The 72,089-nt window shown below is 46.1% G+C and overlaps 1 protein-coding gene across 1 annotated transcript; it reads left to right on the forward strand.

The window, feature by feature from the left end:
- Positions 1-8,692: 8,692 nt before the first annotated feature.
- Positions 8,693-58,277, forward strand: eda2r (ectodysplasin A2 receptor). Its single transcript, XM_080188037.1, has 10 exons — positions 8,693-8,912; positions 21,717-21,803; positions 24,476-24,586; positions 29,066-29,244; positions 30,829-30,902; positions 35,701-35,865; positions 42,331-42,471; positions 48,439-48,532; positions 56,432-56,939; positions 58,221-58,277. Exons 1-10 carry the CDS (start codon positions 8,880-8,882, stop codon positions 58,275-58,277), a joined length of 1,449 nt encoding a protein of 482 aa, XP_080044163.1. The 5' UTR covers positions 8,693-8,879.
- Positions 58,278-72,089: the final 13,812 nt, after the last annotated feature.

Here is a 72,089-nt window from a genome sequence, read left to right on the forward strand (position 1 = left end):
AAAGTTGGTTAAATGCTCGATGGGACACTATAGAAAGATCCATACTCTGCCTCTTTACTGTGCTGTACCTGCCCTACCAATTCATGGCCTTTTCCCTTCAGGAGTTTTTATTGTTTTCTTTTGTTTCACGTCCCATATCTGATTACTCCCCGATGTCCAACTTCCCCCCTCCCCATTTCTGATTCATAATATCATAGAATCCCTAATAGACAGAAAGAGACCATTTGGCCCATTAAATCAGCATCAACCTTGGGTGACATGGTGGCACAGTGGTTAGCATTGCTGCCTCACAGTGCCAGGGTTCGATTCCTGGCTTGGGTCACTGTCTGTGTGGAGTTTGCACCTTTGGGCGGCACAGTGGCACAGTGGTTAGCACTGCTGCTTCATGGCTCCAGGGACCTGGGTTCGATTCCTGGCTCGGGTCACTGTCTGTGTGGAGTTTTCTCCTCGTGTGTGCATAGGTTTTCTCCAGGTGCTCCGGTTTCCTCCCACCATCCAAAGATGTGCAGGTTAGGTTGATTGGCCGTGCTAAAAATTGCCCCTTAGAGGCCTGAGATGCGTAGGTTAGAAGGATTAGCGGGTAAATAAGTAGGGATATCGGGCTTGGGTCTGGGTGGGATTGTGGTCAGTGCAGACCTGATGGGCCAAATGGCCTCTTTCTGCACTGTAGGGTTTCTATGATTTCTATGAACCACAATCCCACCAAGGCCCCGTTTTCATAACCCCATGTATTTACTCTGCTAATCCCTCTGACACTAGGATAAATTTATCATGGCCAATCAACCTAACTCGAACGTCTTTGGACTTTGGGAGGAAACCAAAGGAAATTCATGCAGACACGGGGAGAATGTGCAAACTCCTCACACACAGTTGCCCGAGGCTGGAATTGAACCTGGGTCCCTGGCACTGTGAGGCAGCAGTGCTAACCACTGTGTCACCGTGCCCCCCCATCAACACTGCCCCCACCCCATCGATGTCAGATTCCCCCCATTCCCTCCTGCAATGTGTCCAGATTCATCCCACCAATTTCCAGATCCAACCCATTGATATTGGAACCCCTTCTCCTACAGCCTCTCCCTTTCAATGGGATCTTTAAACTTTCCTGCCTTTTGGCAGCTCATGTTGCAATAAAGAGGGAGTGTCCTCCTTCCCTTCGCTCCTTTTACTCTGCGACTCGAGTCAAGGATGTACTTCACTTCTTTAATCCCACCCAGTCTGAGTTAGGGATGAGGGGAGAAAGGTGCCATGGAATTTTAACGCAGATAAGTGGGTACAGAGTGACAAATCTCTGCTGATTGCCACTCCCAGGAAGTTACTACTCCTTGTTTCTATCTCAAAGGTTAGAGTTCTCAAGGGCCTAGATAGAATAAATAAATAGGAACTTCTTCCATTAGCTGAAGAATCCAGAGGGAATGATAATGTGGGGATGCCAGTGTTGGACTGGGGTTGGCACAGTAAAAAGACTCACACCACACGATCAAAGTCCAACAGGTTTATTTGCTATCACGCACCTTTGGAGCACTGCTTCTTCATCAGGTGAGTGGGGCCCACTCACTTGACGAAGGAGCAGCGCTCCGAAAGCTAGTGGCATTTTCTACCAAATAAACCTGTTGGACTTTAACCTGGCGTTGTGAGACTTCTTAAAGTAGGGAATGAGAGATTCCATGAGAAGAAATGTTTTGATGCCATCTATGTTGAAAAATTGGATTGCGTAGCCAGAGGGGGCTCCAGGATACAGATTCAAAATAGCCTTCTAAAAAAAGGAATCGGATAAATATCCTGATCCCTCCCCAAGGACAGTCTTGACCCCAACCCCCCCACTACTGATGACCAGCTCTGATGTCTCCTCCCCCACAACAGGCCCATATCCCCCCCACCCCACCCAGATGACCACTGCCAATCGCCCTCACTCCCTCCCTCTCCCAGTGACCCCAATGCAAAGTGGCAGCGGGATCCCCACCCCACCGATCGCTCCCCCAGTAGGCCCTGTCCCCAGTAGGCCCAGCCCTCTCTGGCCTTGCTCTCTTGTTACTGCCTGGTGTCTGATGGGCAGTGTCAAGATGCCCCTTAGGCAGTTCCCATTTGCCCCTTGGGTAGTGCCAGTGTGCCAGGCTGGCACTGCCCAAGGCACACCCCCCCTTACCTCTGACCTCCCGGGGGGGGTCCTCAATGGCCTTTCTTCTGTCCGGCAGGGTCAGGCAGCCTGTTCCCTGTTAGTAGAGAGCAGTTGTAAATAGCTTCCTCTGCTGCTCGACAAGCTGGCTGGTGGTTTAAGCTCCGTACACTGCCCCTGGTGGCTGGAAAGGTTCTAGCCCATTTTTTCATAGTCTAAGTCCATGGGATTCGGAATAAAGACTCGCCCAAAAAACAGATCAGGAACCCTCCAGTTTTCACGCTAGCTGGACACATAGAATTTTTGTTATAAAATTGCCACCTCATGCCTTTGTTTTCACTGGTTGGTGAGTATGGAATTCTCATCGTGAGAAGCTTGAGGATATTTTTTTCAGGCAGAACGTTATTAGGGCCTGGATGACCATCAGTTGTTTGTCGCACACCCAGCTCTAAACTAGTGACCAGAATGAGGCCGAATACCTGACGGAGTGCATTTGATTTGATTCATTATTGTCACATGTATTGGGATACAGTGAAAAGTATTGTTTCTTGCGCACAATACAGACAAAACATACCCTTCATAGAGTACAAAGGGAAGGAGAGAATGCAGAATATAGTGCTGCGGTTTACAGGTAGGGTGAAGAGAAAGACAGAGCCATTCAAAGGTCTGACAGCAGCAGGGAAAAAGCTGTTCTTGAGTCGGTTGGTACGTGACCTCAGACTTTTGTATCTTATCCCAAGGTGGAAGAGAGTATGTCAGGGGTGCATTGGGTCCTTGATTATGCTGGCTGCTTTTCCGAGGCAACGGGAAGTGTAGATGGAGTCAAAGGATGGGAGGCTGGTTTGCGTGATGGACTGGGCTACGCTCATGACCCTTTGTATTTCTTAACAGGTATAACTGAACAGTACTGCCTGTTTTCCATTTTTACCAAGTCTAATTTATACCATGGAGTGTGTTAGCATGATAGATTTTGAAGTAATGCTGCATTAAGATATCTGGTTTTTGTTGGAACAGTGTAGCGAGACCCACACTTATAATTAGATTTGGGAGTGTTTGATCAGGCACTGAGATAGGTGTATTACTCTCAGCTTCTGAACCAGGAGTGATCGACGGTTGGAACTGTGAGAAAAGAGGAAGCCTTCATTTCCTCGGCTCCAACATCTCTCATCTCAAGAAGGAGAAATAAAATCAAACTGGGGAACTGGGCAGAAACTGAACCTAACTCCTTCCAAACTGAACCCTTCCATCCGCTGGGGAAATTTTCTTCCATTAACGCTGTGGGCTGGACCAGGTCGCAGTGGTTCAAATATTCCTACAGGTTTATTTGGTAGCAAATGCCACTTGCTTTCGGAGTGCTTGTTGCTCCTTCATCAGGTGAATGGGAGATCTTTTCACAAACAGAGCATATAAAGACACAAACTCAATTTACAGAATAATGATTGAAATGCGAGTCTCTACAGCTGATCAAGCCTTAAGGGTACAGACAATGTAAGTGGACAGAGCCTGGAGCACAGGTTAATGAGATATGTGTGGTCTCCAGATAGGACAGTTAGTGAGATTTTGCAAGTCCAGGCAAGTCATGGGGGTTACAGATAATGTGACATGAACCCAAGATCCCGGTTAAGGGATCTTAGTGCTGTTTGCTACCAAATAAACCTGTTGAACTTTAACCTGGTGTTGTAAGACTGTGTTTACCCCAGTCCAACGCCGGCATCTCCACATCAAATATTCCTTACAGGTGAGATTGCAAAATGTTGCCACGGAACTTCAAACGTTTGTACGCTAGCCTAAGAGAAAGCAAATAGGAGTAGGTAGGAACTCAGAAGAAAGAAATATTTCTCATTACTTGACAAAGTGTTGAAGATCTCCATATATCAAATCGGTACACAAAGGGTGAGGCTAGGCAGCCTAACTTTAGTCTGTGACATTCACGTAAACATTGAGTGCCAAAGCGACTGATGTCAGATTTGCCGAGTCAAATCTGTGAGGCCAAGTCTGGAGAACTCAGTAAATTCTTCGTCTCAGTACAGTATGTACAGATGCGCGGTGAATGTCAAATAGTTTGGATGTCTGCCTTGTGTGTGTACAAACTGTATCTCAGAATTTTACATACAAGACTTGAGGCTACAAAGAAAAAAGAATCCAGCATCAGTTATTTCATAAATCTGATTTCCTGTCTGTACAATCGGATAGTGCTGATTTGTACATTGATATGTTGCCATGGACTCAAAAGATTGATGTGATGTGACACACACGATAAAGAGGACCAGCATGTTGACTACACAGGATTCCAGGTCAGGTTTCGAATCAATCCATGCTGGGGCTGTGAATCTTCTGCTGAAGGAGAAGTTGTTTCATTACTATTTTCTGATTTGATTTGATTTATTATTGTCATATGTATCAGAATACAGTGAAAAGTATTGTATCTTGCGCACTATACAGACAAAGCATACCGGTCATAGACAAGAAAAGAACAGGGTGCAGAATGTCGTGTTACAGTCACAGCTAGGGTGTAGAGAAAGATCAACTTAATGCAGAGTAGGTCCATTCAAAAGTCTGACAGCAGCAGGGAAGAAGCTGTTCTTGAGTCGGTTGGTACGTGACCTCAGACTTTTGTATCTTTTTCCTGATGGAAGAAGGTGGAAGAAAGAATGTCTGGGGTGTGTGGGGTCCTTAATTATGCTGGCTGCTTTCCTGAGATAGCAGGAAGTGTAGACAGGGTCAATGGAGGGGAGATTGGTTTGCGTGATGGATTGGGCTACATTCTCGACCTTGTGTAGTTTCTTGTGGTCTTGGACAGAGCAGGAGCCCATACCAAGCTGTGATACTATCAGAAAGGATGCTTTCTATGGTGCGTCTGCAAAAGTTGGTGAGGGTCATAGGTAAAGACACAGGGGCTGGAATTTTCTTCAAAGATTTCAAAGTCAGAAAACAGGATCGTTCCATGCTGGTATTTTCGGTGAGCTTGGCACTGCAACCCTCCAGCACTCTTGTCAGTTTTTTGACAGCTGGGGGTTTTGCTCCAGTACAGGGAGTTGGGGGTTGGTGAGGGAGTTGGGGGGGGAGGGGTGGAAGACAGCAGAGCATAAATATGCCAGCGAAGCCAGCTTCAGAGCAGTTGGGTGCTATTACACAGGGCACCATGACCTGCCATTAAATTGGCAGACATCTCCCCCACTCCCCACCATTTATAATCATGGAGTCAAAGAGATTTACAGCTTGGAAACAAGCCCTTGGCTCAACTTGTCCATGCTGCCCAGTTTTTAGCACTAAGCTAGTCCCAGATGCCCGCATTTGTCCCATACCCCTCTATACCCATTTTACCCATGTAACTGTCTAAATGCTTTTTAAAAGACAAAATTGTACCTGCCTCTACTACTACCTCTGGCAGTTTGTTCCAGACACTCACCACCCTCTGTGTGAAAGAATTGCCCCTCTGGACCCTTCTGTATCTCTCCCCTCTCACCTTAAACCTATGCCCTCTGGTTTTAGACTCCCCTATCTTTGGGAAAAGATGTTGACGATCTGCCTTGTCTTTGGCCCTCACTATTTTATAGATTGCTGTAAGGTCACCCCTCAGCCTCCTACACTTCAGGGAAAAAAGTCACCAAAATGTTAATTGGCAGTATTGTTATCCCCACACCAATGTGGGCCACCGACATTGGGACATCAGAGCCTTTCCAGTGAGTACCCTGGCAGAGCACCAACGTGCCCCTCCCACCCACCCCAGTCGTGACCCCCCTCTGGACCCAAACCCTGCATGATCGCAAGTCTCCCCTCCCCCACCTTCCCCCCACCCCCATCCCAGCGGGGCACGAGTTGAATTTTTGGCCTCTCACGCCATCTTCCTGAATCACCACACTACTTTGATGGACATGGTGAGCTGGTAAGGTCCTGCCCATGGTCACTTATTCTACCTGTTGATAAGGTGAAGGTGCAGTTTCTCAATTTCCGATCATGAAATAACAATATGGAAATGAAATGCAAGGAATAGGAAACCAAAGAGAGGGACAAAGAAGGAGGAAGTTGGAGAGAAAGTTTAAAAGCACCTGCGAGGTTGCCAGAACAACCTAGAGCTGAATATTTCTGTGAGTGATTGTTATAATGTGGCAAGTGATAACTGCCCAAATCCAAAGGGAAACCTGAACAAGCTATCGCAACAATTGGCAATTTGTATTTTTTTATGAGGAGGTGTGTGTTCTGAAGTCCAAACAATTACAAAGCCACTTTTGAAGATTTTAAATGTTAAATTGAAATATTTATTAACAGAAAATGAAAACTTAAACACATGAGATCACATTTAAACAATTAAAGGTGATTCTACAAATATTTCCCAAAAACTTTCTGCCTAGTTAAGCTGGAGCTAAACACACTTTTCCAGACAATTGTTCATGTAAATATTTACCCTATAAAATTCCCAGCAGGATTTTTTCTGATTAACTCAGGGATGTGAGCACCGCTGGCTGATCCAGCATCTATTGCCCATTCCTTACAGCCCTTGAACTGAGTGGCTTTCTAGGCCATTTCAGGGGGCATTTAGGAGTCAACCACATTGCTGTGGCTCTGGGGTCACATGTAGCCCAGACCAGATAAGGATGACAGATCTCTTTCCGTAAAGGACATTAGTGAGCCAGATAGGTTTTTACAACAATCAACAATGGTTTCATGGTCATCAGTAGATTTTTAATTCCAGATTTTTATTGAATTTGAGTTTCGCCATCTACTGTGGTGAGGTTTGAACCCTGGTCCCCAGGGCATTAGCCTAGGTCTTTGGATTATTAGTCCACTGGTGTTGCCACTTTGCCATCACCTCCCTTTCACCATTCAGGATCACATTCACTGTTGCTATGCAAGAAACATTTCTCAGGGCTTCTCTCTCTCCCTTGATAATAGGAATCTAAGACTAGTATCAAAACCTTCCTGATAAAACAATTCTCTCTGTAAGGTTGACAAGGACACATTTTGTTTCTTCTTTAGCTTTCTCTAAGGACAGCACATTCTTCAGAATGGCATGGCCACTTCTATCTGGACAGCTATCCTATCTCCCTTTAACTATGTTTTTTTTTATCTCTTTCATGTTTAAATCTATTGTTGTCAAATTTCTTTGGAAATTCCGAGAATACAAAAATCTTTCATGTTATTCTTATGATGACCGCTTTTGGGTAAAAGTCAACTTAATATTTTGCGTTACTCATTTATGATTTTTGCCAGTTGTAAAGTTTCCTTTTGAAATGCAATAGCTAAACTTCAATTCACCCCCTTATCTTCTCATGCAAATCTCCAATCGTGCTGCTTACTGGGCTGCGATTCTCCCTTAAAGCATTCCTGCCTGAGAGGCCAACAAGCATAGCACTGAGTGGGTCAAAGTGCATGTGCTGATCTGTCAATGCCAAAATTGGTGCATGCGCAATGACCCCGCAATGCCACCTCCCAATCGCTGGCCACGATCCCCCCATCACTGGTCTACCGACCACCCCCATTCCCCCTCCCACCCCCTGATCGCTGGCTTGGCTTTCCTGACCTCTCCGGGCCAGCGCTGATTTGCTCCCCAGCCCGCCCTGATCTCTCTGACCCTTCCCCCCTCCCCCACCCCCCTGCCCTCACCAGCCAGCCCCAATCTCCCGATATCCTCCCTGACAATCCCGCATGGCCCTCCCCCATCAGCAGTCCTGATCGCCCCCCTCAGGCTGTCCCCTGCCCCCCAAATCAGCAACCCCAACCGCGCCCCCCCCCTCCCCGGCAGCAGAGAAGCCCTCTTACCCAGATGGCCTGCTCCGATCTCCTCTTGCCTCCTTCTGCCTGTGATGCCTGAGAGTGAATGTGGGGACCCTCCCCTCACTTCAACCAATTGGCTGCCCCAGCGTGCCCTTCCCCCACAATAGGCCCCACCCCTCTGGCCCCACCTTCTTGGCACTACCCAATGCCCAGTGGGCAGTGCCAAGGTGTCCATTGGACATTACTTGTTTGCCCATTGAGCAGTATTGGATGCCAGGCTGGCACTGCCCAAGGGGCATTCCCCTTAGCCCTAATTCCCTGGGGAGGCCTCAGGGGACTCACTTCTCTCCAGCGAAGCCAGTCACCTCTTCTCTGTTAGTGGGGAGCAGCTGTAAATCCTGCCGGAGGGAACCATTCTTGGCGGGGGTGTGAGGAAGGGGAGACGCTAGTGGGCACGGAGACTTCACTCTTGGGGTCAATAATGACATGGAAAGGTTCATTTCCATATTGTGATCAGCTCTGCGCCGATTTCCAGCATGGATCTGTTTATGTCAGGAATTGTGGGCTAAGAGGCTCGCAGAGGGCTTGGCGCTCACATGGAAGGCCGCAAGATGGCCTCCATTGATGTCTCTCCACCCAGAGCAGTGCACCAGTCTGGGAGAATCCACCTCCGGTGTCCCATTCAGCTTTGCTCATCCCCGTTTCAAGATGATCCTTCTAACATCTGCCCATTTGTGATGTTTTTAACCCTGTAGTCCAACTACCTTTAGGTTAATTAAATCCCCATCTCCCCACGCACACATTCATAGACCTGTTTCACCGTATACTGCAAGGATATTAGTAAAATACGATATTGCTTGATTGTGTTGCTGCCATGTACGTTTGATTGAAATGGTGTGCTTTTTCACAAAAATAGGTTTATAAAACGTTTAGAAGAATCTGACCTGAGTATTTGAAATCTTCATTTGATAACACTGCTTCCGTATGTTTTCCGAGCCTTAGGCAACGAGGTAAAGTAGTGGGAGACCAGCAGGAGAAGAACTGCGTCAAAATGAGTGTGAGTCAAAGCGAGAAGAAAACAAGGGTGAGTAAGATTAAGAGAAAGAGAAATTCTGTGCAAGGGAAGGCAGAAGGAGTGAGGCAGGGAAATGTCGAAAATCTGGCACCTTATCAATGTAACTGGATTTGCACAGTCATTATTGATGACTTTATTTTCATTACGTTTTCACTGGGCTCAGATGCAGAAGTATGAGCTGGAACGTTAACAAGAGTGTGGGTAGTGTGGGAGACACCTTATAATGACAAGGGAAATGTGAGAACATGATCTCACCAGTTCGATGCCATCACTGCTGTACCTATGTGACCTGTTGACCTGGATTGTCAGAACTGTCAGATCATTGTCCATCAATGTTGGTGAGGGCATTGTAAAGGCCCTGCTACAAAGAACATACCAATTCCTCCTTCCGCTTTTATATAAGAGAATTGATCCAAAATATTTTCCTCACTTGTCTATTGCCCCAAACTGTTTCCCTTGCCTGTTTCCGCATCCCCCGCCCCCCCTCAACCCCCCACCAGAACCACCACCACCCCCATTCCTCCTGGCACTTACCTTGAAGCCGCTGCTATGCTCTTGGTGTGCTAACCTCCTCTAATACTCTACATCTGCAGTGCCAAATAGACCGGCAGCAAACTAACAACTAATTTTTCGCTCCGCCGGCTTTTATTTCCCATTGCCTTTGAAAATATTGCTGAGATTTTAACTTCAAGCAAAGTTGGAGCCCCAGTTAGACTGAGAAAATAAGTCTCAAAGAATAAAGAACAAAGAAAAGTACAGCCAAGGAACAGGCCCTTGGGCTTCGTAACAAAACTAAAACAAAAATCTTCTGCCCTTCCTCAGTCCTTTTCCCTCTATTCTCACCCTAGTCATGTACCCATCCAGATAACTCTTAAATGTTGCTCCCTCTACCTCCTCTGACACTGTGTTCCAGGTAGCCACCACTCCCTGTGTGAAAAACATCCCCTGCTCATCTCCCTTAAACTTCTCCTCTCTCACCTTGAACCTGCGTTCCTCTTGTAATTGACACTTGCACCCTGGGAAAAGGCTTCTGCCTATCCATCTTGTCTATGCCTCTCATAATTTTGTAGACATCTGTCAGGTCCCCCCTCAGCCTCCATCTTTTCAAAAAGGTTTGGAACAAACAGCTTGTGAAAGATGGTCAGACCTGGTGAAAAATCAGCTACTGATTCAGAAACAAAGGGAACATCGGAATTAGGAGCAGAAGTCAGCCCTTCGAGCCTGCTCCGCCATTCTATCAGATCATAGCTGATCTCTCCCTAGTCTCAAATGCACCTCCCCACCTGTTCCTCACATCCCCTTTATCCCTTTTTTATTTGAAATATATCTATCTCCTGGAAACCATTCAATGATTCAGAGTCCACCGCGCTGTGGGGCAGCGAGTTCCACAAATTCACCACCCACAGAGTCACAGAATCCTACAGTGCAGAAGGAGGCCATTCTGCCCATCGGGTATGCACCGACCAGAATCCCCCCATTCCCCCATAACTCCTTGCATTTACTCTAGCTAGTCCCCCTATCACTACGGGGCAACTTAGCATGGCCAATCCACCTAACCTGCACATCTTTGGACTGTGGGAAGCAACCAGAGCGCCTGGAGGAGTCCCACGCAGACATGGGGAGAATGTGCAAACTCCACATGGACAGTGACGTAAGCCAGAAACAGAGAATGGGCATTAAAGGCAGTCCAGAGATGGTCTACCTGAAAGGGCCACTGTAAGCTCATTTCTATTGGCTCTGCCAGTGTTTGACACAAGCAGTTGTACGTATATTACTGCCCACTGAATGTGCCGAAACTGGCACAGCAGCCTGCCAACTGCCTGCACATGCCCTGAACTGTGAGTTCAGATAAAACTGAATACGTACGGTAAGATTGAAGTTTCCCATACGCAGTAGACCGGATTCATTGATTTTCAGGCCTGAATTCCTCTTGCTGCTATTTGGAAGCACCAAGAAGCATAAAATTCATGGGAGTAGGAAACGTAACAGTTCCTGACGGAGCTGTTGCCATCTTTGCAATGGCCAACATCTGTCATGGCTTCCATGGAGAATTAGAGGTGCAGCACAGAGGCACAGCAGTTAGCACTGCTGCCTCACAGCGCCAGGGAGTTGGGTTCACTTCCTGGCTTGGGTCACCATCTGTGCAGAACCTGCATGTTCTCTCCGTACCTGCGTGGGTTTCTTCCAAGTGCTCCGGTTCTCTCCCACAGTCCGAAAGATGCGCTGGTTAGGTGCATTGGCTGTGCTAAATTCTCCTTTGGTGTATCTGAACAGGCGCTGGAGTATGGCAACCAGGGGATTTTCACAGTAACTTCATTGCAGTGTTACTTTAAGCCTATTTCTGACACTAATAAATAAATAAACAAATAAAATAATAAATAAATAGAGGGGTGAGTTTATGATGGGTGGGTAATGTCAGACCTTCTGCTCACAATGACACAGATCCTTGGTATAAAAGCCTGTGATTAGGTTCTTTGAAGCAACCCCATAGCTTGCAATATAACGTTTGGTTATAATAAAATGATAGAAACTTATTCGAAACCACCATTGCGCATTTCACATGGTACCCATAAAAAGCCAAACAGAGAAAACTTTCAATCCATCAGTTTAAGCTGATTGCAAAACCAGATCTCAGGAGGGGAGGTTAATGTGTAACCCATTCTACCTCTTGGTCACATTATTTCTTCATTCTTTGGCAAATTTTCAGATTTGCTTTGCTTCGAGACTCTGAAACGCGTTCAGAGGACAATTGACAGCAAACTGGCTTAGTATTTTACCAGAAATAGACTGAGAACAACTAAGCAGTCCATAGGGAAAATTTGTTCAAGATTTGGACTTTGGGTTTGAGAGGCTGAAGAAGTATTTTCACGTTAACAGCAACCCATGCTCCAGCAATATACCAAGGCTCTCAGGAGTAATATTAAAGAATAATTTTACCTCAGCTTTGTGATAAACAATTTAAAGCACATTAACTTCTGTGAGCACGTAATGTTATAATTATGTTTATTTATTAGCGTCACAAGTAGGCTTACATTAACACTGCAATGAAGTTACTGTGAAAATCCCTTGTAGGAACAAAAGTAGGCTCCTCCCCTTTTATCTTACCTTCTCCACCTTCCCCGCTCTTTCCCCCCAACAAAACCCACTCCAGGATAAAACTCTGCTGAAGGCCAGAGGCACTCTTGTCTTTTCAGCTTTCCCTTTTCTTCCCAGAAGGCTGAAAGATGATGCCATGATGCAGGATAGAATCATAGAAACCCTACAGTGCAGAAAGAGGGACTCCGACCACAATCCCACCCAGGCCCCACACCCATATCCCTACATATTTACCCACTAATCCCTCTAACCTAAGCATCTCAGGACACTAAGGGGCAATTTTAGTATGGCCAATCAACCTAACCCGCAAATTTGTGGATGTAGCTTGTCATTGTAAATTACCATTCACGGCTATCAGGCTTCTCAATATGCTTTCCAGGGTAAAAAGGAAATGCAGAGTTTTATACTTCTTGTCCACTGTCAACTAAGGTGGGAAGAGTGGCGTGTTGCCCATCAGGTCCACTGCGGTTCTCCTGCCATACTTTTTTGATACTTAATCAGAAAATTCCTGGAGGCAGGTCCCGCGCCGTCATGTTGGTAGGGTAACCTCTACATTTGCCTACCCTTCCAGCAACCTTGGCTTTTAAAAGATTGGGGTATGGAATGCACTGCCTGCTGTGATAGTGGAGTCGGACACTTCAGTAACTTTCAAGCGATTATTGGATAGGCACATGGAGCACACCAGAATGATAGGGAGTGGGATGGCTTGAGCTTGGGTTCCAACATAGCTTGGCACAACATTGAGGGCTGAAGGGCCTGTCCTGTGCTGTACTGTTCTATGTTGCATGGGTATATTGTTTTTTGAAAGGGCAACTCTGTCTAAAAAAAGAGACTCCTCCCCACCATGGGTACCACTGATAGTTCATTCCACACCCTCACAATTCAACTTTCTCCAGCTCTGCATACAAAATCACTTACATATATGCCCTTACGCAACCACTGAAAATATTCTGTTCACAATTGTTTTATAGTTTTAAACTGTTCAATCAAATATCTTCCAAACCTATCATCATGCTTTGGAAGACAGTTGTTCCCTAGTGCATTTGTGCTCCAAAGCACTGCCTCAGCCAATCAGAGTTGACCTGCCATTTTTGAATATAAACAAAAGCTTGTGAGATAATTGTCCCCTACACATTCACCATGGCGAGACATTGATCACGTCAGAGTCTACCTGCCAACCAATCAGCACCCTTTTCTCATGCAGCAGAAACTGCTCCCTTTAGAATTTTGAATTCTTGTGTCTGTCCTGATGAGTGCAAGATGAAAAACTTCAACAGAAAGTCTTTTTCAGCAACATTCAAGAGTGGGGTAGCTTTTTTCCAATATCCTGGCCAATATTTCTCCTTTACGCATCACATTTGTTTCCTTTCTCTCTCTTTCATTCATCTTTTTCCATAGGACATGGGGCCCTCACAATGTTACTTTATCACCCGCACCTCCACTCATGCCAACCATCATTATTTGGTTTGGGGCGTGGAGTGCCAACTTCCCCATTTATCTGGCCTGGGCACTGGCACCAATACAGGGTTGGCTCGCTTGGTACTTTGGCTGTGTTGGCATCACAGACCAACATTTGTATTCCATTTATCAGTGCAGTTAACAAATGTGATGATGACCAGATAGGCCTTGTTAGTGCCATTGATTGAGGGCTAAATATTAGCCAGAACTCTGGGGATCATTCCTCTGTCTTTCATCTAAAGAGTGTCCTGGGCGGCACTAGTGATATTGTCACTGGACTAGTAAGCTAGAGAGCCAGGCTAATGCTCTGGGAACCTGTGTTCGAATCTCACCATGGTTGGTGGTGAAAATTTGAATTCAATCAAGCTCTGCAATTAAAAGTCAAATTGTGACCACAAAAGAATTGTTGGTGGTTGTAAAAACCCATCTGGTTCACTCATGTCCTTAAGGATGAAAAGCTTCAATAGATAGTTTTTTTCAGCAACACTCAAGAGCCATCTTTACCTGGTCTGGCCCACAGAGTCAGAGCAATGTGATAGATGCTTAAAGGGCCTGGCAAACCACTTAATTCAAGGGCAATTAGGGATGGGCAGTAATTGCTAGCCCGACCAGTGACACCCACATCCCATGAATGAATAAAACAAATGTTTCACATCCAGCAGATGGGATTTTAATGTCTCATCAAGAAGACTACGGCTGGAATTCTACCACAATGGAAATCTCCGTTCCCTTGAGTTGGGAAGTACCAGTTTCGCTTGAGCGAGGCTGTAAAATCCCGCCCAACATGTCCAACAGTGCTCCCCCGGGATGAAACTGCAGTGTTAAACTTGGTGCAGCTTGAACCAGGAACCTAGTGATCCAGGGGTTAAAGTTTTTATTTTAAAAAATGTTATTCCTTTCTTAAATTTACAAAGCCAATGCACAGAATGGACAGAGCAAGCTCTTTATCCATCTCCCTGCCTACTTCAAAAATAATTTAAAATTCAAACTGAATCCAAATCATTGCCCCCACAAGAGAGACATACTTTCTTTCATGGAGTCTCCACAGTACAGAAGGAAGCCATTCAGCCCATCAATTCTGTACCAATTCTCTGAAAGAGTATCTTACCCAGGCCCACCCACTGTGCCCTATCCAGGTAATCTAATGCATTTAACTTGGTTAATCCACCTAAGCTACATATCTTTGGACACTAAGGGGTAAGTTACCATTGCCAATCCACCTATCTTACATGTTTTTGGAGTGTGGGAGGAAACCTAAGCATCCGGAGACAACCCAAACAGACATGGGGAGAATGTGCAAACTCCATCCAGACATTCACTCAAGCCAAGAATTGAACCTGGATCCCTGGCGCTGTGAGGCAGCAGTGCTAACTACTGTGCCACCCTCCACTGTGCTACTATGTTGCCCTACAAGATACAAGATCCAAGCTGACAAGAAAAAGCATTGCACCTTAATTTGGGCTTGAATTGATGCTTGATCTTAGCCAAAAAGCCAAGAATTAATATGGTTCAGAGGTAATAGTGCTACACACTGAATCACACTTAATGCTCATGGTACTGGTGTAAAAACAAAATGCTGTGCGTGGATGCTGGAATCTGAAACAAAAACAGTAAATACTGGAAATTCTCTACAGGTCTGACAGCTTCTGTGGAGAGAGAATAGAGACAACGTTTCAAGTCTGGATGAAGAAGGCAAACGGCATGTTAGCCTTCATTGCGAGAGGTTTCGAGTACAGAAGCAGAGTTGTGTTGTTGCAATTATGATGTGGAGATGCCAGCGTTGGACTGGGGTAAACACAGTAAGAAGTCTCACAACACCAGGTTAAAGTCCAACAAGTTTATTTGATAGTAACCCCACTGGCTTTCAGAGTCTGCCCCTTCATCAGGTGAGTGGAGAGGCCTGAACTCTCTGACGAAGTGGCAAATGCCGAAAGCCAGTGGGTTCACTATCCAATAAACTTGTTGGACTTTAACCTGGTGTTGTGAGACTTCTTACAGTTGTTGCAATTATACAGGGTCTCGGTGAGGCCACACCTAGAGTAATGTCTGCAGTTTTGGCCTCCTTTTCTGAGGAAGGATGTTCTCGCTCTGGAGGGAGTGCAGTGAAGGTTTACCAGGCTGATTCTGGGGATGGCGGGACTGATTCATGAGGAGAAATTGACTAGATTGTTTTCGCTGGAGTTCAGACAAATGAGGGGGGATCTCATAGAGCCTTATAGAATTCTAACAGGACTGGACAGAGTAGATGCAGGGAGGATGTTCCCGATGGTGGGGGAGTCCAGAACCAGGGGTCACAGTCTGAGGATTCGAGGTAGACCATTTAGGATGGGGGTGAGGAGGCATTTCTTCACCCAAAGAGTGGTGAATCTGTGGAATTCATTACCACAGGAAGTAGTTGATGTCAAAGTATTGAATGTATTCAAGAGGTGGCTGGATATAGCATTTGGGGAACAAAGGTTATGGGGAAAAAGCAGGGTTAGGCTATTGAGTTGGATGATTAGCTATGATCCTGCTGGAAGGGTGGAATGGGCTCCTCCTGCTCCTATTTTCTATGTTTCATCAGAGCTCATGCACTAGTGCCTGGGGTCTTCTCAATCAGTGTAATTAAAACGCGTTATAATCACAGAGACCTTTGTGGGACCTTGGCGTCCTTCAAAAGTGCTGAGCCTGGGGAGAATGCAGGGAATGCAAAGCTTTTCTTCCAGTGACTGGGGTCAGTGCCTGGACCAGACCTGGTACCTTTTGCAGACGGAGGAGGATGGAGGGGAGAGGGGAGGAGGCAGGGTTTCATTCATTCCCTCAGCCGTTGAATTTCGTTCCGATGATGAGAGTGACAATCCGACACACACACACACAAAGGGTTAAAAGGAGGGCTCAGCACCAACCAGCCCGAAGGGGAAGGGGAGGGGGGAGGAGTTGTGCCGCAACAGGAAAGAAATATTAAAAGATCCCCGTGAATCCTGTCTCCAAACATTGCAGGGAAGTGAATGAAATCCAGGTTTAAGATTTGATGACTGCAGTATTCAGCATGCTCCGTGTGTGAACTGGTAAAAGGTAAAGAGAGAGAGAGAAATCAGGAGTTAATTCACAGCTTTGGATCGAAGGATATTCTCATTCGTATAGCTCCGGGATGTTATCGCAATGTCAAAATCAGTCTAAATATATAATATTGTTAATATTGTTCATTGCTGTAGAGATACCAAAACAACCTTCAACATTCAAAACACTGGGAAGAATCAGATCTGACCAAGGCTTAATTGCAAACCAGTTTAAACATTTCGCAAAAAGTTTTAAAACAGTTTAAATCAATGTTTGGACTTGTGGAGGTTTATTGGGTGGCACCAGACATGAATGATACACGGCAATGACCCCACCAAATATTTGGACTTGTTCAAAGTAACGCGGCTTTCCATTGTAACTTGTAATTTCTAAAGCAGTGACTGGCTGTTTGCACTCGGGTGGTCGGTGGGAGTAAACGGGAGGTCGTGGTTTAATTCTGCCCATTTGTTTTTTTGTCTCTATAACTCCAGCAGAGTGTGGAAGTGAACATGTCAGGGCATGTACAGGGGAAGAAGGCAAAAGCTCTGCTCAGTCTCGCTGCTGTTCTTTCCTTATCTGAAGGGGGCTCCAGTATTCGAGATAAGAAAGCCCGTTGATCCGCACTGTTTGATGGTCTGATAGTGCAGGAGATTTCAATTTCCTAGCACTGGAACAAGGTGGAGGACAGGATTTCTCACAGGATGTCACTGGTTTGCAGAATTACTAGCTCACTCAGTGTATATGGTGAATGCTGAGTGATTTTCTTTCCAAGACACGGTGGTTAGCACTGCCGCCGCACAGCGCCAGGGAGCTGGGTTCGATTCCTGGCTTGGGTCACTGTCTGTGTGGAGTTTGCACGTTCTCCCCGTGTCTGCGTGGGTTTCCTCCGGATAGTCCAGTTTCCTCCCACACTCCAAAGGTGAGCAATGTTAGGTTGATTGGCCACGCTACATTGCCCCTTAGTGTCAGGGGGATTAACAGGGTGAGGCTGTGGGGGATAGGGTGGGATTGTGGTTGGTACCAATGGGCTGAATGGCCTCCTTCTGTACTGAAGTGCTTCTATAACTCTACGACTGGAATGCAGCAGTAAACACCCTGCTGTTGTTTTAACCTCTCGCCTCACTCTATTCTGGTCAGGTGAATCGGGTTAAAATTTGAGTTGCATCACAGAGGGACGAGAATTCTTTTTTAAATTCATTTACAAGATGTGGGAAAATTGTTTTAAAAAATGCTTCACCATGCCTACTCTGAAATTACAGTCTGACCACATCCACTTGGACAAAGCCAAGAAAAGCATGACTCATAAATGAAACACTGTACCTTGTTGTAAAAGTTGTGTAATAAAACAAATCATTTGATGTAAGTTCAAATGGTTTTCCAACAAGATGCGCAAGGTTTAAATTCTATCTTAGACTTTATTTTGGCTTCATTTCTAAAAATAACCAGGATGATACCAGCGATGCAAAACAAATTCTTAAGCTCAAAACATTTAGACTGTTTCGCTGAGAGCAGAAAAGGCCATGAGGTTTCATACAGGTTTTTAAAATGTGGAGGGTTTATATTCAGGTAACTGTGGAATGCCTGCTTCTTTTGAGAGTCAAGTGATGAGAGATGATAAATTCGACCTGTCTTCACGTGAGGGGATGGTTGAGGAGGAATTTCTTCCCAGCAGCAGGTTGTTGAGGTGCAGAAGCCTGTGGTACAGGGATTGGCTCTTGAGAGAAAATCAGATAAATATTTGGAGCAAAGGAACAAAAAGAAGATTGAGAATCAAGCAGGAAGTGGGATGAGCTGAGGATTATTTGAGCGATAAGCTGGCATGAACTTGCTGGCAGCTATTGACTGGCTTCCTGTGCTGAATCATAGAATCCCGACAGTGCGGATGAAGGCCGTTTGGCCCATCGAGTTTGCACCAAGCACAGTCTCACTCAGGCCCTATTCCCATAACCCCACATATTTACCCTGCTAATCCCCCTGACACTAGGATTAATTTAGTATGGCCAATCCGCCTAAGATGCACATCTTTGGATTGTGGGAGCAAACTGGAGTACAAAGAACAACACAGCACAGGAAACAGGCCCTTCGGCCCCACGGGCCCACACCACCCATTTTAACACTCAATGAATGCTTCATTCCAATCCTTCCTCTACCTACGACTTTTGTCTACATCTCATGGACTCCACAATAAAGGTGTGCAAATTTAGGGAATTATATGTGCCAGAGGAAACCCGTGCAGACATGGGGAGAATGTGCAAACTCCACGCAGACAGTCACCTGAGCCCGTAATTGAACTCAGCTCTCTGGGCCTGTGAGCCAGCAGTGCTAACCACTGTACCACAGAATCCTGTGGTTCCCAAAAGCTTGTAATCTTCAAACTCTACATCGTGGGGTTTAAGTAAATGTTTTTTTTTGAGGCAAGCATGTTTTGAAAACATCCCTAAAAAAGAGCAATCGGTAATAAGTTAAGAACTAAATACACAGAATGTGGGAGTTGAGGGATAATTTTAGTTGAGGAGTTGCCAGTGCTTTTGTCAACCGACTTGTGTTGTAAGTGGCTACATCTGCACTGAATTTGCTGGAGCTGGTAGATATGTTTTTTATATAGATGTGGTCTATCAGTTTGGAACATTTACTTAAGCTTTCCTCTTGCTTTTGCAGACTTAGTTTTCATCTGTAAATGCCACAGTGATGAACTTCACTGCATGCTGTCCCTGCCACTTTTTAAGAAAACTAGAACTGTGTTCTGAACAAGTGTTCTGTTGATCATCTAAAATTACAGAGCCACTATTTGTTCGTCTTGCCATTCCTCTTACCTTAAAGATCTTTGCAAAATGTTTCTCCTTGCTATATAGAAAGCAAATCTCACAATGATGAATTTTATGTTCTGTGTTGGTTCTTCAGCCTATGGATTCTGGGTGTGGCACTTGGAGAGAAGGCAGTCATATTCTGGCCTCCACTTAACACTTATTTATGAGACTAGATCTGAGCAGTCATATTCTATCTAACCTGTTTACATGTAGTTCAAATAAATAAAATGGGGAGGCGATGGTGCAGTGCTGTTGTCACTGGATGATGTGACCCAGGGTAATACTCTGGGGACCTGCGTTAGCCAGTACTGGTTTGAATCCCACCAAGGTGGATGGTGAAACTTAAATTTTAAAAGTATCTGGAATTAGAACTTAAGAACGTAATAAGAACGTAAGAAATAGGAGCAGGAGTAGGCCATCTAGCCCTTCGAGCCTGCCCCGCCATTCAATAAGATCATGGCTGATCTGAAGTGGATCAGTCCCACTTTCCCGCTTTCTCCCCATAACCCTTAATTCCCTTGTCTATCAGAAACCTATCTACCCGTGACTTAAATATATTTAGCGAGGTAACCTCCACCACTTCAACGGGCAGAGAATTCCAGAGATTCACCACCCTTTGAGTGAAGAAGTCCTTCCTCAACTCTGATCTAAACTGCCCCCTCCCCCCTTATCTTGAGGCTGTGCCCTCTAGTCCTGCTATCCTTTCTAAGTGGGAAGAATCTCTCTACCTCTACCCTATCCAATCTAGAATCTAATGATAACCATTGTCAATTGCTGTAAAAGCCCATCTGGCTCGCTAATGCCTTTTTAGAGAAAGAAATCTGCCGTCCTTACCCAGTCTGCCATATATGTGGCTCCAGACCCACAGCAATGTGGTTGACTCTTAAATGCCCAACAAAAATGCCCAACAATGGCCACTCAGTTCAAAGGCAATTAGGAGAACTAATGCTGGTCCAGCCAGTGCCACCCACATCCCAAGGAAGAATAAAAACAATGTTGCTCCCAGGCATGGAGCTCCAACCTCCCCATCCAAGTCATATATTAGCACATCCCATCTGTTATACCCGTCATACTATGGGATCCTCCCATCCTGCTGTGCTGGGAGATTTCAGCCGGGTTGGATTAGAAAGATCTGCACTGGCCATCCGAACTCAAGCATCTACTCGTAGATTTCTGGCGCCGTTCCCCTCTGTGTTGGAAATAGGCGCAGAGCTGCATTTGGCATGCAGAAGGGGATTTCAATGTAATTTCAGTGTGATTAGAGGGCCTGGAACTGAAGTCTCCAGGCCTGCGAGCATCTCCGCCCCACAACAAGAGTGTTTCGCTCCCTACTTTCTGGGATCTATCGGGATGACCTCACTGAGTGAAGGTGGGGCAATCCGGGTTCCCGAGGGGATGGGGGCAGGATATCCACCCTGGGCATTGGCACCCTGGCAGTGCCAATCTGTGCCCCCTGGCACTGGGCATTGGGCAGTGCCAAGGGGGTGGGACCAAAGGGGGTGGGGCAAACAGAGGGTGGGGTCTAAGGGACGATCGGTGGGGGTAGGGAGATCCCACTGCCACTCTGCATAAGGATTGGTGGGGGAAGGAGGGAGGCTGGCAGTAGGGGTGGACTGGGGTTGGGGGGGGGGGCGCGGTCAGCTTTAGGGGAGTTGGGACTGCAGAGGGAGCGTCTGGATTGTGGGGAGGGGGGTGTGGAGATCAGAGCAGGGCTGGGAATGGGCTGGGGGGGGGGCCAGCGATCAGGCCGTGGCGGGGTGGGAGGGGAGTGGAGAGCCGATATTGCAGGGGTTGCGGGATTGGCCAGTGATGGAGCTGGCCAGCAACTGGGAGGCCATCAGTGCGGGTCCACTGTGCATTGCACTGATCTCGGCACTGACAGATCGACACATGCGCAGTGGCTCGCTCAGCATGCTGATTTCAGCTCCTCCAGGGGGAAAGGCCCCACTCCCTAAACTTAATAATATTCACACAGGCGGCCTCTGCAGTCTACAGAGTGTGGGAGGTTCTTCTCCGAACTCCCACTGAAAAAAAAATCAAATTGAATTACTCCAGTTTTCATGCAAATTCAAGAATTTCTGGGGGAGACTTCCGGCCTATATTTTACTGCATGCCTACTCTTATTCTTAACTTTTTTTTTAAGTTAAAGGTTGCAGGTTACACAGGACTGGTAACTTAAGTTTCACTTCTTAAGCAGTCTTGCTTTGCTGGTGCCCACTAGGGAAGATGGCCTCGTGGGGTCAGGAGAGTGCCAAGCTTTTACCTGCCCTATAGTGCTGCGGAAGCTCACTGCGAGAAGGGCTTCACCCTACCTGCATTGTATTCCATTGCCTTGCTGTACATTCGGTGCAGAGAAAAGTTGCATTTCACTAATTGGTAAATGTAAATAAAAGTGTTTGTGTTTGTCTGGCAGGCTGGGCATCCTGGTCAATTCTTGGATATTGGGAAGGAGTGTTTGGAAATGGGACCAAGACTGGAACTCCTTGTACTATTTTCTCTGGTATGTATTCCTCTGCTTCAAGGCATGTTCACGTTCGAGATGGGATGGCATACTGGTCTGGAAAATGAATCATTTAGTTCAGGGACTCAGCGTAAGCCAAGTGCAAAGACCAGGTGCTTTCCCAAATGACATGTTGCAAGAAGCTTTGGAGATCACTGGGTGAGTGGTTGCTAGTTCCCAATTCTCCCATTCCTTCCTACCCAAGGTGAAAATGATTTCCAAGATTGGCCTCATATTCACAACACTCAATACTTGCTTAGATTTAGCATTTCAGATCATCGAACCCCAGATTTATGAGGAAAATCTCCCCAGGAATGATTTGATTTATTATTGTCACATGTATTAGTATACAGTGAAAAGTATTGTTCTTTGCGCACTATACAGACAAAGCATACTGTCCATGCAGAAGGAAAGGAGGGGGTGCAGAATGTAATGTTACAGTCATAGCTAGAATATAGAGAAAGATCAGCTTAGTGCGAAGTAGGTCCATTCAAAAGTCTGATAGCAGCAGGGAAGAAGCTGTTCTTGAGTCAGTTGTTACGTGACCTCAGACTTTTGTATGTTTTTCCTGATGGAAGAAGGTGAAAGAGAGAATGTCTGGGGTGCGTGGGGTCCTTAACTATGCTGGCTGCTTTCCTGAGGCAGAGGGAAGTGTAGACAGAGTCAATGGATGGGAGGTTGGTTTGTGTGATGGACTGGGCTTCGTTCATGATCCTTTATGGTTTCTTGCGGTCTTGGACAAAGCAGGAGCCATAACAAGCTGAGATACAACAGGAAAGAATGCTTTCTATGGTGCATCTGTAAAAGCTGGTGAGAGTCATCATTTGCTGACATGCTACATTTCCTTAGTCTCCTGAGAAGGTAGAGGTGTTGGTGGGTTTTTGCAACTTTTCCTGGCATGCGGGACCAGGACAGGTTGTTGGTGATCTGGACACCTAAAATATCTCAATCATTTCTACTTCGTCCTCGTTGATGTAGACCGGGGCACGTTCTCCACTATGCTTCCTGAAGTCGATGGCTATCTTCTTTGTTTTGTTGACACCGTTTTGTTGATTCTCTATCTCTTTCCTGTACTCCATCTCATCACTGTTTGAGATCTGACCCACAATGGTGGTGTTATCAGCAAACTTGAAAACTTATGTTTTCATTCAGTAACTATAGCTCTGATTTTAACCCCTGCAGTTCTCTTCAGCGAGGAGGGACGATTAAGTAAGCACCTGGATGGCACCTGCTGCCTCCTCAAAGAATTTCTGACCCCCTTCCTGGCCATTTTTAACTCCTGGGTTTTTTGGTACATTTAGACTCCTTGAGGCATGGAGAGAGGGGTCATGTCAATGTTCAAATATGGGTTTCAATTAAATCCTTGGACCCAGACATCAGGTGGGAGGCAGTGGGGGTGAAAGCTAAAAAGGGGCAAGGTAGATAAAAGAACTTGGTCCTCAAATTGGGGTCAGGGCGAGGTGGGCATTGTTAGGGAGTGGGGAGTGCAGACCACCATCCTGGATCAGTCGCTGCACACTGCACTTACGTTTCCAGGCTTCCTTCTCTCCCAGTGGGTTGGACGACACGGTGGCACAATGTTTAGCGCTGCTGCCTCACAGCTCAAGGGACGTGGGTTCAATTCCCAGCTCGGGTCACTATCCGTGTGGAGTCTGCACATTCTCCCCGTGTTTGCGTGGGTTTCTTCCGGGTGCTCCGGTTCCCTCCCAGAGTCCAAAGATGTGCAGGTTAGGTGCATTGGCCTTGCTAAATTGCCCCTTAGTGCCTCGGGATGCGTAGGTTTGAGGGATTAGTGTGATAAGTACGTGGGGATATGAGGATAAGGCCTCGTTGAGATTGTTGTCGGTGCGGACTTGATGGATCGAATGGACCCCTTCTGCCCTGTAGAAATTCTACGATTCATATAAAGGCATGAGCTCTAATTTTGATTAAATGCAATTTCCATAAATGAGAAAATTCCCAAGCTGCTTTTGGCCGCCTTTGTGCATGTTGCCAGCTGTCACCCACTCTGTTGGCAGGCGCAGTTCAGGCAATGTATCGAGCTACGGTCCAAATCGAGATGCCAAGATTTAAATGGTTATGAAAGCTGCCAATGGCATGTGGGGATCGATGTTGCTTCAAAACAATAGATTTATATTGGTGGGGAGGGGGAGTGCGGGATGTAGAAAAGCAGCACGTACAGGTGCCCAGCTGCTATATTGACCAGCCCGCCCACCTCACTGGCGGGGTTAAAATCAGGACGAACGCCGACCTATGAATCATTGTGGAAATATATCTTCCTGGGGCTGTGGGTAAAACACACACAGTGGTTGCTGCTGGGATCCGACTTGTGAAACTTTCTGTGTTGATCCCAGGAGCAGCTGGTCCCTCCGACATGGCTGTGCACTGCTCAGCGCTTTTAATCTGGTGGGATCTCGTGAGTGTGGATCAGATTCCATATCTTGCATCTGAAGCCAGTGTGAGATGTTTTTTGTAATTGCAGCTGTCATCGCTGTCAACGAATCGTCTTATCCTTGTTTGCTTAGCCTCCGCATAAAATCTTAAAACAACATGTAAAATAAATGCAGTAATGATCAGGCTCCTTGTTCCAGCCAGGTGCTGGCTTTGAGCCGAGGACATACCTGTACGTCAGTGTAACACTTGCAATTTACTCTTTCCGACTCCTCCTTTAGCCTCTTGGTGTTTCTCCCAGCGTGAAGGATTGCGGGGCGAGTGAGTTTCGGGACGTTGACGGGAACTGCACATCCTGTAAAGAATGTGGACCGGGAATGGAACTGTCAAAGGTATGAGACTGTCAAAAAGCCAGCCAGTTCACTCAACACGGACACTTCACAATCACTGATACTGCCTGGTGGGGTTTATTGACTTGAGACGAGGGAAGACATGAGAATGTAGCAATTTTGCTTCAGGAGGGTTGCTTCCATAGAAACCCTCCAGTACAGAAAGAGGCCATTCGGCCCATTGAGTCTGCACCGACCACAATCCCACCCAGGCCCAACCCCCATATCCACCCACTAATCCCTCTAACCTATGCATCTCAGGACACTAAGGGGCAATTTTAGCATGGCCAATCAATCTAACCTGCACATCTTTGGACTGTGGGAGAAAACCAGAGTACCCAGAGGAAACTCTCGCAGACACGAGGAGAATGTGCAAACTCCACACAGACAGTGACCCAAGTTGGGAATTGAACCCTGGAGCTGTGAAGCAGCAGTGCTAACCACTGTGCTACTGTCCGCCAAGGAAGATTGGAGGACCTCCGCCTCTTGAATTGTGTTAACAATGTAAAGATTCGTCTTTTGTTTTAAACTGCGTATCAATTTTAATATAATTAATACAATTCCAGGGATTGATACCTGCTGCATGTAGTGAGGACACATGAATATAATGTGATTTTGCCAGCTATAGTAAACGGTGATAGAAAACATTGTCGGAACTCTACCACCTCGCCTGCCCAGAATCAGAGCAGCAAGGGTCCAATAATGGAAACCTCTGATGACCTTGGGCGAGAATTTCCAGTCTCGCCCAAGCGAGGCTGTAAAATCCCGCCCTATATCTCAGTGTGTGCTGTGAGTCAGTGTTATTGTGTTTGAGGTAATCCATTCTCAAGCATTTAAAATTGAAACAGGATAAATAGTGGAAAGTTATATCATTAATCATTGTGTTTACTGCACAATGTACTGACCTCTGAAGGGATACAAACAAAATCCCGATAGCTGGTGGCAAACTGTGAACCTTAACATGAGAAAACATCCACCCTTCATATCTTGCCACTGCCGTACGCTCCATATCCAGTGCATAAGAACATAAGAACATAAGAAATAGGAGCAGGAGTAGGCCATCTAGCCCTTCGAGCCTGCCCCGCCATTCAATAAGATCATGGCTGATCTGTCGCTGCTCAGTTCCACTTTCCCGCTTTCTCCCCATAACCCTTAATCCCCTCTCTTATCAAAAACCCATCAACCCGCGTCTTAAAAATATTTAGCGAGGCAGCCTCCACCACTTCAACGGGCAGAGAATTCCAGAGATTCACCACCCTTTGAGTGAAGAAGTTCCTCCTCAACTCCGTTCTAAACCGCCCCCCTTTTATCTTGAGGCTGTGCCCCCTAGTCCTACTGTCTTTTTTGAGCGGGAAGAGTCTCTCCACCTCTATCCTATCCATCCCATTCATCATCTTATAAGTCTCAATGAGATCTCCCCTCATTCTTCAAAACTCTAATGAGTACAAGCCCAGTTTATTCAGCCTCTCCTCATAGCTCAACCCCCTCAACTCCGGTATCAGCCTAGTAAACCTCCTCTGCACTCCCTCCAAGGCCAAAATATCTTTGCGCAGGTGCGGCGCCCAAAACTGCACACAGTACTCCAGCTGCGGCCTCACCAATGCCCTATACAGCCGCAGCAAGACCTCCCTACTTTTATATTCAATCCCCCTCGCTATGAAGGCCAGCATCCCATTCGCCTTCCTGACCACCTGCTGCACCTGCAGGCTGGGTTTTTGCGACTCATGCACAAGGACCCCGAGGTCCCTCTGCACCGTCGCCTGCTGCAGTTTTTCGCCACGTAAGTAATAGTCCTTCCTACCATTCTTCCTACCAAAGTGGACCACCTCACACTTGCCAACATTAAATTCCATTTGCCATTTCCTGGCCCATTCGCCCAGCCTATCTAAATCCTTCTGCAGACTCTCCACACCCTCCGCACAATTTGCCGTTCCCCCTATCTTGGTGTCATCAGCAAATTTCGACACCCTACACTCGGTTCCCTCCTCCAGATCATCTATATAAATGGTAAAAAGATGGTAAAAATAGTATAAATGGTAAAAACCAATACCAGAGATAACTGCATGGAATTTAAAGCAGAGAGAGATGGGTCATTCAGTCATCTTTTTCATGCCAGTGTTTATGCTCCACGTGGTCTTCTGCCTGCCCTTCTACATCTTGACTATCGTCATCTCCTTCTATTCGTTTCTCCTTCACACATTCACCTAGCTCCCTCTTCAGCCTTGGAACCTCCCAGCAGATTTGAAGATGTTTCCACAAAGAGACTGTGAATGGAAAAAGCTCGGAAGAGACCTGTGCGGCATTGGCCTTTCCAGGACACCTCACTGCTGAGAGACCCCTCTCTCCTCCTGCACACTGGCATCTCTCAAAACTATTACTGTGGGCAGAATCATTTCAGAAATCAGCAAAGCCCCATTTCAAGTGGGTAGATTGGCATCTGACCTCGTTGATGGCTTTATCCATCGTGACACTTGGTATAAAGAATGCAGGGGTATGGGCTTCACGTTGGATTGCTGGCAGGGCACCATTGATTCACCCGACCTGCTTTGATTACAGGGTTTCAGTAATCTGGGTACCATATTTAAAGGCTGCTTCTGGGCACAACTGGAACTCCACAAGGGACAGGAAGCTGCTGCTTACTGGTGGCTTCCAAAGCCAAGAAACATACTGCTCCTGAATTTAGCGACCCGTCCCTTGAGTGCCTATCAGCCGCTGTGGGGGCCTGGATGAAGACCACCAAGCAAGGATGCCAATCCAGCACAAGGGGGGCAGTAGCAGTGGCGGTCAGCACCAATGTTCTCCAATAGAGTTCAGCCGTCCAGCTGAAGGATCCCTGTTCTGCCACTCACTCTCTCACACACACCTTCGTCTCCCCTGCGGGTCACGTCCTCATCTTGTCCATAGCCGCACTCACCAAATGGCCTGGTGGCAGGGGTCCTCCTTATATTCTCACCATCTGTCTCCATGCAGGACACACTGGCACGCAGCATGAGGGAGAGATCCCAGGCTGGTGGAGGGATGCCCGGCATCAATATCCTCACAGACTCCGAGTGATCCAGCTGGCCGGCGAAGATATGGACCATTCCTGCACTGGTGGTGAGATTGGCAGTGCTGCCAATTCTTGCGAATGTTCTGATGAATGCAAGATGAAAAACTGACAGAAATGTCTTTTTTTCCTGCAATACTCAAGAACCATAGAACCCTACAGTGCAGAAAAAGGCCACTCGGCCCATCGAGTATGCACCAAACGCAATCCCACCCATGCCCTACCCCCATAGCCCTACATATTATACCCACTAATCTCTCTAACCTACGCATCCCAGGACACTAAGGGGCAATTTCGTAGCATGGCCAATCAACGTTACCCGCACATCTTTGGACAGTGGGAGGAAACCCGAGTACCCGGAGGAAACCCACACAGACACAAGGAGAATGTGCAAACTCCACACAGGCAGTGACCTGAGACAGGAATCGAACCCATGACCCTGGAGCTGTGAAGCAGCAGTGCTAACCACTGTGCTACCGTACCACCCAGGGAAAAGCTTGAGGTCCTTCTCAGCATGTTTTCTATTCTCACCACTGAACATGCCAGTCCCAAATCGGCATATAAAATCCCAGCTCGTGAGTTCCTGTCCATTGCTGTCAAAGGAAGGTAAATAGCAGGCAATATGGTTTTGCCGTGCGCCCCCCTGGAACTCGAGGTCTCTGTTGGTGAATTGGGGGTTTCAGAAAAGAGCATTATCAGGCTAGATGTTCGATGACTTCACCTAAAAGATGTCCGATTGTCTGCCTGATTCATTATCCAGCCTTGTACACAATGGCTGTGTTAATGAGGTGCTAAATGGCTCCCTCTAACTCATGAATTTATCTCCCACTATGACCAATTGCCTTGACAAGAAAGAGGGGAAAACAGACACATTTCTTCATAGCTGATAACATTTTATCTGCGTACACCACCTTGCTCGTCATGTGGAGGAGGCCCGAGTTCAACTAAAAGGATGGTCCTGATATACCATTCGGTTCCTTTGTTAAATTAGCTAAATGGTCGGCATGGAATTGCTGCCTCACAGCGCCAAGGACCCAGGTTCAATTCTCAGCTTGGGTCACTGTCTGTGTAGGGTTTACATTTTCTCCCCTTGTCTGTGTGGGTTTCCTCTGATTCTCTCCCACAGTCCAAAAATGTGCGGGTTAGGTGAATTGGCAATGATAAATGGCCCTTTCGTGTCATAGGGAATTAGTAGGGTAAATATGTGGGGATATGGGGATAGGGCCTGACTGGGATTGTTGTTGGTGCAAACTTGTTGGGCCAAATGGCCTCCTTCTTGACTGTAGGGATCCTACAAATTTAGACGATGGCTCAGAGAATAACCTTTAACCCACACCACCTTCGACAGTGCTTGTCCTGGGAGTAATCCCGCCACATTATGAAGCTCTGTATTTGGGAGCTGGTGAAGTTGATGATTGTTAATATTGTTCTTGCAGGACTGTGGATTTGGAGCTGGGGCCGATGCACAGTGCGTAATCTGCAGGCCCAAACGGTACAAGGACAGCTGGGGACAGCAGAAATGCAAACTGTGTCTTTCCTGTGTGCTCGTGAATCGAATTCAAGAAAAGAATTGCACAATGTCCAGTAATGCGGTGTGTGGGAAATGCTTGCCAGGGTAAGTGTGAGGACAAAGACTCTCACCTTGTTCTTCAAGGTTCGTTTTCCCTCTGTTCACCGGTGTAATCCCATTTATATTTAGAAACGTCTTCGCTAACACCAAACAGAGGAAAACATATCTCATGAATTCTTAACAGTTCTGCGTCAGGAAGAAGTAAATTCGTTGTGAATCACACAAGTTGTTTTGATTTTTTTGATTTGATTTGTTATTGCCACATGTATTAACATACAGTGAGAAGTATTGTTCCTTGCGCGCTATACAGACAAAGCATACAGTTCATAGAGAAGGAAACGAGAGAGTGCAGAATGTAGTGCTACAGTCATAGCTGGGGTGTAGAGAAAGATCAACTTAATGTAAAGTAGGTCCATTCAAAAGTCTGACAGCAGCAGGGAAGAAGTTATTCTTGAGTTGGTTGGTATGTGACCTCAGACTTTTGTATCTTTTTCCCGACGGCAAAAGGTGGAAGAGAGGACATCCGCCAAAGTTATACGGAGAAAAATATCTGCGCAGGACTGATTACAAAGTTAGAATCTCATAGGATTAAAAGAGCGCACATTATTTATTTTTAAACTGTGGTTAAACAAGCGAGGGGTGCCAATTCTGCAGAGCAGAACTCCCTTCCAATTTAGGCACAGTGTTTCAGTTCCAAGGACTCCTGAAGTCAGGTTTCAGATAGACAGTTGCAGAGTAACCTTCCTGCTCACCGTCCCAACAATAAGACAAGGGAATGGAAGAGTTATTCAGGTTGTTATACCAATGTGTGCATGAAGACATTCTCTGCCCCATTATCTTCCGTAAAATCATAACTAAGGCTTTTTACTTCTGGAACTTTCTCAAAAAGTCACCTCTCTTTCAAATCTCCAGGTTTTATTGAACCATAAAGGTTTAGCGCATGGAAATAGGCCCTTCAGCCCAACTTGTCCATGCTGCTCTTTTAACTACTAAGCTAGTCCCAATTACCCATGTTTGGCCCATTTCCCTCTATACCCATCTTACCCATGTAACTGTCTAAACACTTTTTAAAAGACAAAATTGTACCCGCCTCTACTACTACCTCTGGCGGCTTGTTCCAGACATTCACCACCCTCTGTATGAAAAAATTGCCTCTCTGGAACCTTTTGCATCTCTCCCCTCAAACCTCAAACTTTTGCTCTGTAGTTTTAGACTCCCCTATTTTTGGGAAAAGAAAGGACATTAATGAACCCCAGATGGGTCATTGCGACAAATGTTTTGTGGTCATCAGGAGACTTATAATTCCAGATTTTTATTGAATTTAAATTTCACCATCTGCCTTATCTGTGTCCCTCATTATTTTATAGACCTCTATAAGATCACTCCTACGCCTCCTACTCTCCCAGTCTATCCAGCCTCTCCTTATAAACCAAAACCATCAAGTCCCTGTAGCATCCTAGTAAACTTTTTCTGCACGCTTCCTGGTTTAGGATGGCAATATCTAATCACTATCACTTGGTTCATCTACTCATTTTCTTCTATCTGTTTCAGCTTTGGTTGCATTGCTACGGACCTTTGACCCCTGCTGAGGTTTCTCCAGTAAATCCTTCCTGTTTTGCTCTCCTGCAGGTTCTACAGGAAGACCAGGCTTGGAGGATTGCCAGATACAGAATGTATTCCCTGCACAGACCCAGCACCTCCCGGTGAACCTCAGTGTAAATGATAGCTTCTCTTTGCGTGTGTCTGACTTGAAAACATTCAGAAACCACATTGGGAGGGTAGAAATGTCGAAACTAGAAGCAGATTTAGGCAGTTAAGCCCTTTGACTCTGCTCCCCATTCATCATCATGCCTGATCATCATATCCAATATCCTGATGCCCCCTTATCACCTTACCCCTTGATCCCTTAAGCCCCAAGAGCTATATCTAATTTCTTCTTGAAATGAAACAACATCTTGGGCTCAACTATTTCCTGTGGTAGTGAATCCCACACATTCACCATCCTCTGGTGGTGGAACTTCTCCTCACCTCAGTCCTAAAAGGATGACCCCTTATCCTCAAACTATGACCCCTAGTTCTAGGTAGTAGAGATAGAAACCCTCACAATCTTTAAAAGTACGTGGATGAATACTTGAAATGTCATAACGTTCAAGGCTATGGATTGATGCTGGAGAGTGAGTTTAATGCAGATTTAATGTAGTTTTGCCAGAGCAGACTCAAAGGACCTCTTCTGTGGTCCAGATGACCCTGTGGCCCATTGTTTCATTTATTTACTAGAGCCACAACTTGGTTTACATCAACACTGCAATAAAGTTAATGTGAAAATCCCCTAGTCGCCACGCTCTGACAACTGTTCGGGCGTGCTAAGGGAGAATTTAACATGGCCAATGCACCTAGCCAGCATGTCTTTCGGATTGTGGGAGGAAATCGGAGGACCTGGAGGAAACCCATACAGATATGAGTAGAATGTTCAGACTCCGCACAGACAGTGACCCAAGCCAGGAATCGAACCCAGGTCCCTGGCGCTGTGAGGCAGCAGTGCTAAGCCACTGTGCATGTGCGGAATGTCATCATGGTTTGTAAGCACTGCATAGTGCAGGGTTGGTGTCAGGGGTGTGGGGCTTGGATTAGTAACTCTGCTTGGATGAACACCCTCCTGTTATAAACAACACAGCACGGGAAACAGGCCCTTCGGCCCAACGAGCCCGCACTGCCATTTTAACATTATGAGTGCTCTCCTCTACCCATGACCTTTGTCTACGCCTATTGGGGAAGATTGTGGGAAGACTTATTTACGGATAATTTGTTACGCCAATCAGCCTAAGAGCACGGTTTTGGGGTGTGGGAGGAAGCCGGAGCACCTGGAGAAAACCCACGCAATCACGGGGAGAATGTGCAAACTCCCGCAGACACCGGCCCAAATCCATGAATCTGCACAGCAAACAGTGATAGCCACTGAGCTGTCGTGTTGCCTGTCAGATGGTCCAGTTTAAGCCTACACTAACGACGTGAAGCACTAGGCAACTCTCGAAGCAACATCCAAGAGCAGCCCTCGCACGGCCCACCGCGTGTATCCCCCTTGTTGGTCAACAAGGCGGACCGAATCACCTGTGAAGTAAAAGACAAGACATCAATAAACATGCAAAACTTTGACAGACATTTACGGAATCTCCAGAAGCTCAGAAGTAAGGCAAGTTGGCCATACAATATGTTGGTAGGTCTGTAGGAATCAATTGATTCCCAGGGACATCCCAAGGCTCTTGATTTTTACTGCCTTGTCCTTGTGGCACACTGCCTTTCCATACTAATTGGATTGGGAGATAACCGATTTTTGAAATCTCATCTGTCATATTTTTTGAAGTTATAAACACTCAAAGACTTTCTAATCTGCCTGTGATTTTTCTGGGTCAGTCAGTGCCGTGTCCTGGAGATGACTATTCAAGTGCTGGGGATTCCAGAAATGGCGGCACTGGTGTGGGTTGGTGACACTGTGTGGAGTGCGGTCAAACATCGGAACACAAAATCCATGTCTGCAATTCCCCCCCCCGCCGCATAGCAATCTTCTGACCTCACCTTCCTAATACAGGGTAAACCAGTGTCAAACAAAGGTCAGGACAGTTCTCCACAAGGCCAAGTGAAAACCATTACCATATATTTTGCAATGAGTATTAATAGAGAGATACTGGCAGGGTCCTGGGAACAAGTTGTACATCTATTCTGTCCATGCCAGGAATGGCACATGGATGAGAAAAAAATCATAAAATTATCTATGTTAGGCTAATAATATTGATATAAACAGTAACTATTCCTTGCACAGTTATCTTATTGATTTTTTTTTCTTGCCAAATTTGAGTTATGGAAGGATAGTTTTTTTGATTTGATTTGATTTATTATTGTCACATGTATTGGGATAGAGTGAACAGTATTGTTTCTTGTGCTATATAGACAACATCGAGCATAGAACATTACAACGCAATACAGGCCCTTCAGCCCTCGATGTTGCGCCGACCAGTGGAACCAATCTAATGGCCCTCTAACCTAAACTATTCCAATGTTATCCATATGCCTATCCACTGACCATTTGAACGCCCTTAAAGTTGGCGAGTCCACAACTGCTGCAGGCAGGGCATTCCATGCCCTTACTACCCTCTGAGTAAAGAACCTACCTCTGACATCTGTCCTATAACCACCACCGTTTAACTTAAAGCTTTGTCACAGCTTAATTTAGAGCTATGACAAAGCATACCATTCATAGTGTACACGGGGAGAAGGAAATGAGAGAGTGCAGGATATAGTGTTACAGTCATAGCTAGGGTATAGAGAAAGATCAGCTTAATATATGGTAGATCCATTCAAAAGTCTGATGGTAGCAGGGAAGAAGCTATTCTTGAGTCGGCTGGTACGTGACCGCACATCTTTGTATCGTTTTCCCAATGGAAGAAAGTGGAAGAGAGAATGTCCTTGATTATGTTGGCTGTTTCTCTGATGCAGCGGGAGGTATAGGCAGGGTCAATGGGTGGGAGGCTAGTTTGCATGATGGACTGGGCTATGTTTACAACCCTTTGTAGTTTCCTGCAGTCACAAGAGGATTTTTTTATTCGTTCATGGGCATTGCTGGCTGGTCAGCATTTATTGCCCATCCCTAATTGCCCTTGGAAGGCAGTTAAGAGTCAACCACATTGAATCTGGGGTCACATGTAGGCCAGACCAGATAAGGAAGGCAGATTTCCTTCCCTAAAGGAGATTTGTGAACCAGATGGGTTTTTATGATAATCGACAATGGTTTCATGGTCATCAGTAGACTTTTAATTCCAGAGTGAGGTTATAAAACAGCATTAAAAGCTAGTTCATTGTGCAGTTAGACATCATGCTGTTCTCAGTAGCACCATGGTCTTGAGTTTGTGGCTGAAAGTGTGAGGAGTAAAATCCATGAACATCTCATGTGTCAACATGAGTATTTCAATAAAAAATTGTCTGCATAGTGAGAGGTCTGCCCTGCTTAGACTGCAGTATCAATTACACATTTTAAAGCATCAATTAAATCCTACCTGCAAGGAAACAAGTCCATTTTTAAAAAAAATACATATTTATAAATAGATTCCACTCCCCCAACCCCCCGCAACGCAGATATTTGTTTGAATTTTACGATCAGTCCAGCATGTGTCTGCACACTATCCCTGGCTGTTAGAATGGTTAGCCTGCCCAAATGCCCAGACACCTCTAACCAGTCACTTGGAGGCATGCGAGAGTCGTCACAGAGATGTGGGCTTGGATCCTCCCTCAGATCTTCCTTGGTGAGATCCGAGTTCTCTGTAAGTATAAAAGTAACTGACTTGAAAATGCCCAAGTAACAATCCCTCAGTGGGTAAATATTTGGAATGGCAAGGTTCACCGTTCAGTCCCTGGTTTGTGCTGAGTTGGCAAAACCCAGTGGAATCTGCAGTGGTCATGCTACAATATTCTTCTGGTGAAAGGGGTCAGGATTGGATGCTCTTCTATTGCTGTTGACATGTATAGATGGGAGTCACCATTGTCATGACTCTCAGTTGAGGAGGACATGGAACATGTGATTCATACCCCAGTTGAGCAAGTTACAGCCCCATTGAATTTACCCAATGTGTGTTTTCATGTGTTGATTAAGTCACATTGGTGGCACAGTGATTAGCACTGCTGCCTCACAGTGCCCAGAGGGTGGCACGGTAGCACAGTGGTTAGCACTGCTGCTTCACATCTCCAGGGTCCTGGGTTCGATTCCCGGCTCAGGTCACTGTCTGTGCGGAGTTTGTACATTCTCCTCGTGTCTGCGTGGGTTTCCTCTGGGTACTCCGGTTTCCTCCCACAGTCCAAAGGTCTGCGGGTTAAGTTGATTGGCCATGCTAAGGAATCACCCCCTTAGTGTCCAGAGATGCGTAGGTTAGAGGGATTAGTGGGTATAATATGTAGGGAAATGGGGGTAGGGTCTGGGTGGGATTGTGTTCGGTGCAGACTCGATGGGCCGAAGGGCCTCTTGTAGGGTTCTATTATTCAGAGATCCAGGTTCGATTCCTGGCTTGGGTCACTGGCTGTGTGGAGTTTGCACATTCTCCCCGTGTCTGCGTGGGTTTCCTCTGGGTGCTCTGGTTTCCTTCCACTGTCCAAAAATGTGCGGGTTAGGTGGATTGGCCATGATAAAGTGTCCATTAGTGTCAGAGGGATTATCAGGGTAGATGTATGGGGTTATGGGGATAGGGCCTGGGTGGGATTGTTGTCTGTGCAGGCTTGATGGGCCAAATGGCCTCCTTTTGCACTGCAGGGTTTCTATGATCCTGCCCATTAATCTCCAATCCTTGCTAATTAATAGCCAGTCAAGAGTCGATTTCAAAACTCTGGCAAGATGTTGCTAACACCCATAGGACTGATGGATCAGCCATTGGTGAGTGGCTTGGTCGAAGGCTAAGAAAATTGAAGAATAAAGCTTCTGCATTTGGATCTCCCTCAGTTTGCCCTCTGTCTGTTTCGCAGGTATCTCCAGCACAGATTTGGTGAGGGTCCTGAACCCTGAGGCTGCCCCCTATGACAGTGCCCTTGTTGCTGTGGTCTGTAGTGCTCTGACAACTATTCTGCTGGCTGCCTTGCTGCTGTGTTTCATCTACTGCAGAAAGCTGATCACTGAAAAGCACAGTAATGGTAATTAAAGTTAATCACGCGGCTTAAACCCGTACTGCCATCTACATGTATTGGTGTCAGCTGTGATCCAGGAGTCGCTGTCACCACTGAGACAGTCTCTCATCAGACCCAAGTATAGTATCCTTCATGCTTTTCTTCATCTAAAATCTTCACTCCATGGCAGTCAGTGACTTCTTTTCATTGTTTTATCTGCGTTAGTTCCCAGGGACTCTAAGCAGTCACTCTCTCTCTCATCATCCCTTGTAATCTAGAGTGTCTAAAACCTTCAGCTTTGCTTTGTCTCCTCACTATGTCTCTTGTTTCATCTTGATTTCTTTTCTACTCCTTTGAACACTTTGGAGTGTAGAACAACGTCTACGTTTCAAAAGTATTTCATTGCCTGTTAAACTCTGGGACACCTAAGACTTGTGAAAGGCGTTTGAGTCTTTCATCATTCTCCTGCCTTATTCCTTTTTCTCAAGCTTCTCAATGCCAATTGCTCATTGTTCCTGTGGAGCTGAGTCGAGAGGCAGCGATTTTTGGGCGTGCGAGGAGGCAAAAATAAGGTATATTTTTCTGTTTATTCCGTTTAACTTTTTATTTTTAGTGTTAAGTCGCGAGTTTCGGCGGTTTTTTTTAAATTAGTTAGAAACCGGAAGTCGTCACTAGGACGCTTACCGGTAGTTGTAGTTTTTTTTTCGGGTTTAAAAACACCTACCTCCGTGTCTCGGCCTCATTGTTCCTGTGGAGCTGAGTCGAGAGGCAGCGATTTTTGGGCGTGCGAGGAGGCAAAAATAAGGTATATTTTTCTGTTTATTCCGTTTAACTTTTTATTTTTAGTGTTAAGTCGCGAGTTTCGGCGGTTTTTTTTAAATTAGTTAGAAACCGGAAGTCGTCACTAGGACGCTTACCGGTAGTTGTAGTTTTTTTTTCGGGTTTAAAAACACCTACCTCCGTGTCTCGGCCTCATTGTTCCTGTGGAGCTGAGTCGAGAGGCAGCGATTTTTGGGCGTGCGAGGAGGCAAAAATAAGGTATATTTTTCTGTTTATTCCGTTTAACTTTTTATTTTTAGTGTTAAGTCGCGAGTTTCGGCGGTTTTTTTTAATTTAGTTAGAAACCGGAAGTCGTCACTAGGACGCTTACCGGTAGTTGTAGTTTTTTTTTTCGGGTTTAAAAACACCTACCTCCGTGTCTCGGCCTCATTGTTCCTGTGGAGCTGAGTCGAGAGGCAGCGATTTTTGGGCGTGCGAGGAGGCAAAAATAAGGTATATTTTTCTGTTTATTCCGTTTAACTTTTTATTTTTAGTGTTAAGTCGCGAGTTTCGGCGGTTTTTTTTAAATTAGTTAGAAACCGGAAGTCGTCACTAGGACGCTTACCGGTAGTTGTAGTTTTTTTTTTCGGGTTTAAAAACACCTACCTCCGTGTCTCGGCCTCATTGTTCCTGTGGAGCTGAGTCGAGAGGCAGCGATTTTTGGGCGTGCGAGGAGGCAAAAATAAGGTATATTTTTCTGTTTATTCCGTTTAACTTTTTATTTTTAGTGTTAAGTCGCGAGTTTCGGCGGTTCTTTTTAAATTAGTTAGAAACCGGAAGTCGTCACTAGGACGCTTACCGGTAGTTGTAGTTTTTTTTTCGGGTTTAAAAACACCTACCTCCGTGTCTCGGCCTCATTGTTCCTGTGGAGCTGAGTCGAGAGGCAGCGATTTTTGGGCGTGCGAGGAGGCAAAAATAAGGTATATTTTTCTGTTTATTCCGTTTAACTTTTTATTTTTAGTGTTAAGTCGCGAGTTTCGGCGGTTTTTTTTTAAATTAGTTAGAAACCGGAAGTCGTCACTAGGACGCTTACCGGTAGTTGTAGTTTTTTTTTCGGGTTTAAAAACACCTACCTCCGTGTCTCGGCCTCATTGTTCCTGTGGAGCTGAGTCGAGAGGCAGCGATTTTTGGGCGTGCGAGGAGGCAAAAATAAGGTATATTTTTCTGTTTATTCCGTTTAACTTTTTATTTTTAGTGTTAAGTCGCGAGTTTCGGCGGTTTTTTTTTAAATTAGTTAGAAACCGGAAGTCGTCACTAGGACGCTTACCGGTAGTTGTAGTTTTTTTTTCGGGTTTAAAAACACCTACCTCCGTGTCTCGGCCTCATTGTTCCTGTGGAGCTGAGTCGAGAGGCAGCGATTTTTGGGCGTGCGAGGAGGCAAAAATAAGGTATATTTTTCTGTTTATTCCGTTTAACTTTTTATTTTTAGTGTTAAGTCGCGAGTTTCGGCGGTTTTTTTTTAAATTAGTTAGAAACCGGAAGTCGTCACTAGGACGCTTACCGGTAGTTGTAGTTTTTTTTTCTCGTGCCCCTAACACTATAAATTAGTGCAGAGAGGATACCCGATTCTCTACACTGGTAGAGAATCCCACCCTTCCACCTCCTCTAACCTAATTATAAGTGTGAGGGAAGTTTTTTTTTTATATTTTTACTTTTCTGCTGGTAATTGATTCAGGGATGGCAGTTCAGGCTGTAAGCTGCATCTCCTGTGGGATGTATGTAGTGAGGGACTCCCACAGTGTTTCAGGTGATTTTACTTGTGGGAAGTGTGTTAGATTGCAGTTTCTGGAGGAGCGTGTAAAGGAGCTGGAAGGGGAATTAGAGGAGCTCCGTATAATTCGGGAAGTGGAGCAGGACATAGAAAGGAGTTATAAGGAGATAGTCACTCCTAGGAATAAGTCTTGGGTCACTGCCAGGAAGAGGGGCAAAAAGCAGTTGGGGGGACAATCCCCTGGGGCTGTTCCCCTCCAAAATAGGTTCTCGGTCCTGGAGGCTACAGTTGAGGAGAAATCAACTGGGGATAGCCAAAGGGAGCAGGTCTCTGGGGGTGAGCCTATTGGCAAGCCTCAGGTGGTTAGGGGTAAGAGATTGGGCCTCGTGATTGGGGACTCCACAGTTATGGGGACGGATAGGAGAGTTGGAGGTAAGGGTAGGGACTCTGGGCTGGTGTGTTGCCTACCAGGGGCTGGGGTCCAGGATGTATCGGACAGAGTATTCAGGACTCTTAGGGGAGAGGGAGATCAACCCCAAGTTATAGTTCATGTGGGGACACATGACATAGGGAGATTAAGGGAAGGGGATATTAAGCAAAGATTTATGGAGTTGGGGTGGAAACTCAAGGCGAAGTCAGAAAGAGTAGTTATATCTGGACTCTTGCCTGTGCCACGGGATAGATTAGAGAGGAATAGGGAGAGGGAAAGTTTGAACTCGTGGCTGAGGGGATGGTGCAGGAGGGAGGGGTTCAGGTACTTGAGCAATTGGGGCTCATTCTGGGGAAGGTGGGACCTCTATAAGAGGGATGGTCTACACCTGAACCAGAGGGGAATCAATATCCTGGGGGGTAAATTTGCAAAAGCGATGCAGGAAGGTTTAAACTGATTCGGAGGGGGGGAGGGATAGTGAGGAAAGGGGGTGAAAGTGAGGGGGGCATAATTGGGGAATGCAAGGCACGGCATAGTGGGGGTGGGGCGGAGCAGGGTTTGAAATGCGTGTACTTTAATGCGAGGAGTATTCGCAATAAAGTGGATGAACTTGCAGCGTGGATCAGTACCTGGGACTTTGATGTTGTGGCCATTTCTGAGACTTGGATAGAGCAGGGTCAGGAATGGATGTTGCAGGTTCCGGGGTACAAATGCTTTAGTCGGAGTAGAGAAGAAGGTAGAAGGGGGGGTGGGGTAGCATTGCTAGTCAAGGACTGTATCACAGTGTCGGAGAGAAAGTTTGATGAGGACTTGTCAGTTGAGGTAGTATGGGCGGAGATTAGAAATAGGAGAGGAGAGGTCACCCTGTTGGGAGTCTTTTATAGACCTCCTAAAAGTTCTAGAGAGGTTGAGGAAAGGATTGCGGAGACAATCCTGGTTAGGAGTGAAAGTAATAGGGTAATTGTTATGGGGGACTTTAACTTTACGAATATTGATTGGAGTTGCTATAGTTCTAGCTCGCTAGAGGGGTCAGTGTTTGTACAAAGCGTGCAGGAAGGTTTTTTGTCTCAGTATGTAGACAGGCCAACTAGAGGTGAGGCTATATTGGATTTGGTGCTGGGAAATGAGCCAGACCAGGTGCTAGACTTGGAAGTTGGTGTGCATTTTGGTGATAGTGACCACAATTCGGTTACGTTCACCTTAGTGATGGGAAGAGATAGGCGTGAACCTCGGGTCAGCAATTTTAGCTGGGGTAAGGGCAATTATGAGGCTATCAGGAGTGAATTAGGAAGCATGGATTGGATTAGGGGATTACAGGGACTGGGAACATCTGAAATGTGGAATTTTTTCAAGGAGCAGCTACTGCGAGTCCTTGATAGGTATGTCCCTGTCAGGCATGGTGGATTTGGTAGATCTAGGGAACCGTGGTGCACTAAAAGAGTTGAGTCGATGGTTAAAAAGAAAAAGGAGGCTTATGTTCGGATGAGATTGGAGGGCTCAGATAGTGCACTAGAAAGCTTTAGATTGGCTAGGAGGGAGTTGAAGAGTGAGTTGAGAAGGGCTAAAAGAGGACATGAGAAGACTTTGGCTGATAGGATTAAGGAGAATCCTAAGGCGTTCTATAAGTATGTCAAGAACAGAAGGTTGGTCAGGGCAAGATTAGGGCCAGTTACAGACAGCAGGGGGAAGTTGTGTGTGGAACCGGAGGAGATTGGAGAAGTATTGAACCAATATTTCTCTTCGGTGTTCACGCAGGGGGACATGAATATAGCTGAGGAGGACATTGGGTTGCAGGGGTGTAAAATAGACAGTATTACGGTTGATAAAGAGGATGTGCTGGAAATTCTTGAGGGGCTGAAAATAGATAAGTCCCCTGGTCCGGATGGGATCTACCCTAGGATTCTCTGGGAGGCTAGAGAGGTGATTGCAGAGCCTCTGGCTCAGATCTTCAGGTCGTCATTGGTCTCTGGTGTAGTCCCGGAGGATTGGAGGATAGCGAATGTTGTCCCATTGTTTAAGAAGGGGAACAGAGACTTTGCCGGGAATTATAGACCGGTGAGTCTTACTTCTGTTGTGGGCAAGGTCTTAGAAAAAATTATTAGGGATAGGATTTATAGTTATTTGGAGTGTAATGAATTGATTAGAAATAGTCAGCATGGTTTTGTAGCAGGTAGGTCGTGCCTTACTAACCTTATTGAGTTTTTTGAGAAGGTGACCAAAGAGGTGGATGGGGGTAAGGCAGTTGACGTGGTATACATGGATTTTAGTAAGGCGTTCGATAAGGTTCACCATGGTAGGCTTCTGCAGAAAATGCAGATGTATGGGATTGTGGGTAATCTAGGAAGTTGGATCAGGAATTGGCTAGCAGATAGGAGACAGAGGGTGGTGGTGGATGGTAAATATTCATCATGGAGTGCAGTTACGAGTGGTGTGCCTCAGGGATCTGTTTTGGGGCCACTGTTGTTTGTAATTTTTATTAATGATCTGGATGAGGGTATAGTTGGGTGGATTAGTAAATTTGCTGATGACACCAAAGTTGGAGGTGTGGTAGATTGTGAGGAAGGGTGTCATAGTCTGCAGGGAGACTTAGATAGGTTGCAGAGCTGGGCCGAGAGGTGGCGGATGGAATTTAATGCGGAGAAGTGTGAGGTAATTCACTTTGGTAGGAGCAACAGATGTGTCGAGTATAGGGCTAACGGGAGGACTTTGAATAGTGTGGATGAACAGAGGGATCTAGGTGTGTGTGTACATAGATCCCTGAAAGTTGGGAATCAAGTAGATAAGGTTGTCAAGAAGGCGTACGGTGTCTTGGCGTTTATTGGTAGGGGGATTGAATTTAGGAGTCGCAGTGTAATGTTGCAACTGTACACTACTCTAGTGCGGCCGCACTTGGAGTACTGTGTGCAGTTCTGGTCCCCGCATTACAAGAAGGATGTGGAGGCGTTGGAGAGGGTGCAGAGGAGGTTTACTAGGATGTTGCCTGGTATGGTGGGGAGGTCCTATGAGGAGAGACTGAGGGATCTAGGGTTGTTTTCGTTGGGAAGAAGGCGGCTAAGAGGGGATCTTATTGAAACATATAAGATGATTAGAGGTTTAGATAGGGTGGATAGTGATAGCCTTTTTCCTCGGATGGAGAAAGCTAGCACGAGGGGGCATGACTTTAAATTAAGGGGGGGTAGCTACAGGACGGATGTCAGGGGTAGGTTCTTTACCCAGCGGGTGGTGAGGGATTGGAATGCCCTGCCTGCTGCAGTTGTAGATGCGTCTAGTTTGGGGGCGTTTAAGAGATCTCTGGATAGGTTTATGGACGAAAAGGGATTGGTATAGGCTAGTGGGTCATTGTTTTTGTAACTGGTCGGCGCAACATCGTGGGCCGAAGGGCCTGTTCTGCGCTGTAATGTTCTATGTTCTATGTAATACTTCAATTAAGTAATCATTCCTTCTGGTTCAGTATGCTGTAAATTCAGCAAAGGTGCATTGTGCTGAGGTGCCAATGAACATAAGCGACTCATTCAAATGCTTCACCTTTCAGGACGGCCGAGACCCCCCATGGCTGAGAGATCCAGAGTGGAATCTTCATGCTCTGAGGGACAAGTGGATGATACGAGCACTGAAGGTTTAATTATGCACTGTCAGAAGATCAGTGCTGGCAAGAATGCAGCACACCCGGCAGGTAAGAGAAGCCCGTCAGGAGAACGCCAGGAACAGAAGCTGGGAGTTGGCCATTGGACACCTTGAGCCAGTCTACCACTCATCATGGTTATCTTCAACCTTCACTCCACTTTCATGCCCGAATCCCCACGCCCCTCAATCTAACATTCTCAGCCTTGAATATACACAGTCGGCTGCATTTTCTGTGCAACCTGCCGTGTGTCTCGCTGCAGTGAAGGTGGCCCACCATTGACTGGTGGCACGATCTTCTGGCCCCACTGTTGTCAGTAAGATTCCCTGTTGGATGCACCCCTCGGTGCCCGTGAGACCCACAGCAGGGGTGCGCCGTCAGCAGAAACATTAAACCCCACCATCGTGAATCAGAATCATAGAATTCCTTACAGTGCAGAAAGAGGCCATTCAGCCCAGAGATACTCTTACAGAGTATCTTACCCAGCGCCAATACCTCCCCTATCACCCTAACCCTGCGCATTTACCATTGCAAATCCCCCTAACCTACACATCTTGGGAAACTAAGGGGCAATTTAGCACGGTCAATCCACCTAACCTGCACATCTTTGGATTGTGGGAAGAAACTGGAGCACCCAGAGGAAACCCACACAGACACGGAGAGAATGTGCAAACTCCACATAGACAGCCACTCAAGGCTGGAATTGAACCTGGGTCCCTATGAGGCAGTAGTGCTAACCACTGTGTCACTATGCCGCCATGTGAATGGCTGAAGAGTTCCAGCCAATGATTGAATATCCACAGCTGTTTTGGATAGAAATTTCCAAAGATTCACAATCCCTTGAGTGAAGAAATTTCTCATCATATCAGTCCTAAAAGGATAAACCTGAGGCAGAGCAAATAGCCATTCAGTCTTTACCCAATGAAGCCTTTTAAGATTCAGTGTGGTTATTCATTAGTATATCTAAGATGTCCCATGACATGATATAAGAACATAAGAAATAGGAGCAGGAGTAGGCCATCTAGCCCTTCGAGCCTGCCCCGCCATTCAATAAGATCATAGCTGATCTGAAGTGGATCAGTTCCACTTTCCCGCTGTCTCCCCATAGCCCTTAATTCCCTTGGATGGAGAATTCTACCAAGTTACGCAGTGCAGCATTTATATAAAGCAGACCCTAAAGCTATGTTGGGGAAACTAATGAACAAAGAACAAAGAAAATTACAGCACAGGAACAGGCCCTTTGGCCCTCCAAGCCTACAGCTGCCTGACTGAATTAAAACCACCTACTTTTTTGGGGACCATACCCCTCTATTCCCAACCTATTCACATATTTGTCCAGACGCCCCTTAAAACTCACTATACTTTCTGCTTAAAAATGGTAAAAAATTGCAGCGTGCTGCTGTGCAGAGGGACCTGGGTGTCCTTGTGCAAGAATCAGAAGGAGTTGGTTTGCAGGTGCAGCAGGTAATTAAGAGAGCAAATGGAATTTTGTTCTTCGTTTCGAGAGGGATGAAGTTTAAAAACAGCGAGGTTATGCTGTAGATGTATAAGGTGCTGGGGAGGCCTCACCTGGAGTACTGTGTACAGTTTTGGCCTCCTTACTTGAGAAAGGATATACTGGCACTGGAGGGGGTGCAGAGGAGATTCACTAGGTTGATTCCGGAGTTGAGAGGGTTGCCTTATGAGGACAGACTGAGTAGACTGCGGCTATACTCATTGGAATGCAGAAGAACGAGGGGGATCTTATAGAAACATATAAGATTATGAAGGGATTAGATAAGATAGAAGCAGGGAGGTTATTTCCACTGGCAGCTGAAACTAGAACTAGTGGGCATGGCCTCAAAATAAGGGGAAGCAGATTGAGGACAGGGTTATGGAAGAACTTCTTCACACAAAGGGTTGTGAATCTGTGGAATTCCCTGCCCAGTGAAGCAGTTGAGGCTTCCTCATTGAATGTTTTTAAGGCAAGGATAGATAAATTTTTGAACAATAAAGGAATTAAGGGTTATGGTGAGCGGGTGGGTAAGTGGAGCTGAGTCCACAAAAAGATCAGCCATGATCTTATTGAATGGCAGAGCAGGCTCGAGGGGCCAGGTAGCCAACTCCTGCTCCTAGTTCTTATGTTATTATATTCTTTTGTTCCAATGCCTCCCCCATGCACTGGGCATATTTGTGTAGAGTTCCGCTCTATGCCAGTGGAGGGGTTCATTTATTTAATACAATGTGCAAACGAAAGAGAAATAAATTATATTTACCTTGTGATTATGTTCTCATGATGACCCAAAGCATTTCACAACCAATTGATTTCACATAAGCAAATGAGACAAAGCTTATGTGCACAGCCAGATCCCACAAATAGCTAGCAAATTGGCTTTTGGTGATGTTGGTTGGAGGGAGGCTTTTTTGCTCAAAATACAATCTTCCTTGCTCTTGAATTATCCCCACAGGGTCTTTAACGTCCTTGGCTTTTGTCACATTCATAGACTTGCACATCCAGAGGCATAGCGCTCCCTCACTGCAACAATGGAGTTTTAGTCTAAGCATGGGTTCAAAAATCTTGTCATGGGATTTGAACTCACAACTTCCTCCCTGCAGGATGTAATATACTTTATTTTTTTCCAAAAGTAGACTTTATTCATAAAGTATCTGAAAGGACGTCACAGACATTTCAAAATGGCCGCCATACAAAGTGCAATAGTCTTCTGTATGCATCATGTCGCACTGTGAGGTGCTTCAATACAGTCCCAGAAACATTACAGACATTTCAAAAGGGTCACCACAAATGGTGCAAAGGTGTTTAAGTTGCACTCCGAGGTGCTTCCACACACAAGAACACAAGAGCAACGTTTTTACACAGGGGGCGGTAGGTAAATGGAATGAGCTGCCGGAGGACGTGGTTGAGGCAGGGACATTGATGATATTTAAAAGGCACTTGGACAGAGAAATGGATAGGAAAGGTTTAGAGGGATATGGGTCAAATGCGGTTAGCTTAGATGGGCTTTTTGGTCAGCATGGACCAGAAGTGGTGGAGGCTACCTCGCTAAATATATTTAAGTCACGGGTAGATAGGTTTCTGATAGACAGGGGAATTAAGGGTTATGGGGAGAAAGCGGGAAAGTGGAACTGATCCACTTCAGATCAGCCATGATCTTATTGAATGGCGGGGCAGGCTTGAAGGGCCTGGTGGCCCACTCCTGCTTCTATTTAATGGAATAAGGACATAAGAACATAAGAAATAGGAGCAGGAGTAGGCCATCTAGCCCTTCGAGCCTGCCCCGCCATTTAACACAATCATGGCTGACCTTAACCGGTCTCAACTCCTTTTCTGTGCCATTTCCCCACAGCTCTCTATTCCTCGATAGATCAAATATTTATCCGCCTCCATCTTAAATACTTCTAATGATCCAGCCTCCACTAACCTTTGGAACAGAGTTTCATTGCCTTCTGCAAGAAGAAATTCCTTGCAGTTTTAAATGTAACTATGTCCCCTTGTTCGAGACTCTCCCACTCATGGAAACACCTCACCATTTACCCTGTCCAGCCCCCTCAGGATCCTCCATACAATTGTAATTCATGTAATATTCACTGAATACATTCAATGTGAGTCATAAAGCCTGAGGGGCTTTCATACAAGTCCAATTCACTGTGGCTGAAAGTTCATACTGTCAGTAGTATTATATTGCCATTTGTTATATTTATCCAGTGACTATTGGTATCCTGTAGCATTGCTCAGTGGTGGCTGCACATTCAGTTTCTTATTTCAGATGAATATTGGTTTATGTGTGAGTTGCTGACTCATAAAGATAGCATTCCTATCTGACCATATTTGACCACATTAGCATGGTTAGTTTAACAATAATCAGGTATGATTATGGACACACAAGATGAGATTTTGTACGTGTCACAAATTGAAGTATGGTTAATGCTGTTCTTTCCCCTTTGGAACCATGTGGAAAAAAAACATTCACAGATGGTTACACACAGGAGTGTCATACTGTTCTGACGAAGTATATGGTCCCATCACTGTTTGACTGGGCATGACCTTAATGCTTTTCCTCCTCTTTATAATCTCACTGTACTTCTCGATTAGGAATGTGTAATAAATGCTAACCTAGCCAGCAACTTCTACGTCCTGTGAAAGAACAAATAATTTAAAAGGCCGAAGAAATCAGGATTGATGTCCACAGTGGGCAGAGTTCAATGATCTCAAATGTGATTTGATTTGATTTATTATTATCACATGTATTGACATACTGTGAAAAGTATTGTTTCTTGCACATTATAAAGATAAAGCATGCCGTTGATAGAGAAGGAAAGAACATAAGAACATAAGAAATAGGAGCAGGAGTAGGCCATCTAGCCCTTCGAGCCTGATAGTGCAGAGTGTAGTGTCACAGTCATAGCTAAGGTGTAGAGAAAAATCAACTTACTATGAGGTACATCCATCCGAAAGCCTGATGGCAGCAGGAAAGAAGCTGTTCTTGAGTCAGTTACTTTGTGAGCTCAGGGTTTTGCATTTTTTTCCTGATGGAAGAATGTCCGGGGTTCGTCGGGCCCTTAATTATGCTCATTGCTTTTCCAAGGCAGTGGGAAGTGTAGATAGAGTCAATGGATGGGAGGCTGGTTTGCATGATGGATTGGGCTACATTCACAACCTTTTGTAGTTTCTTGCGGTCTTGGACAGAGCAGGAGCCCATACCAAGCTGTGATACAACCTGAAGGAAGGCTTTCTATGGTGCACCTGTAAAAGCTAGTGAGCGGACACAACACTTGGGCTTCAAGATAGAACATAGAACACTACAGCACAAACAGGCCCTTCGGCCCACAAGTTGCGCCGATCATATCCATACCTACCAGGTCATAGAACTATCTGTAACTCCTAATCCCATTAAATCCCATATACTCATCCAGAAGTCTTTTAAAAGACCCCAGCGAGTTCGCCTCTACCACCACGGACGGCAGCCGATTCCACTCACTCACCACCCTCTGAGTGAAAAACTTTCCCCTAACATCTCCTCTGTACCTGTTCCCCAGCACCTTAAACCTGTGTCCTCTTGTAGCGACCATTTCAGCCCTGGGAAATAGCCTCCGAGAATCCACCCTATCTATACCTCTCAACATCTTATAAACCTCTTTCAGGTCGCCTCTCAACCTTCGTCTCTGCAGGGAGAAGAGTCCCAGCTCCCTCAACCTATCTTCATAAGGCATGCCTCCCAATCCAGGCAACATCCTTGTAAATCTCCTCTGCACTCTCTCAATAGCTTCCACATCCTTCCTGTAGTGAGGCGACCAGAACTGCGCACAGTACTCCAAGTGGGGTCTGACAAGGGTCTTTTAAGGGTCTTTGTGCTGGTGTGAGGAAAAAGCACTCACTTGTCAGTGTTATTCATTAATGAGTGCAAGAAGCTGCATCTATGTGGATATTGATGAGAGGGAGATTACGCTCAGTATGATGATGCGCTGCTCAAAAGCCAGTTTCCACTGATTGCCTGGGCTCAGACTTGTAGAGCAGTTGGTTGAATCAGCTTCTGGAGATGTCCGAATTATATCATCGCCACAAGGCTGAAGGGCAAAGGAGAAAGTCTGTTGAGAGAAGCTACTGGCGCAGTTGAAAGTTAAGTTAAAGCTTATTTATTAATGTCACAACTAGGTTTACATTAACACTGCAATGAAGTTACTATGAAAATCCCCTGGTCGTCACAGTTCAGCGCCTGTTCGGGTAGGTGTACCTAACCAGCACGTCTTTCACACTCTGGGAGGAAACTGGAGCACCCGGAGGAAACTCCACTCAGACACGGGGAGAGTGTGCATACTCCACACAGGCAGTAACCCAATCTGGAAATCGAACCCAGGTCCCTGGCTCTGTGAGGCAGCAGTGCTAACCATTGTGCATTATATCTGTTCTTGTGATTGAGATGGAAATACAACTGAATGAAAGTTTCTGGCCACCAGCAGCCTGTGTAACTGCAAAATGTCACTTCAGTACAATGAACCCTTGGGTCTTATTTTTACACTCAGGGGCGGCAGATGCGGTTCAGTCTGGAGACGCACCGAGTACCTTAAGATCATGCTTTGTGGCCTATCTGTCGGGATCTCGGAACCAAGGCAGGAGGTAAACTTGGCAAATTCCCTTTCCGCAGGAGAGTACATTGGGATGATATCACCTGGGAGAGGCGAATTAAACTTGTGACTCAAAGTAATTGTATTTCTCGGATCCATTAACTCACTGAGGGGGTGTAGACAATGATCAAATGGGATTTTAAAAAGCTGATTTGCATAGAATTGCACTATGCACAGAATTAATTTTCCATCAAAATTCTTATACTTCTTTAATGTCACTGGAATGCTGATCTCCCAGCGTGTAATGCTGTAATACTGTTGATATGTGCCTGTTTTAAGAATAGCCTGATTGAAGTAGAAATGCATCTCGTTGCCTCGGCACCATTGTAAAGAATCTAACTGAGAAAATGACTGTGTAGCACGTGGAACCCCCGAGGGCGCAGGACTAGAGGGCACAGCCTCAAGATAAGGGGGGGGGGGCAGTTTAGAACGGAGTTGAGGAGGAACTTCTTCACTCAAAGGGTGATGAATCTCTGGAATTCTCTGCCCGTTGAAGTGGTGGAGGCTGCCTCGCTAAATATATTTAAGTCGCGGGTAGATATGTTTCTGATAGACAGGGGAATTAAGGGTTATGGGGAGAAAGTGGGAAAGTGGAACTGATCCACTTCAGATCAGCCATGATCTTATTGAATGGCGGGGCAGGCTCGAAGGGCTAGATGGCCTACTCCTGCTCCTATCTCTTATGTTCTTATGGGTGTTTCAGTCCCATCAGTTACCAAGCACAGTACCTGTGAGAGGCCCGACCAGAGAAATGGCCGTCACACAAAGTGTAATAATTTTAACATTTTCTACATACATCACCAAGGAGATTCAATACATTCCAAAAAAACATTCCAATCATTTCAGAATGGTCATTACAAATGGTGAAAAGTTGTCTGTGTAGATCTAATTGCACTCTGATGTGCTTCCACACACAAAAACAAGAGAGTAAGCCACCAGACCGTTCAATCCTACCCCACAGGATTCAGTACGATCATGGCTGATCTATGCTGGTCTTAACTCAGAGAGGAGAGCCTCAACAGAATCTACCCCCTGCCCCACTCAGACTGATCGCACCCTCCCCGCAACGATCACGATGCAGAGTGGCCCCCTCCCTGATTGGGCTGCCTGCCATAAAACTCAACTCTCCATATCCCATCCCCATAGGCCCCACCCAGTGTGAAGGGCCAAGGAGCATTACTGAGGTGCCAAGCTGGCAGTGCCAAGGTGCCAGGTTAGCACTGCCAGGCTGACACTGCCTAAGGGGCGTCCCCCTTTGCCCTCAGCCTCCCCGGGGTTGAGGGGGGGGAGGTTCTCAGTGGCCTCTGTTTCTACCGGTAAGGCCAACACGACTGTTTCCTGTTCATGGGGGGGGGGGGCAGGTGTTTTCCTCACCAGAGAACCTCTCCCGGGGAGGCCATAAAGGTGAGCGAGAGCGGATGATTGAGTGTCAACCTTGCTAAACAGATGGAAGACACAATTTCAATAAATTTAAATAATGTATTCATCCTCTCACCCAGTTCCGGTGAGAGGCTGACCGCGCAGGGGGCCGGACTTATTCGCACCAGAGTTTTGACCATTCTGGAGCTCTGTGCAGTGGTCCCGATCTGCCAGTTTCCCCGTTTGTTGGCCAGCTCGATCGCTGGCCAGCCTGGGATCCCTGCCTCTCCAGCAACCCCCCCAACACCACCCCCCCCCCCAACCCACCGGTCCGATCGTGGCCCCCATAACAATTCCCAGGCCAGACTGACCTCCTCCACCACCCCTCCCCCCACCCTTTCTCGGAGAGCCCCAATGTCCAGTCCCCGCACCCAGCAGTGCCGATCCCCCCCCCCGCCACCTCCCTCACACCGGCAGACCCCACTCCTCCCCGTTGACCCCCTCCCCCCCACCCCGGGTCAGACCCTCCCTAGGAGGCAGACCCCTGCCCGGCAGAACAACCCCTCCCAGCCCGCCCCAATCGCTGCCCTCCCTCTAGCCTGGACCGATCCCAATGCAGAGTGGCAGCGGGATTCACCACCCCCATCGATCGCCGCTTAGGCCCCACCCACAATAGGCCCCACCCCCCCTTGGCACTGCCCGATGCCTAGTGGGCAGTGCCAAGGTGCCCCCTGGACTTGGGCACTTTGCCCCTCGGGCAGTGTCAGGAGGCACAGGCTGGCACTGCCAGAGTGCCCATGCCCAGAGGACACCGCCTCCCACCGCCTGGCCCCGTGAGGGGCCCCAATTGCACCCCCCCCCCCCTTCATTCCGGTGGGAATCTCGCACTAGTTCCCCGAATGTCGGGAGCTAGTGTAAATCCTGCCGGAACGAGGCACTCTTGGCGGGGTGGGAGATTCAATTGGGACCTGGAAGTTCCCGATGATGAACTGCGAAACATATTTAAAATACGCTTAAAACCGATTGAGATGACTTACCTGCCTTCCCGTCGGGCTCCAGCGTGGTCTGGCCTGCGACTGTTCACCCGCTCTGGGAGACGTGCAAGCGTTCCCAGCATTACACGTTCAAATCCCGGTGCAAGGCCGGCAACGCGCATCTCCCACCCCGACACCCCCCCAGTAAAGTTGTGTGTCGCGATAGGAGAATGGCGGTCAATGTGCGAGGGTTACGGGGAAAAGGCGGGAGAGCGGCACTAAACCGTAATGCTCATGTGGAGAGCCGGTGCAGAACCGATGGGCCAAATGGCTTCCTTTGGCGTCGGAACAATTTTATAATCCTGCGACGCACCTTTTGGACTTGGTTCCAGGAAAGTCACACAGGCAAAAAGATAAATGGGTGCAATGTTTATACCATTTGAATCACTTCAATCACACAAAGTGGAAACAAATTTGTTTGTCAGGAGGAATGAATTTAGTTGCTGGCCTTTAGTTGCCCCACATTAAATTCCATTTCGTATCAGATCAACTGATCTAAGCTTGTGTTTACTAGAATGTTGCTCTCTCATGCACAGCCTTTAAGATACTCAATAAAGATTCCATGTGAAGCCTTTTATGAAGTTGCCAGAATGTCCAGAAACTTGGCAGTGAGTCCAATTGCTCAGAATATGTTCACGCTAAAATAATATCGACACAGAGAGTAACATCTGTTGCCCTGATTTATGTATAGTAGGTAGACAGATAGTGGTTAGTCTCAGGGGAAGGATGGCCAGTAACTTCCTGGCTCCCAGGATGGGATTTTCCGGCCACGCTCGTCCCGAGGTTGGATATTCCCACCTGAGGTCAACAGACCTTTCCCGTCCTTCCCACTATGATTCCCATGGCGAACTGGATGGGAAAATTCCGCCCCTACTGTCTGATCTGAGGACATCCTAGAGATACTTTGGAGAATCCTTCTCGGAAGTTCCCAGGTAAGGGTTTACCAGGTAATTATCCAGAAGTGGTAACTTCCGCTGGGCTGGGAACCATCCAACAAACTGATTTAAATCACTCCGATAATTCTGCCATTTTACACCAATAGTTACTCTGAAAAATTTAGAAGAAATGAAAGCACACCTAATTACAGTGTAGTTATTTTAAAGTATCCCCTGCCCCCCCCCGACTAAGCACCTCACCCCCAGTGGCATCCCCCGTCCGCACAAGATTCCGTCCCTGGTCCTGTACTCCCTCCCTCCATCCATGTCCAACGCCCCTCCACCCCCCCCATATCCACTTGCCTTAGATGCTTACCTTCTCCCCGGCTTGTTATCCTCACTGGGACCTTTGAACTCACCTGCTTTATGGCAGCTAGTGACGTAAAAAGTGGGCGCGTCCTCCTTCACTTGCAGCTGGAGCCGGGGACGTGCTTTGTGCCTTCAGTCCCACCTGACGCAGGCCAGATGGGCGCTTTACAGCTTTAGCTTGGGTAGGTCGGTACAGAGTGGCAGTCCACTGCTGGTTGGCATTCAGAGGAAGGTATGAACCAACGAATGGTTCCCCAATTCTATTCCACCGGCCACCAGCAGTGCTGTCAGTCCCCTCAAATTCCCCCCATCTCTTCTGAGTTTCGAATTCATAGAACATAGAAAAACTACAGCACAAACAGGCCCTTCAGCCCACAAGTTGTGCCAATGATATCCATAACTACTAGGCTTACCTATAACCCTCAATTCTATTAAGTCCCAGGTACTCATCCGGAAGTCTCTTGAAAGACCCTATTGAATTTGCCTCCACCACCACTGATGGCAGCCGATTCCACTCACCCACCACCCCCGAGTGAAAAACTGACACTATCTTAAATATTCTTCCTTTATCCTTATCACAAATAAATCAAGACTCATCGCATATCCCGTACCATCCTGCTACTTAAGTCACGGGTAGGTAGATCTCTGACCGATAAGGAAATTAAGAGTTATGGGGAGCAGGCAGGAAAGTGGAACTGATCCACTCTAGATCAGACATGATCTTAATGAATGGCAGGGCAGGCTCGATGAATTTCTCCCGCTCCTATTTCTTATGTTCTTACTTCAAACCTGGGAACCTTGGCTGTCTTCCTCTAACAATCTACATGTCTTTAAAACAAAAGGAGTTTGGGATTGATGTAGTGCCTTTGAGAATGCGTTGCAGACAGTGACATATTGTGTGATGTTTAGTGATGATTGTGGTGTCCTAATTGCCCCCCCCTCAAGAGGAATTAGGAACTGGCAATAAATGCTACCCTAACCAAAAACAGCCCCCACATTCCCTTGAAAGAATGAACAAGTGGTGTGCCTCAGGGATCTGTTTTGGGGCCACTGCTGTTTGTAATTTTTATAAATGATCTGGATGAGGGTACAGTTGGGTGGATTAGTAAATTTGCTGATGACACCAAAGTCGGAGGTGTGGTAGATAGTGAGGAGGGGTATCATAGTTTACAGAGAGACTTGGACAAGTTGCAGAGCTGGGCCGAGAGGTGGCGGATGGAGTTTAATGCGGAAAAGTGTGAGGTAATTCACTTTGGCAGGAATAACAGATGTGTAGAGTATAGGGCTAACAGTAGGACTTTGAATAGTGTGGATGAGCAGAGGGATCTAGGTGTATGTGTACATAGATCCCTGAAAGTTGGGAGTCAAGTAGATAAGGTTGTTAAGAAGGCATACGGTGTCTTGGCGTTTATTGGTAGGGGGATTGAATTTAGGAGTCGCAGCGTCATGTTGCAACTGTACACAACTCTGGTGCGGCCGCACTTGGAGTACTGTGTGCAGTTCTGGTCCCCACATTACAGGAAGGATGTGGAGGCTTTGGAGAGGGTGCAGAGGAGGTTTACCAGGATGTTGCCTGGTATGGAGGGGAGGTCCTATGAGGAGAGGCTGAGGGATTTGGGGTTGTTTTCGCTGGAAAGAAGGCGGCTAAGAGGGGATCTTATTGAAACATATAAGATGATTAGAGGTTTAGATAGGGTGGATAGTAATAGCCTTTTTCCTCTGATGGAGAAATCTAGCACGAGGGGGCATGGCTTTAAATTAAGGGGTGGTAGTTATAGGACAGATGTCAGGGGTAGGTTCTTTACCCAGAGGGTGGTGAGGGACTGGAATGCCCTGCCAGCTGCAGTTGTAAATGCGCCTAGTTTGGGGGCGTTTAAGAGATCCGTGGATAGGTTTATGGACGAGAAGGGATTGGTTTAGGTTAGTGGGTCATTGTTTTGTAACTGGTCGGCGCAACATCATGGGCCGAAGGGCCTGTTCTGCGCTGTAATGTTCTATGTTCTATGTTAGGAAGGCATACGGTGTCTTGGTGTTTATTGGTAGGGGGATTGAATTTAGGAGCCGCAGCGTCATGTTGCAACTGTACAAAACTCTGGTGCGGCCGCACTTGGAGTATTGTGTGCAGTTCTGGTCCCCACATTACAGGAAGGATGTGGAGGCTTTGGAGAGGGTGCAGAGGAGGTTTACCAGGATGTTGCCTGGTATGGAGGGGAGGTCCTATGAGGAGAGACTGAGGGATTTGAGGTTGTTTTCATTAGAAAGAAGGTGGATAAGAGGGGACCTTATTGAAACATATAAGATGATTAGAGGTTTAGATAGGGTGGACAGTGATAGCCTTTTTCCTCGGATGGAGAAAGCTAGCACGAGGGGGCATGGCTTTAAATTAAGGCGTGGTAGTTATAGGACGGATGTCAGAGGTAGGTTCTTTACCCAGAGGGTGGTGAGGGATTGGAATGCCCTGCCTGCTGCAGTTGTAAATGCGCCCAGTTTGGGGGCGTTTAAGAGATCTGTGGATAGGTTTATGGATGGAAAGGGGTTGGTTTAGGTTAGAGGGTCATTGCTTTTTAATTGGTCGGTGCAACATCGTGGGCTGAAGGGCCTGTTCTGCGCTGTAATGTTCTATGTTCTATGTTCTAAAATGTGACAAACAAGCTTCCCACAGGCAGCAGAGCGATAATGAGCAGATAATCTGTTTTTCTTAAATTTTATGGCAACATATGTGAAATGCCCATTGATTTCGACATGGTAGCCAAATTGTGGAGTGGAAAGATTCAAAAACAATTCCCGTGAAGACCACAGGGCACGAGAAGACAGGGTTCTCAGAGATATGAGCCTGCGTGGCCATTGGAACAGTCAAAGCTTATGATAACTTTAACAAGTGTAAATCCATTCCAAACATTCTGTTCCCTGGAGGAGATTTTGTGCATGTTGGTGACATGATTGGGGGCGGAATAAAGCTGTGGATTAGAGGCTGGGATTTTACCGGCACACCTGCCCTGATTCCGGGGGCAGGCGAGGCTCAGAGAATGGCATTCTCCATTTGGCCTCGAGTGCGATTGTATGAACCTTGGGCAGACGTGCCAGTAAAAATTCCGCCCCATGTGTGAGGTGAACGTCTTGGTGGCCTTTGGGTGGGATTTTCCAATCCTTTTCACTGGCGGGATCTTCCTGTCCCACTGAAGGTGACCTCCCACCTCCACCCATCGCCCTGAGGCGGGTTCTCTGGCAGCGGGGTGGGTGAGCAATGCAAATAAGCACTTATTTTGGCAGGACAGAAAGATCCCACTTGTGAGCCATCGGCAAAAACTCCCAGCCTATGTAAAGAATGTAGCTTATTAATGTGGTGGCAAGATCAGATCCCATATATTGATGAACTCCTGCACCGCAACGTCACCCACACGGCAACCATACCTGCAAGGTCTAATGTCCATCACTCAACCTTTGAATGCATGCCCTATCAAGTTATTCAAGGATCATGTTTGCACTGATGGAATCAGTGGATGGTTGATGGAAAGTAAACCTTCAAGCACCAAGTGTCATCATAAAAATGCAGAATGCCCAATTCAGTGGGCAGAGAGAAAGATGGTTAGTTGTGAATGAATGTTTCTAAAAGCGTCATGCCACGTCTGATCCAGACTGGGATCATAATGATAATGCTAGAGTGATTTGGAATAAACTCGATTAACTCTTTAGCCGGAGTTTTACTGCCTGCCCCAGGATTCAGAGCGGGTGAGAGGCGGAACTTGAAAAGGTTCGTTGACCTCGGGCGGGATTTAACGGTTTCAGGATGACTGAGGGCAGAAAATCCTGCCCATTGTGTTGGGTGCCTAAGATGGTGACTTTGACAGTTCAGAGAATCATAGAATGTGCAGCAGGGGGCCATTTGGCCCATCGAGTCTGCACTGACCACATTCCCACCCAAGCCCTATTCCCGTAAGTCCACATATTCACTCTGCCAACCACTCTGACACTAGGGTCAACTCAGCATGGCCAATCAACCAAACCCACACATCATTGAAAAGCTTGGAAATGCTTTGATTGTGGTCAAAGGTTTCCTCTTACAATTAATCCATTCAATAGACCGTGCCACGTGTGAAATACCAGTGATATGTTTTTCTGTTGAACTTTCAAAATGGTGACCACATTATCCATACCGACCATTGACATTATTTGAGGCTGGAAAGGTTAATTGATGTGCCACAATCTACAATGTTTTAACCAATCATTAATTACTCCTGAAACCTGTTTTCACAGCGCAGTTACTGGTCCTGCATTATCTGGTCCTCCATCACCAAATTCCTGTCAGGGTGGCACACCTGGGCTACAACTGTCGGGCCACGCGTCAGGTGGCAGTGACGGTACCGCCTGTTTCCCACCTGTGAGGACTTCAAGTTGTGAGGTGGATGGTGGGCCCCTCCCAGGAGGCGGAGAAGATGCCGCTGTTTCCTCGGGAGGAGGAGCCTGCAAATCGCCCGTACGGCACTGCGCCTCCGTCTCTCAGCACCGACAGCAGCACGCTCCAGTGGAATGCACGGAGCTGGACCTGCAGGAGTATCTGACGGATGTGCGGTGTGAATGCACAGCGCTTGCGCAGGAAACCACAGCAGGCTCCCAGCCCTCAAGACCTCATGAAGGGAGAACTGCAGCTCCCTGTAGCTTTGGATCATGCTCAGGGGACCAGAAGGGCAATAGACCAGAGAAATGCCTCAACGGTGGATGTGGTAACTCTCAGCATCACCATCTACCCAATGGAAATAACTGGGTAAGTTATTGTTTGGATTACAGCATGTATGTTATGTGGTTTGGGGTCTGGGGCACATTTGCAAACAATGGCAGACTTGTTTCTTATTTTCCCTTGGTGTAATTTGCATCTTTTCATCTTACCCTTTCATGCCAAGCTCCACCTCCAGCTGAGAAATGGGCACGCATTTTTACTGCAGAAGTAGTAAAACTTCCTGTTTTGTGCATGTGTTTCTCCTCTCACTGGGAAAGACACAAAAGAAGTTAGTCAAATACTGAGTTATGAAAATAAAAATGATTGAAGTGTGTTCAAATATGGACTGACCACTAATTTGTGGAAGTTGAAGTCAAGTTGTGATTTCCGTGCATGGCACTCCGGGGCTTTTGGGATTTAACTCTGATTCCATCAAGTTTCTAATCGAGGGCATTGGTTAACAATGACTTTGTAAATCAAAATCTGTGTTTGTGATTCTGGAATTTTCCCGGGTTTTTATTAATGTTCTGAGTTCTGCACTTTCAAAGGTGGCCTTGGAAATAATCAATTGCTGTACGGACCACTCATAGCGTTCATGAGCTGAACACATAATGTGTGATTTGTGGAGTTCAGCAGAACAGGAATAGATAATGTTACACTGATATCCTGGAGTGCTTTGCTCTGTTGCCTTTTACGATCACGGACAACTTTCAGTCTTTGCTTTTGGGGTTAGCCAATTCCCTGAATCGGGAAGAGTCCACGGTTACACAAATTGCTCCACCTCTGCTGGGGAGAGTGGCTCAATGAAACTGAAAGCTTCTTTCTAGTTTGTCATTGCCTTTGTTCTTATAATTGTGCCAGTGTGGTGTTTCCATTTTCACACACTGTTTGACCTTGTAACTCTGAGTCATGCTATCAATGGAACTTGGTCAACTGCCCAAACTTGTTACATTAGTGAACTGTCGACACTGAGATTTATGATCAGTTAGAGTGACACCCATTGCAAACCCATTCAACTGAATGGAACTGCATTATTAACAGTGACCTGTGTTTTTAAAGCAAAAATAAGACAAAATCTCTTTGTGACTGGCATTTGGCAGACGTGCATAGGGCATGCTGTCATGGGCGCCAAATGTCTAGACATCTTAAAAGTTTTGACCAGTGGAAAAATGGACAATATAAAAAAAAAACTTGTCAACTGTGTTTTCCCACTTCAAGCCAATAGCCTCCTTCACTTTCAATCTCCAATCTCTTCACTCCTTTCACCTTGATTTTATTGATGCTACTTTAGCTGTTTCTTTGAATTGTTTTCTCTTTCTTCCTCCTCAGCTGGAATTTCTAAATCCAGTGATCAGCATTTCCATTGGCCACTCCAAGCTAAGATGACTGTGTAGCCCAGTTATCTCCCTCTTGCCTCTTTAAGCAGGGATGGAGACTCTGGACGCAACTGCACAGGAGACCTCTCTCCATCCTCTTTATATAAATTACGGTAGATCGTGACATATAAGTTGACCTGACAATTGAGATGTTAACCTAATTTTGTTCAACGCCAGAAGGGTTTACACTGGGTGTATAAGTCAACCCACCCTTTTGTTTCCTGTTAAGAAGAGCTATGCACACTCTTAGGAGTCAGCCTCAGCTTTATACCACAGAAATTTGTGTCTTCTTCAGGTTAAGTCAGCGTGCATGGATCTAACAGCCAACACAGATGGTCTCCAAATTTGCAGATGATACAAAGTTGAGGGGGAGGGTGAGCTGTGAGGAGGATGCAGAAATGCTTCACTTGGACAAACTGAGTGCAGTACAATGTGGATAAATGTGAGGTTATCCACTTTGGTATCTTTGTACACTGCAATCTATTGTAACTTTTTACGGAGGTTTGTTCTGTAGATTAATGGTAATCTTAAAGTCTTCATGGGACAAGCTCTGAAGCTTCAGTAATCTTTTTCTAGGTTATGCTCCTTTCAGAACTGAAAATCATCTCCTGTGTGGCGCACAGGTCCAGATAATTCACATAATCATTTGACTATCTGTCTAATTCACACCTTTTCTGTCTCAGGTCGGTGACTTAGAAGATCTACTCACCAGGTCTATGAACTGATTCAAGGTAAGACATTTTTTCTTCCTCCTTTATTTCCCTTCTTTCCCTGGATTGTTCTCTGACTTACTACCCATTCTGCAAGAAACTCGACGAAGGAAACTGTATTCAGCTTTATTTGACTCAAATCCATTACAAAACATGATCTGAATCTCAATTGTCCTCCCAAGATACATCCACTTTCCCTTGATACCAGCCACAAGACCGTTCTGCCACATTTAATTTGGATTAAGGTGGGGGCATAATGAACTCTCCTGCTCCAGTTTCCTCCACTTCTGTCCACGCTAAACCACAGTAATTATTACTACAAGGATTGCTGCCACCCTTGCTGAGATTTTCCACTCTTCTTGGGTAAATGGCAAAATCTCGCGAGAGACACACATTGCATTACATGCTGATGTGAAGTTGTAACGCAATTTTCCCTCTCCTCCCATCGATGACATAATGGGATTTCTGCCATTCAGTTTTGGGAACCCTATTAGCATAAATTTGAATCTAATTATCTGGCCTCTAATCTCCCACCCCACCCCCCCCCCCCATTACTTTTTCCATTCACGCCGATGTGAATTACAACTGGTCCTCCAGCATGGTGTGCCCGGCTGGCAGACCTGCCAGAGGAGCTTGGGTGAGTCCATCGCGCAAGGGGAGGACAGTCATGCCCGGGCTGTACCCAGGCGTTTTCCCCTGGTACAGCCAGGGGGTTGTACCCAGGGCGGAAGGAGGGAGTGTTGTATATTTTTTTAATTTTGTATACCGGGGCCACATTTAAAAATGGCGTCCCTATCTTTAAGAAAGCCAAGATGACGGCCAAGTGAGCTCATCCTGTGCTCACCCCACCAGGGTGACATCATGAGATCTGCCCCTCGGATTTCTTTTCTTTAAGTTCCTAGCAATATTGCCAGAGAGAACCGTCATTGGGGCCAGCGGCTTCCTGCCTGCTACCACTCTGCGAAAAAAAGGAAAATTCTGCTCCATCTCCATTCAGTAAGGGCTGCCATGAAGTGTACACATAGTAAGAAGTCTCACAACACCAGGTTAAAGTCCAATAGATTTATTTGGTAGTAAACACTACTAGCTTTCGGGGTTTGCCCCTTCATCAGGTGAGTGTACACCATCAAGTGGACACCACATTGAGATCAGTAAGCATGTTGCTATTAAAAGTTTGTATTTCTTTGCCTGATTTGTTATTTCCTCCACCGAACATCGAGAAGACCACCATTTTCAAACCCTGGCAACAACTCTTGGCCATTGTCACTGACTCCATCCCTCTCCTGAGGCCGAAACAGATGGTTCACATTCTTCCTGAGATGGACTCTCTTGTCTGTTCCCATCTCAAGCATTACCTAAAGTTTATGTATTAGTGTCACAAGTAGGCTGACATTAACACTGTAATGAAGTTACTGTGAAAATCCCCTAGCTGCCACACTTGATCAGGTACATTGAGGGAGAATTTAGCATGGCCAATGCATCTAAGATTATTAATTTCCCAAAGTAAATCTCAGATGAACGGTGGCGCCTCCTCAGTGTTCCATTGGAGTTTCACAGAATTATAGAACTGTTACAACACGGTGGGGAGAAAGCCATTCAGCCTGTTGAGGGTAACTTGATTCTCTGCAAGAGCAGATGGGAAGCGGTGGCCTAGTGGTGCCGTCACTAGACCATTGATCTAGAAACTTGCCTAATGTCCGGGGACCCGGCTTCGAATCCTGGCATGGCGGATGGTGGAATTTGAATTCAGTAAAGATATCTGGAAATTAGAATCTACTGATGACCATGAATCTATTGTCGATTGTCCAAAAAGCCCATCGGATTCACAGCACAGTGACATAGTGCTTAGTACTGCTACCTCATGGCGCCAGAGACCCAGGTTCGATTCCGGCCTCTGGTCACTGTCTGTGCGGAGCTCTCCCTGTGTCTGTGTGGGTTTCCTCTGGGTGCTCTGGTTTCCTCCCACAGTCCGAAAGACATGCTGGTTAGGTGGCTAATGCTAAGTTCTCCCTTAGCGTACCCAAACATTGCCGGAGTGTGGTGACTAGAGGATTTTCACAGTAACTTTCATAACGTAAGCCTACTTGTCACATTAATAAATAAACTTTAAACTTTAATTTGATGTCCTTTGGGGAAGAAAATCTGGTGTCCTTACCCGATCTGTGACTCTAGAGCCACAGCAATGTGGTTGACTCTCAACTGCGCTGTGAAATGGCCCAGCAAACCGTTCAGTTGTATCAATCAAGGGAAAATAGGGATGGGCAATAAATGATGGCCAGCCAGCGATGCTCATGTCCATGAAAAAAAAACTCATCCTACTCCCCTGCCCTTTCCTCGTAGACGTGCCAATTTTCTTCCCCTTCTGATGTTTATCCAATCCCCATTTGAAAGTTATGATTGAGTTTTCCTCTGTTATACACTCGGGCAGTGCATTCCAGAACATAGGCACTTACATTGTGGAAACAAAAGAGATTTTCCTCATGTCACTGTTGGCTCTTTTGCCAACCACATTAAATCTGTGCCCATCTCACTAATGGGAACACTTTCTCTCCATCGAGTCTGTCTAGACAGATCATGATTTTGAACACTGCTATCAAATTTGTTCTCAGCATTGTCTTCCCTAAGGAAAACAAACCCAACTTCTCCAAACTATCCTTACTGCCAAACTCCTTAGTCCCTGGAAGCATTCTCATAAATCTTAACCACCTCTAAAAGCTCAGAAGTAGATACAAAACTCTGGTGTGTTGCAAAGGCTGAGCCAGTGTTGAGTAAAGGTACATCATAACTTCCTTAGTCAGCCTAGATTATGAGCTAAGATGCTTGTATGATGTTTAAACCAAGAAGCTTTCCCCCCAGGAATGCAGTAGATCCATCTGCAAACTGGATGCTGCCAATAAAACTAATTTGCATAAACCTATTTGTGAAGAGGTTGCCAAACCTCCAGCTCCTCTGACATTTTTTGGGTTAACTTTTCAAAATATGGCCTTCTGTTGCTTTTATGGGTTAAGTGGATGAACTTTCTTTGGCTCGATCTTAGATAAATGACAAGGTCAAGTTTTTCTGTCTCAAGGAGATTTCTTGAAGGCCTCCCACAATGGAAGAAATCCTTATCAAGGGCTGGTGCAGATTGTGGAATTGAATGAATGGAGGGGGAGGTAAAGATGCAGAAACAGAATGCAAGTGGTGGAAGATCAACATTGAAAATTTGGGAGTGAACCAAGGGAAAGAGAAATGAATAAAGGAAGAAATGTGATCCGTATTTTCAATTTCAATTTTTTTCAACCATAGAAAGCATTCTTTCTGGTTGTATCACAGCTTGGTATGGGCTCCTGCTCTGCCCAAGACCACAAGGAACTACAAAAGGTCATGAATGTAGCCCAAACCATCACGCAAACCAACCCCCCATCCATTGACTCTGTCTACACTTCCCACTGCCTCAGCAAAACAGCCAGCACAATTAAGGACCCCACGCACCCCAGACATTCTCTCTTCCACTTTATTCTTTCGGGAAAAAGATACAAAAGTCTGAGATCACATACCAATTGACTCAAGAACAGCTTCTCTCTGCTGCTGTCAGACTTTTGAATGGACTTACCTTTCTATTAAGTCGATCTTACTCAACATCCTAGCTATGACTGTAACACTACATTCTGCACTCCCTCATTTCCTTCTCTGTGAACAGTATGTTTTATTTGTATAGCACACCAGAAACAATACATTTCACTGTAATGTTAATACATGTGACAATAATCAAATCAAATCAAAATTTCCTGTTTTCATAGAATCATAGAATCCTACAGTGCCTTTTGGCCTATCGTGTCTGCACCAACAATAATCCCACCCAGGCTCTCTTCCCCAAAACCCCATGTGTTTACCCCCTAACAATCAGAGACAATTTAGCAGGGCTAGTCCACCTAACCTGCATGTCTTCCAGACTGTGGGAGGAAATCAGAGCATCCAGAGGAAACCCACCCAGACATGGAGAGAGTGTCCACACAGACAGTCTCCCAAACCAGGAATCAAACCCAATCCCTTGGCACTCTGAGGCAGCATTGCGAACCACTGTGCCGGCACACTGTCCCTTACCATCATGCCTCCCCTCGCCACCGTACCATCCCTCATTTCCTGAAAACGAGATCATGTTGATTCAGGATGAAAATGCTACTCAGATACTGAGATGCTGAACATCTTTTTGTCATGTCTGTGTGTGTAATTGCAATATTAAACTGTCGTTATTTCCTGCCGTCACTTCTTCAGGTGTGTACTTTTAGTTCCCTCGGATGTTGGTCGGTGCTCGGGTATGCGAACTGGAAACCTCCTGCTGAGCATGAAGAGCTACATCATTTAGAAAACAGGGACTCTACAGAAAATGGTGAATGATATGAAAGTGGTTGTGATCTCTTCAGCAACTTTGGCTGTTGTACCCTGGCAGTGGTTCCTGAATTTCTGAAGGCCCTTAGCCAAACAGCAGTGTTTCGATATGTTAGATTGTCTCCGCAGGGACATAATAGACATTGGAGCAATTGATTTGTGGCATGAGATGCTCTGTTTTAATTCCTTACTAAAATGGTGAGGTTATGGAATTTGGAAGCCTTGAGGAACTTACACACTTACTGTCAACCATTCGGACCAGTTGGTCCTCAGTAATCCGAGTGATGCAAAATCTTGTAACATTCTTAAGATTAAAGGATGCATGTTATCCACTGAGCCCATCAAGTTGGGGATTGTTTCTGAGGTTGTATTTTTGTCTGTGATACCTTTCTGTAATGGGATTACTTTGTCCTACAATTGTTTATCTATTGTTGATATATCATTGGCTTGACAGTACTGTATAGGCATGCATATTTTATAACAACATTTGAAAAAAAACTCAATCAAAATACCACAAGAGGGCTGACATTCCTCACCACTCTGAAGACGAAAGTACAAGTTAGACTTCTGTCTAGTGGAAAAGTGTGAAGAAAATTACACATGAAGCAGTTACCTGGACGAGGAACTCAAATGTTGTGTTCTAACACTGCAGAATTTTATCTTCTTCCCGTTTTTAATAAGATCAGCAATTAGTTTTGCTGTGCATGACAAATTTGTTAGCATTAGCCATTTCCAAAATATTTTTGTTAGTTTTGTAATGACAGTTGAGATTGAGCATTTTTGGTGTAACTTGTTGAATTAAAGGGCAGTTGGTGCAATTTCACAGGGTTAAGAATTTTTATGTTTCTCCAGTGTTCTTTTAAAATGAGGATCGTCGAGTCAAAACTTAGCCACGATTTTTGACCCTTCATTAGAATATCCAACCCACGACCTCATGGCTGTCTGCAGTTCCTGGGAAGATATTGCTAAAGTGAACCAAGACTTCCACCTACCCACGGACTCTGTTAATGACCCACCTGATCTAAAATACAATGATCTTACTTGGAAAAGTTTGAGAAGTGTTATTTCTCACACCTGTTTAAAAGGTGAGGTGGAATGTTGTGGCATTTTGCTTTACTATAGAGTTCAGTGAATAGGGGCGTTAATTCCATTCCTTCCGTTCACGCCACACTCCCGCTGCATGGGAGAATTTGGCACCCATACAAATCTCTGTTCAGTGCAGAGGGATGGGAATATCCCACCTGGCGTGGACAGTGATAACTTTCCAGCTTATGATTCCTTTTCATCCACTCCTCGAATCCCTACAGTACAGGACAAGGCCATTCAGCCCACAGAGTCTGCACCGACCACAATCCCACCCAGGCCCTATTCCCGTAACCACACATAATTACCCTGCAAATCCCCCGACACTGAGGGGCGATTTAGCATGGCCAATGAACCTAACCCGCACATCTTTGTGACTGTGGGAGGAAACCGGAGCACCCAGGGGAATAGTTACGGGGAGAATATGCAAACTCTGTTCAGACTGTGACCCATGCCGAGAATCGAACCCGGGTCCCTGGTGCAGTGACCACTATGCCATTGTGCCGCCCCTGGTCGCGGTTGGTGCTGCAGTGAAACCGGACCCCGGAATTTTTGAACTCCCAACACCAGTCGCCCCCTCACTGAACTGACAGGCGCGGCTAAAGGCACGACTGTAGGAGATGCGACGTAATGGAAAGTGGCACAGCTGGTTCATTGGCAGTTGCGGTGGGCAGGGAGGGGCGATGACGTTCCCGCCAGTTCTGCAGACGGGTGGCTGTTAATGAACCACCCCTCCTAAGTGCCAGGTTTCTGACAGGACTGAGCCAGACTCAGGTTTGACCTCCAATTCTGTTTCTTCCCCTGGCCACCACGGCTGCCAATGTGCCAGCTGTGCCCCTTCCCAGTCTGGGGCCTGAATTTTCCAGATCCCAAGGGGCAACCCCCCCCCACCCCCCGCCACTATCTGGAGAGTTGGTGGGAAACACGTCCTTACTAATTCCAACGGGCCATCTGCCGTTTTATGATCAAGCGAGCATTGGTGCATTGGCAGGAGGAGGCAGTCCCGCCTCGGAGAGCTGTCGGCCAAACAGTTTGGTTGCCAGCTCTCTGGCTCGCCCAGGAACAGTGCTGCAGTGGTCAGGAAAGGCAGTGAGGACCAGGGAATTGGGTGGGAGGTCCGAAAACCCGTTTTATTCCGGTGTGAATTTCCCGTGGGATCTTCCGTTGTGTCTGGCGTGGCCCACCGGGAAGCCCGCTGGCGCTCAGAATGAAGCTGATTTGCATCCCACTAATGGGATCTTCCACCCCATTTTCCCCACACCAGCGAGAAAGCATGCCAGTCCAAAACACGTCTGGAACAACAGAGGTGTGCAGATGTTGGGACTCCAGGCTGGAATTGAGCCCTGGTCCCTGGCACAATGAGGTCGTCGTGCGAACCACTGGGCCACCCAAAATACCAGCGTTGCTAATTGAATTAACATTCCACAAATTGTCATGGTGGGATTTGAACCCACGTCCCCTAAATACAGCCTCTGAAATTTAAGGCCATTGATATTATCAGCACAGCACAATACATTCTGCAAAGTTACCTTTTAAAAAAAATGGCAGGTGCGAACATGTCGAAAAGAAAGGAGCAACTGTGATTGCCGGCTATCTACGTTACATCAGATGGAGTACAGCAAAGCCCTTCGGCCCATCGACTCTGTACTGACAGTAACGACTACCAAAGGTGCACTAATCCAGATTTTCAGCTCTCTGTACCAGACAGAGCCAAAAAAAACTGTTAGGCAAACATTTCCCAGCACTTGTCCCAGATCACTGAACGTTATGATATATCAAGCGCTCACCCAAATACTTAAAGGTTGTAAAGTTTCCAACTGCACTACCTTCCCAGGCAGTACATTCCAGATTCTCACCATGCTCTGAGTGAATTTCCTTTGGTTCCTCTGGATCTCCTGCACCTCACTGTAAAACTCTGCTCCCTCATGATTGACCCCTCAACCAAGGTATATCTTTCTTGATACATCCAAATTCTTAATAACCATCAAGTACAGATCCTGAATAATTGTTGTGCTGCTGGCAGTGGAGGCAAAATTCCGTAAAGAATAAAGATTTCAGTCTCAAGCCCTGTTCAAATTGTAGTTACTAATGGACTCATCTGCTGCTGCTGTTAATGGCCTCAGCAATTGTTTGTGCAACAGTTTTTTTGCTCCTTCTGGTACGGAGAGCTCTGACTTCTTGTTTGCACTAGAGGTTGTGAAATGAAGAAGCTAGGTAGTATTTCAAGACTAATTGTAACGAGTTAGTTAATTATGCAAAAACATGAACAGAGTCAACACGTGAACGCATTGGCTAATTGCAGTCCTCATCTACATGAATGAAGTTGATACCTCTTCAGGTCACAGAATCGTACAAACCCAACAGTGCGGAAAGAGGCCATTTGGCCCATCGAGTCTGCACCGACCACAATCCCACCCAGACCCTACCCCCACATCCTTACACATTTACTTGCTAATCCCTCTAACCTATGCATCTCAGGACTCTAGGGGGTAAATTTTTAGCATGGCCAATCAACCTAACCTGCGCATCTTTGGAGTGTGTCAGTGGCTGAAATGGACATTCGTTACCTTGAGAAGGATAACAATCCCAATTTGTAATTTCTGAATTAACTTTGTTGTGCATCTGGTTTCTGAATGAGTAAGGCCAGTCTTCGACTTCAGACGAAAACATTGAACCCAATCACGAGCGAACATTGCCAATATTGGACATCGTTGAATTGTCAGCCAGTTCCCGGCTTTCTGGATCAGGTCACATTAATGTCTAAACTCTCATTACTCTCGTACATTTTACCAGAAAAATCATTGGCTCACTTTTCAACACCTCCATATTTTTGAATTTACACCCTCGTTTTCTCCAGATCAATAACCCACTCTATCTGATTAACAATCCAAATCTTTACATAACTAATCTTAATTTCTCAATGCAATTAGAATTCTAGGTATACAAACAAGATCTCCAAGATGCATCATTAGATTGAGACGAGCTTAACTTATATGATGAATGTCTTATTATAGATAGAAGTTATCAATATTTTTTCATTCAAGGGGTGTGAACCTTGCTGGTGTTGCCAAAGCCTAATTGGGAAGGCAGTGGTGAGCTGCCTTCTTGATCTACACGTGGTGTAGGTACACCCACGGCGCTTTTGGGAAGAGAGTTCCAAGATTCTGAGCGATTGACAATGAAAGAATGGCGGGATGGTGAGTGGCTTGGAGGGGAATCTCTAGGTGGTGGTGTTCCCATGTATCTGCTGCTTTCTCTTTCTGGACGATGAGGGTCATGGGTTTGGAAGGTGCTGCTTAAACAGTCTTGGTGAGTTTCTGTGGTATATTGTATATAGTACACATGGCTGCCACTGTGTGTTGGTGGTGGAGGGAATGAATGTTTGTGGAAGAGATGCCAATCAAGTGGGCTACTTTCTTCAGAATGGGATTGAGCTTTCTTGAGTGTTGTTGGAGCCACACTCATCCAGGCAAGTGTTATATCACACTCTTGACTTGTGACTTGTAGATGGTGGACAGGGTTTGGAGAGTCAGGAGGTGAGTTACTCACTGTAGAATTCCTAGCCTCTTGTAGCCATGGTATTTATATGAACAGTCTAGTTGAGTTTCTGGTCAGTGGTAACCCCCAGGATGTAGATGGTATTTAAAAGAAGTGCTGAATCAGCTTCAAGTATCAGAACCATTTGAGTTGTATTGGATCGATTGAGTTAAAAGAATCTGAAATGTTGCCTTGTTGGCAGACCATATTCAATAGATTCCACTCCTGCAAGAAAAACAAATGTGGAAAGGCCATTCTGCCAACCAAACCCATTCATTGATGCCAACAGCCAGCAGTCATGGGCAGCACGGCATTTGATATCTGCAGTTACTCTCTGAAACATTAATTCTGTTCCTAACCAGATGTCCATCCAGTTCTATTTCGAAAGGTGTTAACTGACAGCATTAACTGCTTTATGTCGAAATCTGAGACTGTGCACAAACTTTAATTTCTGCTCCTCTTCCACTTGATATCCAATCCCAGGCCAACTCTCCATTTCACGTACACTTATCCTTTCCCTTATTTAAAGGAAAAAAAAACCTGATTTTTCTTCTCTCTCCAGCGAAAGTAAGTTCAGTTCGGCAAGCCTCCAATCACTATCAACAGCCTGTAGACGTGTAATCATGCACCCTTGAACTTTCTCCAAAGGCAACATGTAAGTTTTTTTTTGTGTGTGAGAAGAGCGCTGGTATGCAGACACTTTTGGCTAGTCCACACTAATTGGTGCAAGAGTTAGCGTCACTTAGAGTGAGAGATTGGGAAAAAGTGAGCAGCAAGCAGGCAGTCTGCAACTTCAGCCCGGGAAATCTGACTCTTTGGTCCGGAGAAGTATCGATATTTGCTTTAATTTAGAAGTCATTAAACTGAGGGTGGGGGTGCTGGGGGGGTGGGGTGGGGGGGGGGGGGGTCGATGCGAGGATAAGCCGACCATAATTTAAAACGGAACAGGCTTGTAAAATGTCCAGAGTAACACACAGGTCTCTTCAGATTTATTGTTGCCGCCTTGCATAAACAGAGGGGATAGAGTTACAATGATATTGCAGGGTTAACTATATCAATACTCTTTGTTCTGGACGTTTGGAAGATCTGGGGCAGCTGGGTGAGAGACTGCCTGGCTCAGTCTCACTGTGTGTGTGCCATTCCCAGGCAAGGAGACAGACTGCAGATTTGCTCACAGGTCTCAGTGTGGAAAATCTACAAAATCATCCCCGCATTTTGCCAACACCCTACGTTGGAACGGCATGGTGGCAGTCATCTACGTTAGCACTGCTGCCTTACAGCACCAGGGACATGAGTTTGATTCATGGTTTGGGTAACTCCCAGTGTGAAATCTGCACATTCTCCCCGTGTCTGTGTGGGTTTCCCCTGTATGCTCCAGTTTCCTCCCACAGTCTGAAAGATGTGCTAGTTAGGTTGATTGGCCAAGCTAAATTGCCCCTTAGTGTCAGGGGGATTAGTAGGGTAAATACTCGATTCCCAGCTTGAATTAATGTGCAGTCTATATGTTCTCCAAGTATCTGCATTAGTTTCCTCCAGGTGCTCCAGTTTCCTCCCGCACACATGCTGGTTAGGATGCATTGGCCATGCTAAATTCTCCCTCAGTGTACCCAAACAGGTACTGGAGTGTGGCGACTAGGGGATTAGTATTACTTGTGATACAAATAAATCAACTTTAAAAACTTTAAACTTGAATATTCATGACCTCTATCATCTAACAGGGTACAAGGGCAGCATGCATATGAACATGCCATCGTACCGTATCCTGACTTGTAAAAATGATCGCCGTTCCTTCATTGTAGTTGGGGATTCCTCCCCAACAACACGGGGCAAAGGCTTTCACCAGACAGACTGTAGCGGTTAAAGGTGGTGGCAGCTCACCACCTCCACCTCCTCAAGTGCATTTAGACATGAGCAATACTGCCAGTTGGAAAGCATCAGTGTGTTGGGCAGTTTGCAGATACTGGAATGGCATTCTCTTGCACTTAGATTTGCATTTTGTTTCTCTTCCCCAGTTGGTGCCCCTCCTCTCCTGCAGGCAGTAACTCATGTCAGAATGAAGTTCCGCTTGTGTTGGCAACATTGCCCAGGCGAGCTGTTGTTCCTTTGCATGAGTTTGAACAATGAGTGAGATTAAAGCTGTGGAGGAATTGACATTGATCCTGTTTTCTCCACACATGCATGCTTGGTAACAATTGGGAGTAAGAACATGTTCTTGCGCAAAACTAATTACAGTGGTAATACCATGCTTCAGCTGTGATCAACTGACCAGGAACAGGCAAGGACCTTTGTAATCTATACATCGCAGGTGGCATTTCATATTTTAAGCTAATCAACTCTTGAACGATTTTTGTAAGCTTGTAATTTTTTTTTGCTGGGTGGATAAGGAGTGGATGATTCCTTAGTTCTACAAATGTAGATTTTTTTGCAACACCTTATTATAAAGGAACTGAGATGGCAGTGCTTAACAGGACTTAACAGGGGCTCCTACCTGCCAGAGAACACTGCAACAAAACTGCCAAGTGCAATCTAGATGGATTTTCCATTGTACAAAGTTGAGATAGGCAAGCATTCTTATTTCATTCCACTTGATTGACAAATACTCGACTATTGCTTTTGAATAACTTGTGGAGGGGATGGAATCTGCTTAGGGACAGTGGTTCCAACCCTTGCAGGGAAACAGTTGCTTGCATAGGTCAGTCTTTGACAAAATAGGCTGGACGAATGGGCCAGGAAACGGCAAATGGAATTTAATGTTGGCAAGTGCGAGGTGGTCCACTTTGGTAGGAATAATGGTAGGAAGGACTATTGCCTACGTGGCAAAAAACTGCAGCAGGAGACGGTGCAGAGGGACCTCGGGGTCCTTGTGCATGAGTCGCAAAAACCCAGCCTGCAGGTGCAGCAGGTGGTCAGGAAGGCGAATGGGATGCTGGCCTTCATAGCGAGGGGGATTGAATATAAAAGTAGGGAGGTCTTGCTGTGGCTGTATAGGGCATTGGTGAGGCCGCAGCTGGAGTACTGTGTGCAGTTTTGGTCGCCGCACTTACGCAAGGATATTTTGGCCTTGGAGGGACTGCAGAGGAGGTTTACTGGGCTGATACCGGAGTTGAGGGGGTTGAGCTATGAGGAGAGGCTGAATAAACTAGGCTTGTACTCGTTAGAGTTTAGAAGAATGAGGGGAGATCTCATTGAGACATATAAGATGATGAATGGGATGGATAGGATAGAGGTGGAGAGACTCTTCCCGCTCAGAAAGGACAGTAGGACTAGGGGGCACAGCGTCAAGATAAAGGGTGGGCGGTTTAGAACGGAGTTGAGGAGGAACTTCTTCACTCAAAGGGTGGTGAATCTCTGGAATTCTCTGCCCGTTGAGGTGGTGGAGGCTGCCTCGCTAAATATTTTTAAGATGCGGGTTGATGGGTTTTTGATAAGAGAGGGGATTAAGGGTTATGGGGAGAGGGCGGGAATGTGGAACTGATCCACGACAGATCAGCCATGATCTTACTGAATGGCGGGGCAGGCTTGAAGGGCTAGATGGCCTACTCCTGCTTCTATTTCTTATGTTCTTATGTGAAATGTTTGGCTGATGGTTTCTCCATTTGTTTGCCAAGATGCAAGACTATCACCTACGTCATGCTATCAATTTCCTGGATGTTGCAGTCTGGAAGTGCCCCGGTCAGTTTCGGATCTGGTTTCTCCAGACTGAGATGTACTCAGGGTGGCCCTCTAACTTAGCTCAGTTGTTGAAGTTGTGAGTGGAATTGGGGTGGGACGGTGGAGGCAGGGAGGAAAAAGGAATCATTAAAGTTGCGAAATCCTGGAAGGTGCTCATCTATCCACAGGCTGTGAGGCTGGTCAAAATCAACCAGGTAATTCTCATGCCAATATCTGCCCTGCACCTTATTGTCTTCTACAAGGTAGAGGTATTAGCTGAATCGAGCAGGTTCCTTCTTTCAATGTGCAGGTTAGTGTCCAGTTATATCATCTGGCCCCAATTTTAATCTTACTGGGCAAGAAGATCTGAGGCCTTTTAAGGTCATTTTGTCCTTGTGGAGCCAGGAGGTGCTCCAAGAGCAGAGATTGCTCCTTATGGGTGAACATAATAAGAAATAGGAGCAGGAGTA

The sequence above is a fragment of the Carcharhinus amblyrhynchos genome, chromosome 4 (assembly GCF_965287045.1).
Source record: "Carcharhinus amblyrhynchos chromosome 4, sCarAmb.v2.hapA, whole genome shotgun sequence".
NCBI classification, from domain to species: Eukaryota; Metazoa; Chordata; class Chondrichthyes; order Carcharhiniformes; family Carcharhinidae; genus Carcharhinus; species Carcharhinus amblyrhynchos.

What these genes read in the sequence shown, in the direction of transcription:
- eda2r (XM_080188037.1), top strand. Translation starts at nt 8,880, where the DNA reads ATGAGTGTGAGTCAAAGCGAGAAGAAAACAAGG. An exon ending in TCTCGGAACCAAGGCAGGAG is followed by an intron (nt 48,533 to 56,431) that starts GTAAACTTGGCA and finishes CTGTTTTCACAG; the next exon opens with CGCAGTTACTGGTCCTGCAT. An exon ending in TACCCAATGGAAATAACTGG is followed by an intron (nt 56,940 to 58,220) that starts GTAAGTTATTGT and finishes CTTCCTCCTCAG; the next exon opens with CTGGAATTTCTAAATCCAGT.